Below are 72089 nucleotides of genomic sequence, written 5' to 3' on the forward strand. Positions count from 1 at the left end.
TACCTCTCAGCCCCAAACTCTTGCCTTCTTCCCATATCCCTTCATGCCCTGACTAGTCAAAAATCTATCACCCTATTTCTTAAATGTATCCAATGACTTGGCCTCCACAGCCATCTGTGGCAACAAATTCCACAGATTCACCACTCTCTGGCTAAAGAAGTTCATCCTTATCTCTGTTCTAAAAGGAGGCACCTCTTTTGATGCTGTGCTCTCTGGTCTTAGACTCCCCCACCATCGGAAACATCCTTGCCACATCCACTCTATTGAGGCCTTTCAGCATTCAATAGGTTTCAATGAGGTCACCCCTCATCCTTCTGAATTCCAGTGAGTAGAGGCCCAGAGCCATCAAACGCTCCTCATATAACACACCTTTCAACACACAATCATTTTCATAAACCTCTTTTGAACCCCTTCTCAATGTCAACACATCCTTTCTTAAATAAGGGGCCCAAAACTGCTCACAATACTCCAAGTGAGGCCTCACCAGTGTTTTATGAAGCCTCAACATTACATCCTTGCTGTTATAAGGATTTTCGGAGAGACTCTACATATATATATGTTGACTAAATATTCTTGTTCTTCACAAGTTATATGTGTAAATACGTGGATTGCATACGTCATCATGCTACCACATGATACGCACGCGCCTCGCTTAAGTAAGCTCGAAATTAGACCTACATTCCTGGACTGCCGTGTCTTCTTTTGAACTGGATCAATATTTTGAGTTACAAAACTTAATAAGCAGCTCCTGAGAAAATCTATCCTCGGTAACAAAACATTATACTCGGTAACAAAACTTATCCTCAGTAACAAACCATTATCCCCGGTAACAAAAATTCTTGGATAGTTCTAATCGCGAACTTCAAACTAATTTGGAGTTACCACAAACAGTCTAACAGGAGGGGATCATCACTTCCCTGGCTATAGGTTGACTCATTATAGAGTCTAATGGCCAAGGGTAAGAATGACCTCACATGGCACTCTTTGGAGCAGTGCAGTTGTCTTAGTCTATTACTAAAGTGCTCCTCTGTTCAGCCAAGGTGGCAATGCAGAGGGTGAGAAACATTGTCCGGAATTGCCAGGATTTTCTGTAGGGTCGTTTGTTCTACCACAGCCTCCAGTATGTCCAGTTTGTCTCCTCAGAGCCAGCCTTTCTAATCAGTTTATTGATCCTGTTGGCATCACCTGTGTTGATGCCATTGTCCCAGCACACCACTGCATAGAAGGTTGTACTGGCGACAACAGACTGCTAGAACATGTAAAGGAGAGGCCTGTATACTCCAAAGGACCTCAGTCTCCTCAGGAAGTAGAGGCGACTCTGACCCTTCTTGTACACAGCCTCTGTGCTGGTCCACTCAAGTCCGTCATACAGGTGCACCCCCAGATACTTGTACATCATCACCACATCCATGTCCTCACCATCAATAGTAACAGAGAATAGTGCAGGCTTAGTCTTCCTAGAGTCCATCACCACCCCATTTGCCTTACTGATGTTGAGCTGCAGATGATTCAGCTTGCACCGTTCAGCAAAGTCCTCCACCAGGGCCCTGTATTCATCCTCCCATTCTCCCTTTATACATCCAACTGTTGCTGAGTCATCAGAATTTCCGCAGATGACATGACAGTGTTGTATCTAAAGCCCAAGGTATACAGGGTAAACAGGAAGGGAGCCAATACAGTCCCCTGTGGGGCCCTAGTGCTGCTTAAAGCTATTTCTGACACACAGCTCTGAAGCCACACATTGTCAGTCAGGTAATCAATCCATTATCCTGGATACAGTGGAAGTGCCAACCTGCATTGAACAGAGCTTTTCCCCCAGCAATGAAGGCAGTATGGCATTGAAACTGCAGGGGATCGAGGGCTGACCTGAGCAGGGTTCAGCATTAGGTTCAGGACCTTTCAGCAGATTATTAAATCTGTTTTTCTTTCCATAGGTGCTGCCTGACTTGCTCAGTATTTTCATCAATTTCAGCTGAATTTCAAACTTCCAGCATGAGAGATCACTCATGCAGAGGTCTTCTTTCGACAGCGGCATACACCATCTGCCTGCCGTCTCGATGTTTCAATCTCCTGCACCACTTCAGTCGGTGATACCAGCGAGGAATTGAGCTGTCCTCAGGGCAACACTGCAAAGGCACATATCTTCCAGCTGCACCTGAAGATACCGAAACGCCAAGCCGCTCGGCAAGTTCCAATCTCATGAATTAGTCATTCTCTCAGTCAATTATCACTCTGTAAAGTGCCTTAGGAAGTTTTGTAAATTAACTGTGCTATGAATCTTGTCTGAAATTGCACACTCGCTGATGGTTTAATTTTGCATTATGAGATGCAACCTAAAAAGCTTTTCACATTTGGCGGGTTAATGTCTATTAAAAGTAGCTCTAATGGAAATCACTGATTGCTTAATGTTCACCTTCAGTTAGAGCGTTGTTGTGTTTATTGCATGTTCTTGAAAATGGAAAATGAATGTTATTACATTACTTATTGGGATTCAGTTGTTCGATAAGTGACAAACCAGACCCAGAGGAAGTCAGAAATGCTCCTCTGTTCAGAAGTCAGAAGTCAATAATGAATATCAAGTTTCAGTCAAGATGTTGCCATGCGCAATACTCTCTACCCAAAATCACAGAGAAGTAAAAGCAGAAGCTGTGGGAAGTAGATCTAATACAGTTTTCACTTCCAACTTTCTGAAGGAACTTTTCTTGTTGGGACATTCCAACTGATTCTTCCATCACCAGCAATGGCCACTGCCCCTCCCTTTCCAACTTTCCATCTAACTGCAGGTCCCGTGGCACTTCCTTATTTACTTCCTCCTTTTCTATCATCCAGATTCCAGTATCCGCATTCTCTTGTGTCTCCAAGTAGAGTTAACTTAGTTTTATGGAAGGAAACTTGTTTGGTAGAGATCACTGAGGAAGTAACAAACAGGGTGGATAAAGGAGAACTGGTAAATCTTATATGTTTGATATCCAGAAGTTGCTCAATAAGATGCCACAAAATAAGAGTGCGCAAGACATAAGAGAATCTGTAAATGTTGCAAATCCAGAGTAACACATGCAAAATGCTGGAGGAACTCAGCAGGTCAAGCATCATCTGTGGACATGAATAAACAGTTGACATTTCAGGCCAATATCCTACAACAGAAAGTAGAGTTCAGATAAATGGGTAATTTCTGGATCAATAAGTAGTGCACTATCACAGCAATCAGGCAGAGGTTTCGACTGTTCGTAACCTAATTAATGATTTTGATGAAGGGAATGAGTCTGCGTTACCAAAGTTTTCTTAAGAAGGAAAGATAGGTGGATTAGTATGTTGTGAAGAGATAAAGGTAGGTTAAATGAGTAGATAAGAAATTGATAGGTGGATGATCATTTGGAAAATGTGAAGTTATCCATCTTGTAAAGAAGAATGAAAAAGCTAATTACTGTGCTACTGCACTTTTGTTTTCCTTTTCTAAATAAAAATATTAGATTACGAGGACACTCAGTCCTCGTTTATTGTCATTTAGAAATGCATGCATTAAGAAATGATACAATGTTCCTCCAGTATGATATCACAGAAACACAGGACAGACCAAGACTAAAACTGACAAAAACCACATAATTATAACATATAGTTACAACAGTGCAAAGCAATACTGTAATTTGATAAAGAGTAGACCATGGGCACGGTAAAAAAAAGTCTCAACGTCCTGACAGCCCATCATCTCATGCAGATGGTAGAAGGGAGAAACTTTCCCTGCCATGAACCTCCAGTGCCACAAACTTGCTGATGCAGCACCCTGGAAGCACCCGACCACAGTCGACTCTGAGTCCGTCTGAAAACTTCGAGCCTCCAACCAGCCCTCCAACACCGAGCACCATCTTTGCTGAGCGCCTCGGCCCCACCCCGGCCACCGAGCAACAAGCAAAGCCGAGGACTCGGGGCCTTCCCCTCCGGAGATTCAGGATCACACAGTAGCAGCGGCAGAGAAGCAGGCATTTCAGAAGTCTCTCCAGATGTTCCTCCATGCTCTCACATCTATCTCCATCAAATCAGGATTGTGCATGGCACCCTACTTGACAGATAACAGATATTCATCACCGGAGTGGCCGCTGTGCGCTGCATCGCGCCGCCATCTTCTCCTTTCCTTACAAACATGTAATACAGACATAATCACTAGGTAGATTCCTGGGATGAAGGAGCTACTACAGTGTTTCCCAACTTTTTTTTTTAGCCCAATAGCCCCCTAAAACACTTTGATACTTACCAACACCCTTCTTAAGCATATTACACTTTCCAGTGCCCCCCATAATGTAAAAATATGTCTACCATATGCTAACATGAGAAAAATGATTTTGCTTTAAATTTTTATTATGCTTTATACTTTATCATCGCCAAACAATTGATACTAGAACGTACAATCATCATAGCGATATTTGATTCTGCACTTCTCGCTCCCTGGATTACAAAACAATAGTAAATATTAAAAATTTAAATTATAAATCATAAATAGAAAAATAGAAAGTAAGGTAGTACAAAAAAAACCGAGATGCAGGTCCGGATATTTGGAGGGTATGGCCCAGATCCGGGTCAGAATCCGTTCAGCAGTCTTATCACAGCTGGAAAGAAGTTGTTCCCAAATCTGGCCGTACGAGTCTTCAGGCTCCTGAGCCTTCTCCCGGAGGGAAGAGGGATAAAAAGTATGTTGGCTGGGTGGGTCGTGTCCTTGATTATCCTGGCAGCACTGCTCCGATAGCGTGCGGTGTAAAGTGGGTCCAAGGACGGAAGATTGGTTTGTGTGATGTGCTGGGCTGTGTTCAGGATCTTCTGCAGCTTCTTCCGGTCTTGGACAGGTCAACTTCCATACCAGGTTGTGATGCACCCTAGAAGAATGCTTTCTATGGTGCATCTATAAAGATTAGTGAGGGTTTTAAGGGACAGGCCACATTTCTTTAGTTTTCTCAGGAAGTAAATGCGCTGGTGGGCCTTCTTGGCAGTGAACTCTGCTTGGTTGGACCAAGTCAGGTCATTTGTGATATTGACCCCAAGGAACTTAAAGCTTTTGACCTGTCTATATTTGTCTATATCTGTCTATATCTGTTTTTATTTGTCTGTAATGCTCAACTATATTGGCTCGTATATGTTTAGGGGAAATCCCGCCCAGCACCGGCCTGAACGCTTCCCACTGGGTCGGTTGCTGTACGACTGCCGCCCGAATCAATCCCAAACATCAGTCATCAGCCAGCACACCCAATACATTTTACCAAGTACACTTTATAGATATTACTAAGTCTATGAAATTAATATAAGTTCCATACAGAAAAGGAAGTATTGAAAAAAAAGGTGCCAGACTTATCAAAGTCCAAGTTCTTCGTGCGCAACTGCTGGAGCTCAATCAATTCCTGATGACCACCCGGATCCTGTCGACTCATGGCTCGGGACCACCTGGAGTGATCGACCAGAGCCTTTCCGCACGTCCACCATCCTCCTCGTCTCTCCTCCGACTCCCCGCCAAAAACCCCGTTCCCACTCATATGAGACAGCATTATCATCCGAAAAAAAACGATACATGAACACCCATTGGCTAATAGCACCCTGCTGTCTGTATTAACCCAAACAAATGTCCAGCTAGAGCCTTTCTCAGCATTTAACATAACAAAGAAGCATTCCCAAGTATAACATAACAAAGAAGCCATTTTAAATTTAACATACAAAATAAAAGACCCTGTACATGTCTATAATCCTAGCTTACATAGTATCTGTGCACCGTACAGCAGCTTCAATATCAATGTGATCCTTGAGCTTGACAGTGTTCAACAAGAGTTGAAATATCTGGTTCAAGTTGTTACAGCAAAAGCCATAAATCCCCACATGTAACAATGTCCAAGTGGTTTCTGTTTTTTTTTGAGTATGTGGTCCACTGCATTGAAGCTTCTTTCAACAAGGTAGGAGGATGGAAATGCAATGAAGAGCAGAGACTTATGGAGAAGAGGAGTTCGGTGGATAATAAAATGGACGAGTTCACGGCGCTAGCCAGGCGTCAGAGAACATTTCGGGAGTGCAGTGCTATGTGTTTCACTGGAACGGGGCTGCACAAGGACATACCCGATCAAAGCTTCTCCATGGATGGCTTCCAGACCGTTCCAGCTGACCGGAAGTGCACTGAGAGCGTTAAGCGTAAAGGAGTTGGGTGCTTACTGTCTGGTTAACAACAGATGGTGCAATCTGGGTCATATTACAATCGAGGAACGTGTTTGTAGACCGGATATTGAACTTTTGAACTGTTGGCTTTGGCCACATTCCACCAAGATTCAACACTGGGCGGCACGGGAGGTTGTTCCTGCCTGTGGCCATCGAACTTGCAACTCCTCCCGTGGAGGGTCAGACACCCTGAACCAATAGACTGGTCCTGGACTTTTTTCCATCTGGCATAGTTTTCATTTTGTTGTTTGATTGTTTGTGGTTTTTGTATTGCTATACTTATGCTCTATTCTTGGTTGGTGTGGCTGTAACGAAACCCAATTTCCCTCGGGATCAATAAAGTATATCTATCTATCTATCTTTGACTCTTCTGCAAAGACCAGGAAACTTGATATGACAGTGTAGCCACATACCATAAAACCAACATTTTTGAAAAGCATTTTGCTTCTTCATCATTCTGAGTTTTGATAATTTCTTCTTGCAAGCATTCTTCCTGTTCTTCTACCTTGCGAGAAATGGGTTAGTCACCCAGTCCGGAATTTCCAGATCATTCAAATCCTTGAATTGATTCTGAAAATCCTTTTTCAGTGATGGCAGTTGTAAGAAGTACTCTTGCAAATCACCATCTGTGAAAGTGAGTGCCATACTTTCCATACAGGGAAACTGTGAGAACATTCTTCTCCCAATTAGATATTTCCAATTTTTTGATAAAAGTGGACACTACACTTACTGCTTGTATTAAACTGAAATTTGAAAATTGCAGCTTCATATTTAAAATGTTCATTTTGTCATACAGATTGGCTACGTTAGCCACATCTCCACATAGAAGTTCAATCTTTGAGCAAAAATTCAACCACGGTGTCAAAAAGGTCAAATAAATGTTTTAAGCAGCAGCCTTTTGACAGCCAAAGCACTTCAGTGTGAAGAAGCAAGTGTTAAAACTCTTTATTATTCTCTTGGGATAATTGGCGAAATATTCTGCCATTGGATGAGCTTTAATTTCGTTGATAGCGGATTTTACAAGAGCCATGCTTCAAAAGAGTCACTGGCTGAGGTTTTTGGCAGTGAGATGATGAGTTACACAATGGATTGCAAACAGACTTGGAATTTCTTTTTTCCCAAGTGCCACTAAACTCATTTCATCAATATGATGAGCCACAGAATTATGACTCAGATGAATTGATTTTAAAATGCTGGTATCTATTTTGAGAACAGTGGTGAGTACTTCTGATACACCAGGCATTATTAATCTTTCACCAATTGTACGAGATATTTCCGCACTTTGCTATCATTTTAGAAATGTTATACGAAGCAATGTGACTACTATCAAGGTCATTTTTAGCTTTCTTGGCAAATAACTTGAATGCGCAATGCTTTTCAAATGCTTCTTTCATCATCTGGAACTTAGTAATACCATAAGTAGCCTTTCCAGGGTGCCTTTTACAGAAGCGCTACTGCAATATTGATGGTTTCATGGCTTCATTAGATAGTACAGTATTACAAATAAGACACATGGGGCATCGCTGATCTGACAGGAATGGAATAAAACCATTGTAACATTGTATTGATGCTTTTTCTGTAGCTTCTGTTTCTTAGCAAGATTAGAGTTCAAGGTTTCACTACCTTTAGGCTCAGAGATTAAGCCACACATATTTATCCATCATTAACAAGGCTAAATTAATATAAAAATTAACACAAACTGGGAATGCCTATCAGATGTTGATGATGGCAGTGAGTTGACACGGTTGGTCAAGTCTCTTGTTTCAAGTTAGGTTGCCACTTACCACCACACACACACCCCGCCCCAAGAATCTTTAATCCCCCCCCCCCCATGACTTATATTTCCCCTAATGCTCCCTTGGGACACGTAACTGACCCTTGGGGGGGTGGGGGGCAGAACCACCCCTGTTTGGAATCATTGAGCTAATGTATGAAACAGATTGAACAGGCTTTACTTACACTGTTTGGAGTTTAGAAGAATGAAAAATGTAATTTTATTGAAACAAGTAGAAGTTTGAGGGGAGGAGACAGACTAAATGTTGAAAGGATGTTTCCTCAAGTGTGGTTGGGTGTCTGGTATCAGTATAAAGTGTTGTCAATTTAAACACAGATCTGAGAAAGAATTTCTTCTACCAAAGGTAATGACTCATTGGAACTCTCCACCTCAGAGTGCTGGGCAGATGGCAGAGTCATTGAACATATTCAACATGAACATTGATATATGTTCGAATTGTGAGGAGGTCGGGGAGAATGCAGAGAGAGCAGGAAAGTGCTATTGGTGCCAAGTTTGGATTAGGCAGAAGATTTTATAAATCAACCTTGATTCTTGTGTTCTTTATGGGGCAAAATAACTTAAGAACAAGGAATGATATTTGTGGAATATACAGTACAGCTGCCTGCTCCTTCTCCGTGGTCATCTGGACAAAAACTAGACAGATGAAGAGTGAAACACAGCCAGAATGATGAACACCACAGGATGCTTCAACGTAGCTTTGACCAGATGAACTGTAGCTGGAATCCATGTGGTGACATCTGTCACTCTAAGCTTCAGGTTAACTAGCTTCACTTCTTTTATGTACTTCACACTGCAGATTTCAGGAGGGAACCCTTTGGTAATTGCCACTGTTATGTTTTGTAACTCCTGAAACTAATTGAAAGAAAAACACGGGAGCCCAAGATAACATGAGTACTTCATTTTAGGCACATATGAAGTGGTGACATAATTATGTATACCATTCTCGTACTTCTTACATATAACCTGTAATGAATTACATAAACAAACTAAGAATGCTTAATCAAATAATACATTTACAATATTACTCAAATATTACTGAAATATTAAATGGACAACATTCCTCCCTGTTTGGTGCTAAATTCAAACCCAATATCGAATGCATCTCAACTTATATACATATATATTCAGACTTAAATATTTAATCACTGCAGAAGATTTCTTACCTCTTCTGGGGTAATCTCTTCCCTGACCGGGGGTGAGGGGGGGTGTCACTCTGCTTGGCAGGAGAGACTTGTGGCTGTGAAGCAATCTCAGGTTCAGGGGCCTCCTCCATGGTGGTTGTAGCAGTTGACTCCGGAACTGCAGAAAGTGGTTTTGACAGCTCTAGACACAGTTCTTCTCTAAAAATTTACTCTGCTCTCCTCAAACAATAGACACTGCTGTTCTCAACTGATCGAAAATCAGGAGAGGCTTCAGACAAGGGTGTGTTTTCTCCCCTGATTTATTTAATGTGTACAGTGAAACAATATTACAAAAAATAACTTGGGAATCAAAGTTGGCATTGAAAACATCAATAATTTCAGATATGCAGATGACGCTGTGTTAATTGCTAGTACGGAGGAAGAACTACAAAACTTAATTGATACAATTGTTGAAGAAAGTGCAAAAATTGGTCTATCTATCAATTGTAAAAAAGACAGAATGTATGGTGATATCCAAAAAGGAGAATCCTATCTGCAGGCTGAGAATAAACGGGGAAGACATAAAGCAAGTACAGAACTTTTGCTACTGAGGAAGCTGGGTGACATCAGATGGCAGGGGCGACATGGACATCAAAAAGAAGAATAGGGATGGCAAAAGACACCTTTACGAGAATGAAGAGTATACTGACCAATACTAAACTAGGCATGACAACCCGCCTCAGTACTGAAATGTTACGTTTATCCAGTTATGTTATATGGCTCAGAATGTTGGACAATATCTAGTAACATGAGGAAACAAATTGAAGCAGCAGAGATGTGGTTTTTGAGGAGGATGCAAAGAATATCATGGACGAAACGAATATCTAACAAGGATGTCATGAACAGAGCAAACACAAAAGGAGAAATAATGTATGAGATCATGAAATGGCAACGTAACTTCATTGGACAAATGAATAGGAAAGAGGAGTTAGAATGCACGGTAATTATGGGAAAGATTGAAGGGAAGAAAGCAAGAGGAAGACAAAGACAAAGACAAATGATGATGGAGACAGCAGCCAGAGAACTGGAAACGAATACCAATGAATTGATCCACTTGACCCGAAACAGGAGTGTGTGGGCCATGGCACCTGATGATGATGATGATGACATAATTATTGCCTAACTCCCTGTGTTGCTCCATTTCATTCTGGTTATTTGCCGCCCATTATGTTGACTTGGTCACTGAAGCATTACAGTCACTGTGGTCGCCCCTTCATGACGTAATCAGCGTCCTGTTGCCGGAGAACCCATCGCGTCACCAGCAATAGACGGAGCCGAGTGAGATGGCCCGCTGTGAACGGAGGGGGCGGGGCTATCACGCTGTCACCGGTTCAAGCCCCGCCCCCGCCCTCCCCTCCCCCTCTCAACGCCGTTGCCGCCGTTGTTCATTCCGGATAATGGCGGCCGCTGCGTGCAGTGGTTCGCTCCGTTTCTCCAGTCTGAAGCACGGTGGCCCGAAGGAACATCACCATCATTACTACCATGCGAGGAGGCGTACCGACTCCCGGCGGAGACAGGCCGCCCTCAGCTTCCTCAACAACATTTCCCTGGACGGCCGGCGGCCCACTGACCTGTCCAATGGCTTCCCGCAATACCGACCGGTACAGGAGGCTGCCGCCGGCTGCATCGGATGTCCGCCGGGGATGTCGAGCGGCCAAGCCTCCCGATTGGGGCCTGTGGCGGGCGCTGGGTACGCCGGACCTGTGGTCGCCCCAGTCAGTGACTGCGGTCTCGGAGCGGGTGTCTGCGAGGGGGCCGCCGCCACTGCCGCTGCTGCTGCTGGTGGTGGTGGGCAGCAGCTGGCTTCAGGCCCGGGGACTCCGCTGCCCAGGAGCGGGCTGGTGACAACGCAAGCGGCCGGATCCTTCGGATTGGACCTGCAGAGGCAGAGGTAGGTTGTCTGGGAGGCACCGGCTTTAGAGGGATGTTGAACGGCTTGCTTTTGCCTCAAGATCTTCTGTCAGCAAGGTGATAGCGTACAGATTGATTGATGTTACTTTGCCGTGCAAAAGAGAGACACACCTGATACACCTTCGCGGATAGTTGTCAGCCACACCACATACCTGCATCAGACAATCCCTGGAAGGTGGGAATGTGTACATTTTCCTTTCAAAATGCTCCGATATGTAACCTGGTCAAATTTTGTTTTGAAGTCAGTAAAACAACTGCAACAGGCAGCCATGTAGAGTACTTCAAGCTTAAAATTTTTTATTTGGGGAAGTTGGTTACTACTAGTTACTGTGACTAATGATCGCCTGTTTGCGTACCAAATGAATCACTCGCTGATATAACCGTATAACAAAGATGTGTTTTAGTTTTTAAATGCCTTAAGTCATGTTTCTACTGATACGTTTTCATCCGATCACTTGTTATAGTCCCTCGTTCATCTTTTTGTAATTTATTTTTTTATTGAATTTCATCATCAAACAAACATTTCCGTAAGATGTATTTCAGATACAGTACATATATCATATCATATTTGTCACAAATCTCCACAATATTTATCTGAGGTATACACTTATATGTATCTTATTTATCTCCAATAGATTAAAAAACGCGCATATACTGTTTTACGACCTTATACTAGCTGATTGCGTTCAGATAGATGACAATGAGGGGAGGAGAGGTATTTGAGAGTTCGAGATATAACCGGTTATTTAACTTCTGGCAGATGATGTACAAACATTTATAGCATCAATTTTGAAGTGGGCAGTGAAGGGAAAGAAAAGATCTGTGCTGTTTATGTAACATAGGTTTGAACTTGTCCAAGAATAGCTCATGATTACAACCATATTGAACTTATTACTTATCTGTAGTCTAACACCCTAGAGGGTTTCTTGGCTTTGCATGAAGTTGGATTTACTTCGAATTCCAAATTTACAGTGCATTTGCCATGCATTAGTTATTTTGTATCAGTACTAAACTTGCAGAGAGAATGCATCCTTAATGATAAGTCGTTTTGAGTATTTCTGTAATTAATTTTGAACTATTAGTGAGGGTAGACATTTGGTTTATCACTCTGTGCTTCAGCACTCAGGTTGATCTTGCATCTTTCTCCTTTCCATATCTAGTCTTTAAAATCCACTGCTGTGTACTGAATTCCAATTTGTACCAAGATTAAGCATGCATCTATCTATATGAGCCTGTATTTTGACAGTCGTTAAATATCAAGATACATATACAATACAGCATAGTACAGATCCATTGACCCATGATTTTGTGCCAACCTTTTAATCTAGTGGAAGATCCATCTAACCCTTTCCTCCTGTATAGCCCATCATTTTTCGGTCAGGTTATTTAAGAGTTTCTTAAGTGTCCCTAGTGTATCTGCCTCTAAACCATCCCTGGCAGGATATTCCACACACCCACCACTATCTCTGTCTAAAAACTACTTATCTGACATATTTCCTATACTTTCCTCAAATTGCTTTAAAATTATGCCCCGTCGTGTTAGCCACTTCCACCCTGAGAAAAAGTCTCTGGCTATCTACTTGATCTATGCCTCATATCAAGTCACCTGTCATCCTCCTTTACTCCAAAGAGAAAAGCCCTAACTCTTTCAACCTATCTTAATAAGATAAGCCCTCTAAGTCCAGAGAGTCCAGAGAAGCACCCTCTCTAAAGCTTCCACATCCATCCTATAATGAGGCAAACAGAACTGAAATAGATCCATAATTACCATATCTTGGGTTTTTAAATTTATTTTTCCCATTTTTGGACAAAGGAAGCTGCTGTTTTCCATGGATTAAATTTTGATTAGGTAATTAGAGTGGAATGTTTTGTTCCTAACCCTCTGAAACCTTGCAATGTTTGCATGCAGTAGCAGAGATTCAGAACGATATTCTGCCTTGTTTGTTTCTCATATATCCTCTAAAAGAGAATGTACTTAAAGTGACATATGAGTACAGGATTTCAGAAGTAAAGTAATTCCTATTATACTTCTAAAATGTCATGCATATTTTGGAGAAATTAATAAATGTCAATTTTCAAAAAATATGAGAGTTAGAGTACAATTGAGACATCTGGTTCTGTTTTGTTGTTTGTATTGGAAGGTGGTTTCCAGATGTTTTCCTTAAGGTTATGTGATACTCCAACACCTTGTTCGTCTCCAAAGTTGCCGAGTTGATGAGAGTTCCTCTGATGTTAGTTAGATCATAAGATAAATCGCAGCACTTTAAATTCATGGGCAAAAAAATAAAACATTTCTTAGTTTGAGTGAGTTAAGTGGAATGGGAATTAATTGGTACAGCATAGAATTAGTCCACAATAATCTGAATATAACTTCTGAGTAAATCCTTTTCTAACATTCAGTGAAAAATATATTGGAGTAAAGAACACTGGAGAAATTGTAATGGGAGATTAGGAGATGGCGGAGGAACTGAACGAGTATTTTGCATCAGTCTTCACTGGGGAAGACATCAGCAGTATACCGGACACTCAGTGATGGCAGGGAAGAGAAGTGTGTGCAGTCACAATTACGACGGAGAAAGTACTCAGGAAGCTGAATAGTCTAAAGGTAGATAAATCTCCCGGACCAGATGGAATGCACCCTCGTGTTCTGAGGGAAGTAGCTGTGGAGATTGCGGAGGCATTAGCGATGATCTTTCAAAAGTCTATAGATTCTGGCATTGTTCCGGAGGACTGGAAGATTGCAAATATCACTCTGCTATTTAAGAAGGGGACAAGGAAGCAAAAAGGAAATTATAGACCTGTTAGCTTGACATTGGTGGTTGGGAAGTTGTTGGAGTCGATTGTCAAGGATGAGGTTTCAGAGTACCTGGAGGCATATGACAAGATAGGCAGAACTCAGCATGGATTCCTTAAAGGAAAATCCTGCCTGACAAACCTATTACAATTTTTTGAGGAAATTACCAGTAGGCTAGACAAGAGAGATGCAGTGGATGTTGTATATTTGGATTTTCAGAAGGCCTTTGACAAGGTGCCACACATGAGGCTACTTAACAAGATAAGAGCCCATGGAATTACGGGAAAGTTACATACGTGGATAGAGCGTTGGCTGATTGGCAGGAAACAGAGAGTGGGAATAAAGGGTTCCTATTCTGGTTGGCTGCTGGTCACCAGTGGTGTTCCACAGGGGTCCGTGTTGGGGCCGCTTCTTTTTTCATTGTACATCAACAATTTGGATTATGGAATAGGTGGCTTTGTGACTAAGTTTGCTGACGATACGAAGAAAGCAGACATCCCACCCTGCAAAAACTCATTTCAGGGAGGTAACACTATCAATTTGTGGGAGCCTCCCGGAACTTTGGGAGGGGTGGGATGTCTGCAACAGAGTAGCTCCTTAGCAGCTGGCCAGCTAGTTTAAATAACATTAGCTATGCTAATGAATGAATGAATGACACCTGTTAAACTCACCTCAACATGTCTTTTACAGTCTTAACCCGCCATGGGCAATAGAAAAGTCACTGTTGCAAACAGTGCAGCGAGCAACACTGTCATTATTTTGACCCCTATTAGGCAGGGGTACACTTTAGTGTAGTCTGGGGTGACGTACGTTTTATATTTTTTTGGAACACTCTACCATGGCGTGCGCTCTCTCTCTCGCTCGCTTATTCTCTTGTTTTCCCTCTTGCGCTCTCGCTCGCTTGCTCTCGCATCTCGCTTTCTCTCTCGTGGTTTCTCTCCCTCGCGTGCTCTCGCTTGCTTTCTCTCTCGCGCTCTGTCTCTCGCTTGCTTTCTCTCGCTCGTGCACTCTTGCTTTCTCTCTTGCGTTCTGGCTCTCAAAAAAATTGATTTCCGTGATATTGTATATCATTTGCAGGCATCAGGGAGCCACTATTCATATGCAGGAGACTCCCGGAACTTCCGGGAGAAATGGGATGTCTGAGAAAGGTGGAGGGGCCGGTAGTGCTGAGGAAACTGAGGGTCTACAGAGAGACTTGGATAGATTGAAAGAAGTGGCAAATGAAATACAAATGTACAATGTTGGAATGTGTATGGTTATGCACTTTGGCAGAAGAAATAAAAGGGCAGACTATTATTTAAATGGGGAGAGAATTCAAAGTTCTGAGATGCAACAGGATTTGGGAGTCCTCGTACAGGATACCCTTAAGGTTAACCTCCAGGTTGAGTCGGTGGTGAAGAAGGCGAATGCAACGTTGGCATTCAGTTCTAGAGGAATAGACTATAGGAGCAAGGATGTGATGTTGAGGCTGTATAAGGCACTGGTGAGACCTAACTTGGAGTACTGTGGGCAGTTTTGGTCTCCTTATTTAAGAAAGGATGTGCTGACATTGGAGAGGGTTCAGAGAAGATTCACTATAATGGTTCCGGGAATGAGAGGGTTTACATGAGGAACGTTTGTCCGCTCTTGGACTGTATTCCTTGGAGTTTAGAAGAATGAGGGGAGACCTCATAGAAACATTTCAAATGTTGAAAGGCATAGACAGAGTGCATATGGCAAAGTTGTTTCCCATGATGGGGGAGTCTAGTACGAGAGGGCATGACTTAAGGAGTGAAGGGCACCCATTCTAAACAGAAATGCGAAGAAATTTTTTTAGCCAGAGGGTGGTGAATCTATGGAATTTGTTGCCACGGGCAGCAGTGGAGGCCAAGTCATTGGGTGTATTTAAGGCAGAAATTGATGGGTATCTGAGTAGCCAGGGCATCAAAGGTTATGGTGAGAAGGCGGGGGAGTGGGACTAAATGGGAGAATGGATCAGCTTATGATAAAATGGCGGAACAGACTCAGTGGGCCAAATGGCCGACTTCTGCTCCTTTGTCTTATGGTCTTATGATTCTTAAACATTGTTGCTTACTATTTTAGTTATTTGTAGAGAAAATAAGCATTGAACTTGATGACTTTCTCTGCATTCAATAAACATGATCGATTCTCAGCTTCGACCAGTTCTTAATCCAATCTCCATATCTCATAATTGTGCTTTAATCCTGATCTCACTGGCTCGCAGCTTTGAATGTATGTAGTGATTGAGTACCTATAATACTCTGAGTTCGAAAATTCTGAACGTGCACAACCTTCAAGAGTAATTAATGTTTTCCCTTGTTTAGGTATTAAAACAATGACTTCCTTAATTTGAGTGTCAAATTCTAAATTTTTCAGCCTAGAGAAATGATCTCTCAATATCTAGACAGCCAAGCTATATTTCCGCCACCTCCAACGGGATCCCATCACTAAGCACTTCTTTCCTTCCCCCCCCCCCACCCCGCTTTGCGCAGGGATCGCTCCCTACGAGACTCCCTTGTCCATTCGTTCCCCCCCCCCCCCCCCGTCCCTTCCCACCGATCTCACTCCTGGCACTTATCCTTGTAAGCAGAACAAGTGCTACACATGCCCTTACACTTCCTCCCTCACAGCCATTCAGGGCCCCAGACAGTCCTTCCAGGTGAGGCGACACTTCACCTGTGAGTTGGCTGGGGTGCTGTACTGCGTCCGGTGCTCCTGATGCAGCCTTGTATATATTGGCGAGACCCGACGCAGGCTGGGAGACCATTTTGCTGAACACCTACGCTCTGTCCGCCAGAGAAAGCAGGATCTCCCAGTGGCCACACATTTTAGTTCCACGTCACATTCCCATTCTGATATGTCTAACCACGGCCTCCTCTACTGTCAAGATGAAGCCACACTCAGGTTGGAGGAACAACACCTTATATTCCGTCTGGGTAGCCTCCAACCTGATGGCATGAACAGTGACTTCTCTAACTTCCGTTAATGGCCCACCTCCCCTTCGTACCCCATCCCTTATTTATTTTGTTTTATTATTTTTCTCTCTCTCTCTTTCTCCCTCTGTCCCTCTCACTATACTCCTCTGCCCACCCTCTGGGCTTCCCCCTCCCCCTTTCTTTCCCCCTGGGCCTCCTGTCCCATGATCCTCTCATATCCCTTTTGCCAATTAACTGTCCAGCTCTTGGCTCCATCCCTCCTCCTCCTGTCTTCTCCTATCATTTCAGATCTCCCCCTCCCCTTCCCATGTTCATATCTCTTACTATCTCTTCTTTCAGTTAGTCCTGACGAAGGGTCTCAGCCCGAAACGTCGACTGTACCTCTTCCTATAGATGCTGCCTGACCTGCTGTGTTCACCAGCAATTTTTGTGTGTTGCTTGAAATTCCAGCATCTGCAGATTTCTTCGTGTGAGCCAAACTATATAAACGTCTTGCGTACAGTGCATTGTACAGTATGAACGCTAGTGCAGATGGGATGATCGTACTGTATTTTATCTGAGAGCAAAACTTCTCATCCCAGAAATCAGTCTGATGAATCTTCATTGCTTTGTCTCAATCATTTTGAGTGTACCAAAACAATATGCAGTATCCCAGAAACTGCCTCATCTACAATGTGGACAATTGCACTGCTCTTGAGCTTGATTCCCTTCGCAATAAGGGCCAATTTACTATTTCCCTTCCACATTATTTTCTCTGCCTGCATGTTAATTTGGTTTACATGTAGGACACAGTGTATGTTTCTCACCACAAAACAAATTCCTTTACTTATTCCCTAACAAAATAAATGCCCTTGCATTTCTTTGATTTATATTTTAGCTGTGCATTATATAGTTGTACTATCTGTATCCATTTGTGTACTCGTATATTGTTTCCATCAAGCTTTGTAAGCAAACTTGATTATCTTGCACTATGTCTCTTGGTCTAAGTAAACAGCTGAAGACCTTGGCAGACCAGTAGGAATAGGGTACTGATCGGAAAATGAACAGTTATCTCAAATGTGTTCTCTCAGGTTGCTAATTCTCAATCCAGGCAAATATTTCTTCCCAACCCCATGAGCCCTTACAACAATGCAAAATAACATAAATTGAATATTTGGAATGAAGAATTTGCCAAGTAGAAACAGATGAAAAGGGTCTGTATAGTAAACTTGCTAGTAATGACATACAACTTTTTATAGTGCACTTACAGATGTTGTTTACATTAATTCATCCAGTAACTGCAATATAATAGGGCTACAACCCATGCTGATGGTAACCTGTAATATGTAGAATATTGGATTTAGTACTGGATAGCCATGGTCAAGATCTCCACCAGCACAGGTGCACCACAGAGCTGCGTGCTTATCCCCCACTGTACTCACTTTACACTTATGACTTTGTGGCTAAGCACAGTTCCAATGCCATATTCAAGCTTGCTTGTGACACCACTGTTGTTGGCAGAATCAAAGGTTTTGACGAATATGCATGTAAGAGAGAGATTGACAATCTGGCTGTGCTTCTACAACAACCTTCTCTTGCTTAATGTCAACAAAACCAAAGAAATGATTATTGGCTTCAGGAGGAGGAAACCAGAGGTCCTCATCAGGAGATGAGAGGTGGAGGGGAGCAATTTTAGATTCCTCAGTGCTATCATTTCAGAAGACACAGTTTTAAGGTGCTTGAAAGTAGGTACAGAGGAGATGTCAGGGGTAAGTTTTTTTACGCAGAGAGTGGTGAGTGTGTGGAATGGGCTGCCAGCAACAGTGGTGGAGGTGGATACAATGGGGTCTTTTAAGAGACTCCTGGATAGGAACATGGAGTTCAGAAAAATAGAGGACTACGGTTAACCCTAGGTAATTTCTAAAGTAAGTACATGTTCATTGTGGGCTGAAGGGCTTGTATTGTGCTGTAGGTTTTCTTTCTATGTTCTAAGACCCATCCTAGGCCCAGCAAGTAAATGCAATTACAAAAGAAGTACAGCTTTGCCTCTACTTGTGTAGAAGTTTGCGAAGATTCGGCATGACATAGATGGAGAGTATATTGACAGGCTGCATCACAACCTGATATGGGAATGGAAAATCCTACAAAAAGTAGTAAAGGCAGCCCAGCCCATCATGAGTAAAGCCCTTCCCTCCACTGAACACATACATGGAGTAATATTGCAGAAAAGCAGCATCCATTGCCAGCAGAAAGAAGGTGTAGGAGTCTTAGAACTCTCACCAGCAGGTTCAGTAACAGTTATTACCCCCCAACCATCAGGCTTTTGAACCAAAGGGGATAACTTAACTTGCCCCATTGCTGAAATGTTTCCACAACCTGTGGGCTCACTTTTAAGGACTCTTCATCTCATGTTCTCAATATCTATTGCTTATTTAAATTATTATTATTTATTCTTTCTTTTTGTATTTGCCCAGTTTGCTGCTTCATGCACACTGGTTAAACATCCAAGTTGGTGGGGTCTTTCATTGATTCTATGTTATGGTTATTGGCGTTATTACCCGCAAATAAAATGAATCTCGGTTGTATATAATGACATATATGTACGTTAATAAATTTACTTTGAAATGTGTGAAATTTGCTGTTGTTTGTATTAAGTATGAAATGAGAATTTCCAGACTACAATAAGTGTGAAAGCACAAGTTTTCAGCAGTAGTTTGAAATACAAATTAAAAATTATTTTCACTTAACATATGCTGTTTATTTTGTTGGTTGCCAATCAAAAAATTAAGTGCAACTGTGAAAGGAGCATCACAACCTGCTGTTGAATAGTCGATAGTATTATAATAAAGCTGGCAGCTTGCAGGCAAGTCCATGTAGGTTATAGAAACATTCAGCAATTGTTTTAACTTTGAAACATTAATGTGCACCAGTTTAAAAGTAAATCATACACAGTCTCTTCTTTTGTAGTCATTAACTCAGTGCATTTATTAAAAATCTTCACAGCTTTCACTTCGTCTAGATTATTTTTTCCTTTTCTTTTTCCAGTTGAACAGTGTTTATTCTCCAGAAATGTAATGCCAAAGTACTATATAGTGTGCACTTTGAAGCATTACATGGAAGAATGTTAAAGAAGTGATTACCTTATGAAAGCAAACATGTAATAGTTTTATTGCATTTTGATGCATTAATAAATAAGAATCAGTCTTAAATTGAAATTTCATAAATTTAGTCACAATGTTTTTTAATGGCTCTTCAACTTCGCATTAATGACCTCCATTGTGTTAGCTGGGTAATGCTAATTTAAGTTCATTTTTTTTAATGTCCAAGATACAAATTTAATGACCCAGGGATGAATGAAGAATTGTTTCCTGTGCACATTTAGCTTAGATTTTCATTTTAACTTGTTATATCCTAAAGCACAGAGAAAACAAACTGTTCAGGGAATAGACAGATTTATTTCATAAGGCCAGATCTTTGCCTTAATTGCTTTTAAAAAGGAACAGCTATTCAAGAGTTAAATTGTGTGTTTGGTTGCAAAGTGGAGGATGTTAGCAATAAGTAGAGTTGGGAATTTAAGCAAGCTCCCTCCAAGTAGGTATTAGAAAGGCTAAAGCTTTTGCCTTATTTTCTGGAATGAATGTGTTTCCAGTCATTGATTTTTGGTTAATATAGCAGAGACTTGCTTCAGTCCACCAGCTGCTGGAATGCTCTAAGCTTCTGTTGCTTTAACATCAAACAATCTCAATATTTCCACACCAGCTACTTCAATCCTTCCACTGAGTTTACTCAAAACACTATTGTCAATGATACAAGTCCTGTTTGTCCATTGTCATGGCCTATTATGATTCAAGCAGTATCTATTTCTGTTTGTAAATGTGCCAAGGATAGCCATGGAATTGGATCTGGATAAGTCTTTTGGCTTTCAAGGCCAAAAATATAAAGATAAATTGCTTATATACTGTGTCCTCTATCTCTTAGTGTGTGCACTGTCTTCAGAAATGTGAAGTGCAAAGTGATTAAGAGAAGTGAACCAAAACGAGATAGAGATATAAGATACTTTTTGAATTGCAATAGTGATTTTGATTCTCATTGTGTTTGGGAAACTTGTAATGTCTGTGTTTATTTTCCAAATTATTTTTGGAATTTGGCATTGTAAAAAATATTTTTGTGCTATAAATATTTATTTGGGTCACTTCCAGATGTGGTCTGATGAAGCTAGTGTTTGGAGCATGCTTGGTAATTTCTAAATTTTAATCAATGGAATGATGCAACCCTGGTATGATTATTTTTACACCCACTCAACCATTGTGATCTGTTGTGAGGACATACAGTCTAAATAAAAGACCCTTCAACCAATTCAGTCATGACCACCAACCACTCAAACCTACTTTTATCATGTTTATTTCTCTTTCTTTCTCAAATCCTATCACACTAGGGGCAATTAACCTTCTAACCTACATCTCTAAGGGGCATGGGAGGAAATTTAATTCCCATGTAGTCATAAGAAATGCGGGCACAATCCTCTAGGACAATACTCAAGGTCAGATTTAACCTTGTCAATGGTGCTGTGAAATAGCAACTCCAGTCATTCTGAAAATGTGTTCGCAAGATCTCTCAGAGAAATTGTAAAAGTAGTATCAGGAGTTCAGACTGTAGTTGCAGATTGTGGCAAAAAGGAAAATTGTGCCTTGTGGCTGATAGATGTGAAATGTCACTGCTCAAGGTGAAAGCAAAGGAACTGGTTGAAAAGAACCAACTCGATGGAACTGTGCCAAAACTTGCATAGTATAAGAGGATGCATAAATGACATGCACAGAAAGTTTATGAATTTTCATAAAAATTTGAAATGTTATCCAAGAGACTTGGAGCAGAGTTTTACAAATAAACTGATTGAATTAGGGACGAGAGGTGGAGAGAAAATGTCCTTCATTGTAGCTAAGGCATTTAAGTTAAAAAGGGTCACACTAGGGGCAATAAATTGCCCATTATGCTTTTGGCTAATGAAAGATTTCATGAGAGAGGGGAAATTCGAGTCAGGACCAGGGCTACAAAAAGTAAAATTGCAGTACTTGCCTCAGAAGTTGGAGGAAGAGGTAATTAACTCTAGAAAATGTTTGTCCCAGCTTCATTTACCTTGATTACCACAGTGCAAAACATGGTAACATTACCAAACATCTGTGGATCTTGGTGAGTTTGATTAATGGATTGAAGTCACAACACCAGTTACACTGATATACATATCCAAGTTTACTGTTTGTGGACTTTATTGTGAGTTTACTAACAAAAGCTTTCCCAACCCAAAATATCAATGCCTGTATTGTGATTGGTTCTTGTGGTACATGAGTGGGCTAGTGGCAGCTTCATTCATAACATTAAACACATTCAAGCAATAAGAATCAAATAAATAAGTAGAAAGCCCTATTTGTTAAAGTATTTAAGTGTTCTCTTTATGCATATTGTTTGATTACATCCATTCATTTCCATTCACTGGTCTCACTGTTCCTGTAGCAGGTATAACCTAGGGCTGATTTACAGTGAAACTGCCAGAGAATAACAAATTTTCATGTTCCACTGAAACCTGATGTGGGAACAGCAACCAGGAAATTCTGGATTTTGGCTTTAACACAACATTTTCAAATTAATAGAAGTAAATGCTCTAAACTCGACACAGGTTCTAGCAATCTCAAAAGCACTTTTTTCATAAACAAGAACAGGAACTAAAAATGTGCATTGAATAGATAAGTGATCAAATGAAATGCAGCTACAGGGGGCTGTGAACAATCATTTAATGATTCAGTGATTGAATATCATTTAATCATGTCCAGGTAAATGGACAGGCCACAAAGAAACCTGATTTAGTTACAGCTTTCCTAATTTTAGCCAAAGGCAGTCATGTAACTGCTCAAATATATCTCAATGAATTTTCTAAATAGTTTGAATTTTTTCCAAGGCCAGTAAGCTTTGGGAAACGGATGTTGTAATGTAGTCAGTGTTCAGTACTGCATGTGAGCATCACTTAGCTGACTGGTACTCTTCTGTTGGGATGTACTGAGTGAGTACTGGTTAGTGAAGTAATGTTTACATGCAGCAGTTTTTGAGCTTTCCACGTCGTTTCCAGCAGCAAAGTACCATTGAGCTAAGATCCACTGGCACTTAGACTGGGGAAATGCTCCTTTGGTTCTACACTGTTAAATCAGGCCTGCTGAAGGGCCTCGGCTTGAGACGTTGACTGTACTCTTTTCCATAGGTGCTACCTGGCCTGCTGAGTTCCTCTATTTGGTGTGAGATGCATATATCCAAGACCCCATTGTTTTTTTTTGTGGACTGTAGTTTTTGTTTTCGGGGGGGGGGGGAAGCAGAATTCTATTTCTGAGCTTATTCTGTCCCTTCTGTTGCTCTTAATTATTTGTGTATTCAGTTTTTTTATGTTTAATTAGTTAAACATTTTAAACATCTCTAATTGTCGGTGCCATTAACAAACAATTAAATAACCCTGCCAAACTGGCAATATTAGGGACAAGGCGTTGCTTGTTGTCAAAGCTTTAACCTATTTTTAGAGCTGAGTTTTTCTTGGTGGTTTTTGAGGCTCAGCTTCCAGCTCAGGCTGTGGCAGTCTGGATTACTTTGGGTCAGCAAGGACAGTCCTCTTCATCTCAACCAAGCAAACAGAACCATTGACGAGGCCATGTGTGATGATTCCAGGTAGCGTTTTAGGTTCAATGAGATTTGGCTAAATACACGTATTTCAGTTCACTCAAGCTTGCATCTGTCCATAATACACAGCTTTATCCTCAATGTTCAGAATTTGCATTGTCTCAAATAAGTTAAAAAGTTTGATTTTTTTTTAATGGAGAGATAGAGCTCTAGGCTGCTAACGTAACAAAGTATAAAATCTGGAATATTAATAATTTTAACTTGTATTGACATGTACTGTAAATTACACTTCATTGAGAAAATTTTCTCAAAGAGATGAAACGGTAAAAAAGTATGAAGGCAGGCTCAGAGAGGAAGTATTTCAAATCACTGTTTTTGCTGTTAATGTTATGGGAGAAGGATATGCACTCAAGTACGCAGAGGAAAGTTTGTGAAACTGGAAAACATTGCAACAAAAATACAGAGATTTAAGGAGGAATGTTTATAAAAATCAACAGTGAAAAGTCTGAGACCGTAAAAGGTAAGATTATTGGGAAAGCAGATTACTGCGGGCTGGATCTATATTGCAGATTTTGAGAGAGGTGGAAGATATGCCCATATGCTGGTTGGAAGGCCAGCAAGAAGTACATTAGCTAGTCAAGTATGACAGTAACTAAAGCATTTATTACAATTTTTACTCCTTTTTATACTGCCTTTTTTGTACTTTTTTAATGGCAGGGGTTTGAAGAAGGCAAACTTGCAATTTGTGGATCCTGATACAATCATTACTGCTCCAATGTAACATTTGGATACATAAATTATTCTATCCTTGACCTTTCAAGGATGAAATTGCAGATGTGACTTGTACAGTGATGGACGAAGTCTCTAGATCTGAAAATGGGCTGTGTCCAGTCATACTGGAAGGTACTGACTCAGACCAGCTTCACAGTGCACTAAGAATGCACTGTACAGGCCAGTTTTATTTTGGTCCCATTCTGAGCATGTCGCCGGCACTTAGAGTACCTTTGTGGTCTGTTCTTTTGTAGGCAAGCTTTTTTTAAAAATTGGATCAATTTGCCTGCTTCCTTAACTGTTAGGAGAGGGACATTAAATACAATGTTTATTTTGTTGTCTTAATAAGATTTAAGTTGAAAATGTTTTCAATACTTTAATGCTGTCAATACTTCAGTAAAAAGTGGAAGAATCTATGTGCTACAATAAACACATAGGCATAAAGAAAGGAAATATACACATTGCGACTTACATCATAAGAAAGTCTTTGACTACAAGTACCTCTGGTCAAGAATGATGAGTTCGGAGAAGGACATAAAGATACGGAAGGAGCTGGCATGGAGGGCTATGAACGACATGAAGGAAATGTGGAAGTCGAACCTGACCAGAGGGCTTAAAAAGAGGATTTTCATAGCAGTCATAGAGTCCATTCTCACATACGAATGCAAGACGTGGACACTGACCAAGACGATGCGAAAGCCTCTAGATGGTTGCTATACACGAATGCTCCGGTTGGCTCTTGACGTAAGTTGGCAACAGTACATGACGAATGTCGAGCTCTATAACAACCTACCAATGCTCACCACTAAAATCGAGGCGAGAAGACTGCAACTAGCGGAGCACTGTCTACGTCACCCCGAGCTACCTGCCAGCCTAGTCATGTAGGAGCCCAAGCACGGGAGGATGAACCCTGGGCGCCCTCCCAAGACTATGGTCAACACGCACCTAGAAGACAGCGGCGCAGCTAATGTAGATGAACTGAACACACTGATGAGGGGGAGGGAGAAGTGGAGAGTCCGTCATCGTGCCCGACGCCGGCCCCCTAGGCTTGAGTTGACGTAGTAGAAGTAGACTTACATCAAAAATTAAAGTATTTTGAATATAAATTCTGATTCAGCATTATTTAATAATAGGTCAGTTTTTGAGTGGTGAAGAAATGTTTGTTGAATAATTAAATATTCAAAATTGATCTGAAAGATCTAATTCTCACTTATTTGGAAAGCTTTAGTAATAACCTTCAACTTTATTACTGAATGAAGCTTCAGCTTTAACGGAAAGGTGGTGGATTCTTTCTGCTGTATTAATTTTTACTATTATTGTATTTCCTTGTATTTAGAACAGCAAAATTTCTCAGCTACTTATCTAATTGTAAAGTATATATTTTTCAAAATTAATGCCTGACATATACACTCAGTAGCCACTTTATTAGGTGGTACTTGTATTAATAAAGTGGCCACTGAGTGTATATTCATGGTCTTCTGCTGCTGCAGCCCATCCACTTCAAGATTCAACGTGTTGTGCATCCAGAGATCCGCTTTGCACACAACTGGATTTCCAGCATCTTATTGGTGTAACAGGTGGTGATTTGAGTTGCTATTGACTTCCTGTCAGCTTAAATCAGTCTGGCCATTCTACTCTGACCTCTCATTAACAAGGCATTTTACTCCATAGAACTGCTGCTCACTAGATTTTTTTTTGTTTTTACAGCATTCTCTGTAAACTCCAGAGACTGTTGTGACTGAAAATCCCAAGAGATCAGCAGTTTCTGAGATAATCAAACCACCCCGTTTGGCACCAAGAATCATTCCACGGTCAAAGTCACTTAGATCACATTTTTTCCCCCATTCTGATGTTTGGTCTGCACAACAACTGAACCTCTTAACCATGTCTACATGCTTTTATGCATTGGCTGATTAGATATTTGCATTAACAAACAGATGTATAAGTGTACCAAAAGTGGCCACTGAATGTGCACTTACCCTTCTAACAGCTGGGAATTTTTAATTACTGCGCACACCCATGCTTGAATCATTCATTGCTAGACCATCTACAAGAAAAGTACCTCATGAAGCCTGGTTTCAACTCCACCATTCTGTCACTATTCTTCCCACAGTCAACACAGCATTTCCTGTGATCAGTCCTTAATTTGCCTATTACAGAAGTCTTTTATCTCTGTGGCCTTCTCAAACAATCTAAAGTCATTTTCTGCATATACATTTGCTGTGCCTTTGACCACATCTCTTAGATACTTCCTTTCAATCCTTGAAAGCTGATGTAAAGTGGAAGTTTAGTCAACCAGCAACAGTTGTATGATTTTTTTTTTCCTCTTTGTCTGCTTTGCCTAAAGATCAGGTCTGCATGCTTTTATGCATTACATTGGTGACACGATTGGCTGATTAGATAGCCACTTAAAAAGCAGGTGTACCTAATAAAGTGGCCAGAGTAATTAGTTACTTATAAGAAGGTAGTGCATAAATTTCCCATGCTAGCTGTCACAGCTGCTGTTCAAGTAAGACTCTTAATTGATATTTAGTATTCTTCATTGTGTCACTCTTAGAAAATTTTCTGCGAAGCGTCTCTTCATATAGTAATTGACCTACAGGGATATGTAGGTTATATTGGGAATATTAAACTGTCACACGTTTATCATTTTATAATTTGATTTGCACATGGTGCTCAGTTAGATATTTCACTGTTATAGCTTAATAGTAATTTTGTGACCAGTTACAAACTGAGGTTCAACTTGAATCATTGCATTTAATTTTTTAAGGTTAACATCTATTTTTTAATTGCCACATCCAGCAATTTATTGCGCACATAAAGGGGGGGGGGAGTGACTTGTTGGTCCTCTTTATGCAGGATTATTCACACTTTTAAAGGAATACCAACATTTGCATGATTTGTAATTTTTCCACACAAGTCAAAAGATCACATTACTAATACAGACATTGTTCATACCAGCATTGACTTTCCTAGGTAATGGTTAGTACAATGAGGGTTGTGATTGTTTCATTGAAGGAGAACTCATCAACTGCCTAGGATTTGCAGTGCCTCTCAATATGATGAAAATGCAGATGTTAGGTGGTGATTGAAGCTTCCTCTATCAACCTTAATGTATTTTAATGAAAACAAAAGTTATTACATTTTTCTAATTTTTTTCTGGAAGATTTGAAGATCCTTGCGGGGTGCTTAATTGATGTGTTCAAATCTCACTGTAAGCTACAAGTACAAACTTTGGATGGCTTTATGGAAATAATGTAAAGGTTATTCAATTTACTCAGATTTGCATCTTTCATTTCATGGTTGAGCTATGTCTCAGTTATAAATTTCCAGTGGGGTTAAATGCTTTATACTGCAGGATTGCAGTGATATCCAACTACTTGATGTTTATTCTTTTAATTGGGAAATTTTGTTGCCCCTTAAATCAAGGGACCCCAACCTTCTTTGCACCGCGGATCAGTTTAATATTGACAATATTCTTGCGGACCGGCAGACTGGGGGTGGGGGGGGAGTGTTCAAGTAGGGCTAAACTCAGCTCAATATGTCTTTTACAGTTAGGGTTGCCAACTTTCTCACTCCCAAATAAGAGACAAAAGTAGCAGTCAAATCCCGGGACACTTGTGTTTACCCCAGGGAAGACTACCATGACCATGAAGCCTTGCGCATAGATGATGTGCGCATGCACGTACGTGCCGATTTTTGCCCACAAATCGATTTTGCCTTAATCTTCCCGACTATACTGTACATTATTTATACTTTATATAGGCTGTGTATTTATCATATTCCTGCTTTTACTATATGTTAGTGTTATTTTAGGTGTTATTTGGTATGATTTGGTAGGTTATTTTTTGGGTCTGGGAACGCTCAAAATTTTTTTCCATATAAATTAATGGTAATTGCTTCTTCGCTTTACGCCATTTCGGCACAAAAGGTTTCGTAGGAACACTCTACCTTAGCGGGGGAAATACGGAACAAGGGCGGTCCCGTATGGGACAAACCAATTTAGCCCAATATACGGGATGTCCCGGCAAATACGGGACAGTTGGCAACCCTATGTTCAAGTTCAACAGTGCGTGACAGGGAATGAGGAAAGGTGCAGCTGACTCATATCGTTTCCTCGCAGACCGGTAGCACATGCTTTGCAGCCCGGTATCAGTCCATGGCCCGGTGGTTGGTGACCACTGCTTTAAATGGTACAATCTTTATTGGTGCCGTTACTTAAACTTTTGTTTTATTTTCCAGAAGTAGAACTTCTTCAGGATCTCCCCATCCAAAGAACACAAAGAAAGTCCATTTCATAAAAAATATGCGTCAGTATGACACAAGAAATAGCAGGTAACTGGTAGTAGGTGCAAATACAAAAAAAATGTGGAATATCAAAAGTAATTTTCATCACTGTGAAAACCAGTAAAACTAGTTAGTTGATTAAGCAGGAGTCTCTGCAGAGGAGTGCGGTGAGAGGGGAGATAATAACGAAGTCAGACAAACTCAGGACATGGGTGGATGTTAATTTTGTAATTGTATGGAACAATTTGGCTAAAGCAGTGATGAGTTCTTGAGCATCGGCTGCCTTCATTTCAGTTGGGATGTGGTCTGCTGAGGTTTTTGTTAACCACATGGTATTGCAAAGTAGAGTTGATAGGCCAAATGGCCTAATTCTGCTCCTACATCTTATGGTCTTAAGGGATGTGCAAAAATGCCAGGACTATAGAAACATGTTTCTTTATGTTCTTTTGAAACATAATTCTGTCAAGATTTCGGTGAATAACATAATGCAGATGGGGGTTCAGTGGATACAAATGGTATGTTAATATTCCAAGTAAAATTTATCATCAGAGTACATGCATGTCACCACATACAACCCTGAGATTATAGCATCCATCAATATAACAATATAAGAGTCTTTAAATGAGTGGACTGTAGTTATCCCCTTTTGATCATGAACCTGGTGGTTGAGGGGTAGTAACTGTTCTTGATATTATTAACTGTCTTGGTTTAATATCAGCATTGATTTCTAAAGTAGGGACATTGCTCTTGAAATGTTATCTTACCATATAGTTCAGTTTCTTTGGGGGAAGTATCAGTTGAGAAAATAAGACATTTTCTTCAAATGTTAAAGCTCTGAAATGCATTTTCCTTCACTTTCACATGACTTGCCTTCCCCAATGCATCTGTAACACCAAACGTGCAGTGTCTGAATTTTCCATGTGCATTCTCTGTACTAGAAAATGCATTTCAGAGCTTTAATTCTGTCACCCCTGATTTTTAGTATACTTGTGAATATCAGAATTTCAAAGGATTCATTGGATTTTTGTGCATTGGGGATTTTTAATTTCTTACTTGGCTCCTGTTCTTTAACTCTCCACATTGTGAAAACCAACCTTTAGCCATTTTTCCTTGGTTTTGTACCCTGTGCCTTTCTAATTATGCCATCACATCAACAAAATATATTTTGAAATTGGTCAACAAAATATATTTTGAAATTCATGCTGGTTTTCCTACATGGGTGCATTTCAATATTTTCATTTTAAAAATCGAAAGCACTGTGAATTTTATGAATTTGCGGGTTGTTCTCAACTAAACCTAAGTTAGCAATAATTTTATCTTGTATCTCAGCAGTTGCAGGCACAGTTTGCCAGGTTTATCATCATCATCTCTTTGAGCAGAGGTGATAATTGGAAGCCCTCCAGTTCCAGTGCTTAATAGAATGTAGGCTAATTGTGAGAGGGTATATACAGTTAATTGAGACACATCGTGACCAATTAAGTGGCTGTCCCAATTAGCCAAAGTTTTGTGGAAATGATTAAAAGGGTATAAAAAAAGATAAATACCTTTTAACTGAGTAACAAATTATATATTTAAATGAAGTACAGAATAAATGAAAACACTACCAAAACCACTACAGTACTATAAAACTAGTAGTTCCTAATAATTATTGACAGAGGAGTTCATTCCGCGTACGTTGATGTATTCTTTTGATTGTACATAAACAAAATCAGCACAGACACCTAGTGCAGATAGGTGCAAACAGTGCTTTCGATGATTGCATCCTCCAAATCTTCGGCTGTTTCTGGCATCTCCAAGGCTGGAAACCACAGTGAGCAAAACAATTTTGAATTCTCTTACTGTCTATGACAAAAATAGCAGTTTTTGAATACAAACATGCAAGTGATGCTATTTAAAAACTGTTCTCTCTTAAGCACAGTGTTGTCTAACAGCCTGATGACGAGCACTTGATTGACGCCAGTTAGAAAATGTTTGGCAAGTCTTCTGTCCCAATAGGTGGCATAATGTCCCAAATAAGCAAAAGGAATCTCAGCTATAATCTCGATTTGTTATTGTTCTTTGAGTTGTCCCAATGGAGTGGCTGCCCCAATTAACCAATGGCTCAATTAACTGGAATCTACTGTACTATTTCCAATAGAATATCTATATTTGTGAGGTTTTCAAATTATGGTATGCAAACTTTAAACACTTAGACCTTAAATCTGTGTGCATTTGTGAACTAATATTTGATTTTATTTGTTCTATTTAAGGATAGTTCTCATCTGTGCTAAAAGATCACTGTGTTCAGCTTTTTCTATACTGCCTTACGGAGAATTTAATAATAATAGGTAAGAATATTTCACTTTAAATTAAATACAAGAGTTGAAGTTTTCTTTTGAACTGTTTAAAATTGCCATTTTTTCCTAAAACGTTTAGTATGCACCCAAGTCAATCAAAGGCTCTTCTATGGCACATGTGAAGAAAGTGACCACATTTGAAGCCCACTTGCCTTCCTGGGTCAGGAATGCAAGAGTCATGTTCCAAATGTACAAAAATTTGCAGTATTGTGTGGCGTTCTGGTCACCTAACTATTGGAGGAAGCTATTCTTTTTAAATCTTTTTATTGAATAAGTATACAAAAAGATAAGCCATATAGGCACTAATACACTGTTAGAATATAATAAAATTACAGGAGATATTAATACAAAAAAAATGATACAAACAATGTAATTTAAACATAACGTACCAAGGTAACATAATAGTATACTAATTTTTATATATATATCAATAGAGAAAAGGGAAAAAAAAACCCCAAATAAAAACCCACCGTGCAACTAACTAAAAGCAAAGCAAAGCAATGGGCTAACTTGAAACCAAACAGAGTTTTAAAAACTTAAAATCACGTCCTCAATCCCAACCTCCATTAAAAACAGTAAAAAAAAAACAAGAAGGGTATATATTACATTAAATGAAAATATTGAATAAAAGATCTCCAGGTCTGTTCAAATTTAAATGAGGAGTCATAAAGATTGCTTCTAATTTTCTCCAAGTTCAAGCATAATATCGTCTGAGAAAACCAAAAAAAGGTAGTTGGAGCATGAAGCTCTTTCCAATGTTGTAAGATACATCTTTTCGCCATTAAAGTAAGAAATGCAATCATTCTACGGGCTGAAGGAGAAAGATTACTGGAAATTTTAGGTAATCCAAAGATAGCAGTAATAGGGTGAGGAGAGATATCTATATTCAATACCTTGGAGATAATATTAAAAATGTCTCTCCAAAAAGTTTCCAGAGTAGGGCAAGACCAAAACATATGAGTTAAAGAGGCTATCTGCCCCGGACATCTATCACAAAAAGGATTAATATGAGAATAAAAGCGAGCTAATTTATCTTTGGACATATGTGCTCTATGAACAGCTTTAAATTGAATTGGGGAATGTTTACCACAGATAGAGGAAGTATTGACTAATTATAAAATCTGCCCCCAGTCATCCACAGAAATAATAGATCCCAATTCTTGTTCCCAATCTGACATCTTATCAAATGGAGCTTTCCTAAGTTTCATAATAATATTATAAATAATAGCTGATGCACCTTTCTGACATGGATTAAGGTTAATTATAGTATCTAAAATGTATGTAGGAGGAAGCATTGGAAAGGAAGAAAGTATAGTACTTAGGAAATTTCTAACTTGTAGATATCTAAAAAAATGTATTCTTGATAAATTATGTTTATTAGATAATTGTTCAAAAGACATAAGGGAACCATCTAAAAGTAAATCCAAAAACCGTGAAATACCCTTAGTCTTCCAAATTTGAAAAGCACGATCCGTAAAAGAGGGAGGAAAAAATATGTTACCTAAAATAGGAATCGCTAGCCCAAATTGGTTAAGATCAAAAAATTTTCTGAATTGAAACCAAATAGGTAAGGTATATTTAACTATCAGGTTAGACACCTGTTTAAGGCATTTCAAATCAAAAGGAAGAGAGGAATCTAAAATAGAGCCAAGTGTATAGCCCTGAACAGATTGTAATTCCAATGCTACCCATTTAGGAATGGATAGTATATCCTGGTCAAGTAACCAAAATTTCATATGTCAAATATTAATTGCTCAATAATAAAATCTAAAGTTAGGTAATGCTAAGCCTCCATCTCTCTTAGCTTTCTGTAATAATCTGTTCTAATCTGTTTGCTAATAACTTAGAAAAAACTTTAGAATCAACATTTAATAAAGATATTGGTCTATAAGATGCACATTGAGCAGGATCTTTATCCTTCTTTAATATTAGAGAGATTGACGCTCTATTGAAAGATTCAGGAAGTTTACCAAGTTTTAATGAAGCCTCAAAAACCCTACAGAGCCAAGGGATTAATGAAGGTGCGAAACATTTATAAAATTCTACGGTAAACCCATCGGGGCCAGGAGCTTTCCCCAAATTCATAGAGAAAATAACATTCTTAATCTCATCCGTGGTAATGGGAGTATCTAACATAGAAGACATATCCTGTGAAATCTCAGGGAAGTCTAGATTATCTAAAAAATCATTCATATATTTAGAATCTCGAGGAGACTCTGATTGATATAAGGAAGAATAAAAATCACAGAAAGTTTGATTAATCCCCACATGGTCAAGTATCAGTCGGTCATTTTGGTTATAAATCTGATTAATTTGAGATTTAGCATAATTAGACTTCAGTTGATTAGCCAACAGTTTGCCAATTTTGTCACTGTGTACATAAAATTCACTTCTTGTTTTCTTTAATTGGTTTACAATCGAGGTCGAAAGTAATAAACTGTGTTCCATTTGAAGTTCAGTTCTTTGTTTATATAACTCCTCAGAAGGAGCTATAACATATTTCTTATCAATTTCCTTAATCTTGTCCACGATTACCAACTCCTCCTGCTTCAGCTTCTTCCTCAAAGCAGCAGAATACGAGATAATCTGACCACGAATATAAGCTTTAAAAGTATCCCAAAGAATGTTCACAGAAATATCCTCTGCATAGTTAATTGTAAAAAAAAGATCAATCTGTTCATTCATAAAGTTAACAAAGTCCGAGTCCTGAAGCAACAACGAATTAAAACGCCATTGTCTATTATTTTGTGTATTGGCCTGAATTTTAATAGAAAGCTTAAGTGGAGCATGATCCGAAATGGTTATAGAGTCATAATCACATTTAATCACTGAAGAAATAAGACGAGAATCAATAAAGAAATAATCAATTCTTGAATAGGAATGGTGAACATGTGGGAAAAAAAAGAAAAATCTTTTTCCTGAGGATGCAAAAAACGCCAAATGTCCGTCGACCCAGAATCAGAGAGGAATGAATTAGTCAAAGTTGCAGATTTATTAGGTAAGGTCCGTAGAGGAGCCGAACGGTCCAAAGCTGGAGATAAACAGGTATTAAGATCTCCGCCCCAGATCAATGAAAACTCATTCAAATTCGGGAACTGATTGAATAATGATTTATAAAATTCCGGACAGTCCATATTAGGAGCATAAACATTAACCAAAACTACCTTTTTATTAAATAGTAGACCACTAACCAATAGAAATCTACCATTCGGATCAGAAATAATATCATGTTGTATAAAAATACTGAGGAGTCTATAAAAATAGAGACGCCTCGAATCTTAGCATTGGAGTTCGAATGAAACTGTTGACCCTTCCAGAATTTAAAAAAACGTAGTCTGTCCCCCCTCTGCACATGGGTCTCTTGTAAAAATAAAACTTGTGCTTTAAGTCTCCGGAACACTTTAAAAACTTTTTTCCTTTTAATAGGATGATTAAGAGCATTAGTATTCCAGGAGACAAAATTAATAATAAACTCCATAAACCCTAAAGTCAACCCGCATCAAGGACGATTGACGATAGGCTCGACCCACAAACCCGGAAAGAGAACAGAACAAGTAAGAGATACCGGGAAGAAGAACGCAACCAATACTTAATAATGTACATAGCCCAAGAAGAAAGAAACTAAAACGTGAAGCCCCTCCCACCACCCCCCACCCCATGACCCCAAGGCTAAATCTAACGCAGACCAGCCCGAAAGAAGCAAGCACTAAAACTACCCCCATGACTTCCGGTATACGGTCCCTAAAAAAAGTTTAAATATAAAAAAAGATCAGCTAATTATAAAACAGTAAGAGAATTAAAAAAAGTTAACTCAATTAAAACAAACACATAATATAACAGAGTAAAAGCCAGAAAATATTAAAAAAAACCGCAACAAACCCCAGACCCTATAAATAAACAAAACAAAAAAAAAGAGATTATTAACATAAACTAGTTATGAAAACCTACAAAACAAAGTAGATTTTTAAAAAAAAACTACAAAATTTAAGGCCACAAAGGAAATATGTAAAATGATGGTGAGGGAATAACCACCCAGAATCCTCTGGGAAAAAGAAAGGAATGACGCAGTTAAAAAGAAAGTTTAGCAACCATATTAAATAATCAAAAATAAACTTTTCTGCCCATATAGGACAAAAAAAAATTAAGACTGACAAATTCACAACCTCCGATCAACGGAGATAGTTAAAAATTACGATTAAGATGTTGAAGGTGAAAATTGATCCAGATAACTCTGGGCATCCGAAGGAGATTCAAAAAAACGGAGGGCTCCATCCGACGTACGAATCCTTAGACGTGCACGGTAAAGCAGCGCTGGTTTTAAATCCGTCTTGTAGAGTTCCGACATCACAGATCTGTAACGAACCCGTTGATCCCGGATTGGTTTACTGAAATCCTCCACGAATCGGAACTTAAGATCCAGAAAATCAATGTAACCTTTAGATCGAACGAAAGGAAACAGTTTCTCCTTGTCTTGAAAGTAATGAAAACATAAAATGACATGTCGAGGTTTATCTGACCTAAGCAAGTATGATGGAACTCTGTGAACACGATCCAATAACGGTGGTTGGTCAGGAAATACAGTAGGAAATGCATCTTTTAAAAGTTGAGAAAAATACTTCATAGGGTTATCAGATTCAACAGCTTCACGCACCCCAATCATTCGGAGATTCTGCCGTCGCATTCTGGATTCTAAGTCAGAGTTTTTAAAGGTCAGAAAGTCGAGTTTCTTCTTCATTACATTAATTGTTTCTTCGATTTTCTCCATCTTGAGCTCACTTTGTTGCATGGATTTTTGAAGATCAGTTATAGCCGACTGATGTTCCGTAATAAATATTTGTATCTTCTCGATTGAATCGGCAATTTTCTGGAAACTAATTGAAATTTCCTCACGAATGAGCTCCGTAATAGAGGTTGAAATTTCCTTTGAATTAGCTCCGATATAGCTTTCAAAGTCACCGGTGGTTCAGTCGGAGGGAAATCAGTACCTTTCGGTCTACCCAGAGGTTTGCCATCCTTCCCATTTTTTCCATTCTTAGACATAGCAGACCTTAAACGCATCCGATTATTAAAGAGCCCAATTTGTTTCAAATTATTGTAAAAGTCGATGCCTTAATGGTTAATTAAAATATAGCTGATCATAAGAAGAAAAACTCAGAGGTAATGGAGCGAGTCAAGAACGCAACTTCACTCCATGAGCGCTACCGGAAGTCTCACCTGGAGGAAGCTATTAGGAGAGACAGTATAGGCTGGGACTGTTTTCCCCAGAGTGGGTACCTTTATAAAGATACATTAAATCATGAAGGGCATGATTAAGGTGTATGGTGATGGTCCTTTAAGAGTCTAAAACTAGAGAGCTTAGTTTTAAGATGAGGGTGGATGAATTTAATGGTGACATGAGGGGCAAGTTTTTCCACACACTGGGTATGGAACAAACTACCAGAAGAAATGGTAGAAGTGGAGACAACTGGGATGTTTAAAAGATAAGCACATGGAAGGGAAAGGTTTAGATGGATATGGACCAAAAGCAAACAAATGAGACCAGCTCAGGTAGGCAAGGTGATTGGCATTGACTGAAGGGCCTGTTTCTGTGCTGTATGGCACTATAACTATTCAATTCAGTGTTACCTTGTCCTGATGTTGCTGTTTACATAGTATAAACACTTTTCTTTTTGTGAAAAATGGCAATTTCAAAAGAAAGATATAGACACAAGCGATTCTCCATACACTGGAAATCTTGAGCAACACAAATGCAATTGTTAGAAAAAGTTTCTGAACCCTTTGCAATTACCTGATCTTCTGCGTTGATAAAATGTGGTCTGATCTTCATCTGTCATAATAATAGACTAACACAATCTGCCTAAGCTAATAACACACGAACAATTGTACCTTTAGTTCCTTTATTGAACACATTGTTTAATCATTCACAGTACAGGTTGGAAAAAGAATGTGAACTTAATAACTGGTAGAACCTCCTTTAGCAGCAGTAATATCCACCAAATGTTTCCTGTAGCTGCTGATCAGATTTGCACAGTGGCAAGGAGGAATTTTTAGACCATTCCTCCATACAAAACTTGTTTCAGTTCATCAACTTTTCTGGGATACCTTGCATGAGCAGCCCTCTTCAGGTCACAGGTCTTGACTCTGACTTGGTCATTCCAGAACATTTTTAAACCATTCTGTATCTTGTATTTCGGCTCATTGACTTGTTGCATCATCCAACTTCTATTAAACTTCAGGTGACAGACTGCTACCCGGTTAATCTCCTTTAAAATGTTTTGTTACAATTTTGAATTCAACGTTCCCTCAACAATTGTAAGCTGTCCAGACCCTGAGGCAGCAAAACAGCCCCAGACTATGATGCTCCTTCCACCGTGTTGGGATGAGGCTTTTGTGTTGGTGTGCAGTGCCCTTTTTCCTCTAAACGTAGCAGTGTGCATTTCTGCCAGAAAGTTCAACTTGTGTCTCATCTATCCACAGAACATTGTGGAGCATTCAGGTAGTCTTTTGCTAGCTTCACTGCAGCAGTGTGTGTGTTTTTTTTTTGGAGACCACTGGTTTCCTCTGTTGTGTCCTTCCATGAACACCATTTTCCGGTGTTTTTCTTATACTGAACGCATGAAAAGAGACTTTAGCAAGTTCTAGAGACTTCTGCAGGTCTTCTGCTGTTACCTTTGGGTTCTTTTTCACCTCCTTCAGCATTCATTGATTTGAACAGCTGACTCCAAATAGCTTTTGAAGGAGGCATTACCTCAGAGGTTCACATACTTTTTTGAACATAGACTGATTGTTTAAATGGCATACTCAGTATTGACAAGAAGTACAATTGTTTGCATGTAATTAGTTTAAGCAGATTGTGTTTGTTTATTATTGTGACTTAGACAGAGATCAGACCACATTTTATGAGGGAGTAATGCAGAAAACCAAGTAATTGCAAAGGATTCACCAACTTTTTCTTCCAACTGGAAAATGCTAGAGGAACTCAACAGGTCAGGTAGCCTATGTTGAAGGGGGTACAAACAATTGATGTTTATACCCTTCATTAGGACTGGAAAGAAGCCAGAATATGAAGGTGTGAGGAGGAGGAGGCACCCAACTGTCTTAGGCTTCTGCCATGTTCATTTCCAGTCCTGATGAAGAGTCTCGGGCCAAAACAGAATCTGTTTAGTCCCCACTGTAGGTGCTGCCTGACCTGAGTTTCTCCAGCATTTTGTCTTCTGTTGGAATGAAAAATGCCTTTCCAAATGTCATTAAGCCTGCAGTGAAGAATTGTATAATATTTGGGATAGATACGTCTTTTCAGATTTTAAAAGAAAAGTTGTTGCATGATGCCATTCTCTGTAAATTCAACCAGAGAAAATAAGTTTGAAATTATTCCATGTTAATTATCATAGGTTAATTGCTACTTTAACTCCAGTGAGCCCTTGGGTACATTGCTTGCTGCTTTGGAAATTATCTAAAAGTAATTTTATCCTGTATCTTTATTCTGATTTTTGGTGATAAATATGTCCAGCTGTTTATCTTAAACATTTTAAGAACTAGCTTCGTACCCTCTGCCATTAAAATTCTGAACAGCCCATGCACACTACCTTGTTATTTGTCTTTTGCACTATTTGTCTAGTAATTTATAGTAATTCTTGCCTTGCACTGTACTGCTACCACAAAACACACGTCAGTGATAATAAAGCTGAAGTCTTCTCAATTTCAGTTTATCTGATTTTATCACCCATTAGTGTGTATTATCAGCAACTGAAAACAAGTGTGCACTGATGGTCATTATTTAAGTTTTAAATTTTCAGTAGCTTGAAGTGGTGATTTGGTATTGATGTATGAAAATCTAAACTGTCAGATACATTTTGCTCTTTTGTACATGCAAGTTGCTGCCTTAAGGGAAAAACTTTGTTGCACGAATTGAATATAAACTGATGAAGTTCAACCGAATCTATACCACAAACTGCATTGGCCAATATTGTTAATTTGGCAGCAACGCTTTTAGCATACAATCGCTGAAACTGCAATCCTGCCTTTGCTTTTAGGTTGCTCTCTGTGAGAGTGAGTGAGATATGTATATATATGGATGGAGAGATGTCCAAAGTGCAAAGCAGCATCTGGAGCAGCTTTTGATTACATTAATATTTTTGTCAGTCTTGTTCAGGCTAGTCAATATTTTGTACTGTCTGGTTGCCTTCACATATGGTGTGCTGTTGTCCATTTTGTAATTTATGGAGTCAGTGATGGGAACAGATGCCTTGAAAAGGAAGCTACAACAGACATTCCATAAATTCTCCCATAGGCATCATGGAAAATTGTAACTGGCATACCCATAGGAAAATTGTATATTGTTTTCTTTGTCATCAGCTGGAAGATTTGAACTAGTTTCAGCCTGAGTATACTGTGAGTTTCATGTGGTTATTTTGGTAAATTGTCCGAAGTTATCTGGGGTTCAAATGCAGATCAGCCAATACATTCAAAGTCATTGTGCTCTGTGATCCTTTGTCTGCCAAGTTTCTCAGAACTTTTTAAAATAGTTTTTGTGAAATCGTTTCCTGTTTGTATGCACCCTTGACCTCTGAATGAACAGTAAGGGAAGCCAGTTCCTTTCATTGTAAACTCTGCATCTATTGTATGTGCAGAGCACTACTTTAAATATTTTATCCATGTCTTAAGTCTGTTCTGACTTTCCTAAGAACCTGGATTTGATCTTTTCTTTACACAGCGACGGCAAACTCGAAGGACCAAGACAACGTAACCCTTCTGGTGGTATTTCAGCCTCAACAGACATGCTACTTGGACTTGAGGGAGTTGAACTTGGTGCAGATGGGAAGGTAATGGTTGGTTTGATTGCAAACAGTAAAGAATGATGATTTTAATTGTTTTTATTCAGTGTTAACATATGAATTTGATTCATTTGTTATCATGGCAGCTGAACGTAAGTTCAGGTTGAGCGGATGGTCTGTCAATTCATTTATTCATCACGTGTACATCAAAACATAGTGAAATGCGTCATTCTAGTTAACAACAACGCAACCTAAGGATGCGCTAGGGGTAATCGGCAAGTGTCACGGCACACTTCGGTGCCAAAATAACATCTCCACAATGTTCTGCAGAACACAACAAGAAACAAAACAACCGCAAGACAAGCCTCCTTCCTCCCTTCCTCCCTCCCCATTACAAACTGTCTCCAGCCTCCACTGGACTTGCAGATTTGCAGACTCACATCTGAATTACCAAATCCTTATGGATTTTAGAATAATTTATGTACGAATTGGCTTTTATTCTTTTTCCTTTGAAAATTATAACATACTCAACAGTCTTTGTGTCTGTATTGCTCATTTCATCTTGTCATTGATATGTAGTTCTATGGAAGTAGCTAAATATTTGTGAAAGCAAATTTTAAAAATACTTGTAAGAATTAGCCAGCGTATGGTACCTGTTATGCTGCCTAAAATTTAATGAGGATTCTCCTCTGGACTTCACAGATAGAATGTTCATGTATTTTTCAGCAACTTGCATTAATCTAATGCCATCTATGTGAGAAAGTACTTTAAGGTACTCAATAGGAATGTAATCAAACAAAAATTCTCACCATTTAGGAAAATGAAACCTTGGCTGCAGGAGAGAGAGCTGAGGTTTAGGGACACAGTTCACAAACTTCTGGTAGCCTTCCTTGGTGAAGGCATTTTAATAGTTGAGTATTAAAATTCAACACATGCAATAACAGTGCAGAATTGCTCAGATGCTGGGAGGTTTGAGGAGGTTAAAGATAGTCAACGTCACAGTGAAATTAGAAAATTCAGTAGTTTTTAAAACCCAGAGCCGGTGTACTTTTTCAACTGCAGGAATGTTAGATATTAGAATGAGTACATCAAAGTGGAAGCAAGACCTTTGCTTTAGAGCATGGCAAAAGGAAGGCTATTTTGGCGCATTGGAATAGTGAAGCAATAAACAAATCTAAGTATTAAGGATGAGTTTTATAGTAATTACTTTGTTTCTTGCTTTACAGTCAGTTTCGTACGCTCAATTTCTTTATCCAACCAATGCCTTTGTTGTGCCAAAAGCATTGCCAGAGGTTTCTACTTCACTAGCACAAGTTCGAAATAGCATGCATCGGAGTTTTACACCAGGAAGACACGGAACAGCTGCAATAGCAATGGACATAGGTACAGTAAAAGTGGTAGCTGAAGGAAGGAAAATGTGTTCTAATTGCTATATTGAATGAAATTTCATCTGCTGCATGTGTTTTAACAACTACTTGTTTCATTAAAGTTTAACACAAAATTAACTAATCCAACTGTATTAATAATGCTTCTCTCTGAGCAAGTCAGGGTTGGTTATTCCACAGTAATCAGAAGGTATTCCACTATCCACAAATGAGTATTCTGTTAAAATAAAGTATTCCGTAGTTACCTGGGTGAATGCAGTTCCAACAGCAGTCAAGGAACTTAACATCAAACAGAGAAAAACAGCCCAACTGATTGGCACTTGCACTCAATTTTTAAAAAAAAGTCCGTTCACAATTGCATTGCTGTGACTTCAGTGACACAATATTGAAGATGCACTACAACAGCTTGTCAAGGCTTCTTCAACCACAGTTCCTCACCCATGATTTCTCTTACTCAAACGACTAAGATTTTCAGATCATGAAAATAAAAAAATACTTCAAATGCTGGAAATCTAAAATTAAAAGAAAACAAAACACTGGAAACATTCGTCAGATCACACAGCATCTGTAGAGGGGGCAAGAACCTGACAATTCAAATCTACAACTCTTCAGAACTGGGAAACAAAGAAAAATCAGAGTTTTAGTGGTAGAGAAGGTGGGAGAAGAATGGATAAAACAAAGTGAATATCTGTGATAGGTCAAGACCAGGTGACATAATGTAAAATGTCAGGGCTATTTTGGGACTGGTATTTAATGGTGCCCTTGCATTGACACCATAACCTGGAAGTGAATAAAATCACAACTGACTTATTTGTAGCAAAGATTTTTTTTTTAAATTTTATTTTTATTTGGATAAGGAATTCACAAATATCATGTACTTTTTTCACACATATAACCTTTTCCATTTTTTTATATGTATAAAACTACAATTATTTATATATTCTTAAGTACACATTGAGATGATATAAAAGGAAAATAAACATTTAAATAGATAATTATGTACTGTGGTAAATCTAACCTATTAGGCTAAGTAATGGAATTAGTTGTTAAGAAAAATGGTAATAATAGTTTCCATATAACCCTTTTGGACCATTTCCACTGGTCCAAAATGTTGTATATAAGCTTATGTATCAACCATTGTAGGTGTTTATATCCTAATTTGTTCATGCTTGCTCCTGCCCGCAGACATAATTATCCAATCCCTATGTACTTATTTACTTAATTTTTTCATTTTTTTATCCCTTTCCCAAATCTTTCCCTTTACTTGCGTTAATTCTCTATTTTCCAAAAAAAAACACAAACATTTAGACTAGGGGTGCTTACGTTAGCAATATTACTGTGTTGATGAGAAGAGCAGTATAAATCATTAGGAGAGTCATCTAAAGTCTACTCGCATTGGGGTTATATATTCAATCCATTTATTCCAGATTTGATAAAATTTTTCTTTTTGAGTTCTCAGGGAGTAAGTCAACTTTTCCATTTTAAATATTTCCAAGATAATTTCGTACCAATCTTCTAATGTAGGTGGTATTGGATTTAGCCATTTTCTAGTGATTGATTTCTTACTTGCCGCTAAGAGGGCCTGCAGCAACTTTATATCTTCCTTCTGTTCAAGAAACAATACATGCCCCAAATAGACCGTCTCAAAGTTCAGAGGTATCTGGGACCTAAGTACCTTAACTAATGTTCTATGAATACCTTCCCAAAATAGACTTAATTTAGGGCAATCCCAAAAAATATGAAAATGATTTGCCTCCTTGGAGCCGCACCTTCTCCAACACATCACATTTGTATCTTTATATTTTTCCTGATATGGGGTCTTGAAGTATCTTATAACGTTTTTCCAACAATGTTCTCTCCAAGTCAAAGAATTAGTCGAGGACCATTGAAAGCTGCAGATTTTCCCCCAAGCCTCCTCTGAAAGTACCAACCCCGCTTCTTTCTCCCACTTCTGTATATGTAATATACAGTGTATTTACATTTTTAGCATGGGAGAGTGCATTATATAATCGAGAAACTGATTTACTAGGTATTGAACTGCAAGCCGAATTCAGAATCTTGAAAAATTCTAATTCTGCTGTTGATAGGTCTGTATACCTACAACTCTGGTTAACATAGTTTCGTACTTGAAGGTACCTAAAAAAAGTCATTATGTTCTAGGCCATGTTTGTCCTGCAGGATTTGGAAACTTTGTAATACTCTTTTATCTATAAATGAGAGGTAGGTTGTAAGACCTTTCTTTATCCATAGCTCAAATCTTTTATCTCCTCTGTTGGGAAGGAATTCGGTATCATGTGCACACCATCTAAAGAGTTTTAACATGTTATTAATTCCACATGAATTAACCACCTTCTGCCATACTTTTAATGTAAGATTTATCCAAGCGTTTTTAAATTTTTCCAACTGGGCCATCAATCTTTTGTCGGCTATTGAGGCCTGAAGAGGAAAACTGTCAACTAATCCAAATTCTATTTCCTTCCATCTAGCCTTATATTCCCTATTATACCAATATAACAGAGGGGTTATCTGTGAGGCATAAAAATAATTTCTCAGGCAAGGAAGAACCATACCTCCTCCTTCCTTCCCTAACTGTAAGGTGTTATATCGAATTCTAGGTTTCTTTCCTTGCCAAATGAAGCGGGAAATCCATTTGTCCCATTCCCTGAATTGATTATCATCCACCTCCACCGGTAAAGTACGGAAAAGATACAATAACCGAGGAAGAATATTCATTTTTATAGTATTTATCCTTGAATTTAAACTTAAAAAGGGGATAAGATTCCATCTATGCATATCTGCTTTTATCTCTGAGATTAATGGCCCATAATTTACCTGTGACATGTTGAAAGATCCTTCGGCAGGGTTATTCCTAAATATTTTAATGATTTAGCTTCCCACTTAAGATCATATGTATCCTGCAACTCTTTGGATGGTGTATAATTTAGGGACATAACCTGCGTTTTCTTTACATTTATTTTATAACCTGATATTTTCCCAAAGTCATCCAACAGTGTAAACAATCCTATAAATGATTTTTCTGGTTCACTCAGATAGACCAAAACATCATCTGCGAATAACGCCACTTTCTGTTCAATCCCTGCCACCTTGATACCTTTTACGATTTCGCTCTGTCTTATTAGTTGGGCAAGCGGTTCAATATATAGCGCAAAAAGGAGATGAGAAATTGGGCATCCCTGTCTAGTGCCGCTCTCTAAGATGAAGGAGTCAGAGAGGTCCCCATTTATCTTAATTCGGGCTGTAGGGCTGTCATATAGAGTCTGAATTACTTTAATAAACTTTTCTTGAAAGCCGAATCTTCCTAACACTCTGTATAGGAATGCCCAACTAACCGAATCAAAAGCTTTCTCAGCGTCCAATCCTACTACCATTGTCTCTGTCTCATTCTTATTAACCTGTTCTAATATGTGCAGAGTTCTCCTTATGTTGTCCTGTGTTTGTCTTTGTTGAATAAATCCAGTCTGGTCTAAGTGGATTAGGCCAGGTAAAAGCTTTTCCAATCTGCGCGCTAATATAGATGTAAATAGTTTGTAATCTAAATTAAGAACACTAATTGGCCGATAATTGCCACATTCTAGTTTATCTTTACCCTCTTTAGGAATAACTGAAATAATCGCTTCTCTCCAGGAAGGTGGAGTTTCTCCTCTCTGCAAGATCCAATTAAAGGTGTTAAGTAGTAATGGGGCTAACTGTGTCTTCAGGAACTTGTACCACTCTGAGGTAAACCCATCAGAACCCGGGGACTTTCCAGCCTTTAACCTAGAGATGGCCACATTCAGTTCTTTGACAGTTACTGGTTCTAATAAACTTTCATTTTGTAAATCTGTAAGTTTAGGTAGATCTAAAAAAATTCAATACACTGTCTATATAGGGCTCATTGGGGGCCTGGGGTTGGGAGTACAGCTCTCGATAATATGTTTCAAAACTCTCTTGAATTTTCCCTATTGTACTCTCCACAAGCTTTGTCTTTGGATTCTTTATTTTATGAATTGTATTGTCTGCTTGTTGTTTTCGTAATTTATATGCTAATAATCTAGCTGATTTACCTCCTACTTCATAATTCTTTTGTCTCAGGTAAAGAAAATTTCTTTGAGTTTCCAACGTATAAATATCGTCAATTTCACTTTGCAATTTCCTAATTTCCTGTTTTTGATTTGAATTACTTTTGTTGCTATCTACAACTTGAAGTTGTTTTAATTTTCCTTGAAGGTCTGCTAATTTTTGTGCATTGATTTTTTTCATGTGAGTGGTAATGGAAATAATTTTCCCTCTCAGTACAGCTTTCAATGTATCCCATAAGATCACTGGTGATGTTTCTCCCGTGTCATTAAGGTCTAGATATTCTTTGATTTCTCCCCTTAATCTCTCCATTACTTTCGGGTTATTGAGTATATGTGAGTTTAGCCTCCATAGTGTTTTCCTCATTTTCCTTTTCAGGATTAGAGACATAGAGACTGGGCTATGATCCGACAGATCAATTGTTGCAATATTACAGTTTTTTATCCTGAGTCTATCTGTATTAAAGATAAAGAAATAGTCTATCCTTGAATAGGCTGAATGAGGGAAAGAGTAATATGTATAATCTTCACTAGTAGGGTGTAATTCCCTCCAGACATCTATAATTCCCAACTCCTCCATCAATGAATTCACTTTCCGAGTCAGAGGTTTATTCTGAGTAACTATTCTTGAAGAATCTAATATAGGATTTATTCTAATATTAAAATCCCCTCCACAAATTACTACCCCTTGAGAACTGACCATTAGGTCAAAAATGTGTCTATAAAATGACCATTCACAACCTGGAGGAGCATAAACATTCAGCAATGTTATTTCTGTACCTTCTATTCTTCCTGTGATTTTTACGAACCGTCCTTCTTTGTCTGTAGTCTCTGAAATATGTTCATAATTAAGAGTACTTGATATTAAAATAGCTACCCCTCTTTTGTGACTCAATTTATATGATGAATAAAATACATGCTTAAAGCCCATTCTTTTTAATTTTCCATGTTCATATTGGCTCATATGTGTTTCCTGGAGGAAAGCTATTTGTGCCCTCTCTTTTTTTCAATTTAGACATAATCTTATTTCTTTTAATTGGATTCAAAACCCCATTAACATTATAGGAAATTATTTTTACCAATTCAGTTTGCATTTTTCTCTAGTAGAAAAAAAACTCTCCTTTTCTAACCAAACAGTAAGCAATCCCTTCTCAACAGTAAACCAAGACATATAACCACACCCTAGACATTTTTGAACGTGCAACATTTGAAAATTTTTCCCGACTTCCCACAGTGAGGCCTGAGCACCGACCCGCATCAGTTCAGAGGGATAACCTCTATCTCAGCAGTTTGAATAATCATAGAGAATTTTCTCCTATTTATGTCTCGACCATATTGCTATCATTCAAGTTATTCCGTCTAGTTTATTTCCAGTTACCAGTTTTCATTTTACCTTTAAGTCCGATTTACTCTTTTCAGTCATTTCTCTTAATTAATCTGTGTTCTCTGTACATTCGCGTCTGAATATTTGCAGCTTTTCCTTATAGTTTGACACTCTGGTTCGTGTGGAGCGTCCTCGCCCCACTAACTGCCACGACTTCTGCCGAATCCTCTCCAGTAGCGACTCCGGTTGGGTGATAACTTTAATAGGTAGTCCCCGGTCCACCAGGTCCAACGTTGCCTCCTCCACCGTAGCGTAAGTTTTTGTCCCTTCGTCGTAAAAGACTCTCAGCCGAGCTGGGTACAGGGTCTGGAATTTGATGTTGTTTTCCTTCAGGACTCTCCGTGTTTCCGTATATTCCTTCCGTCTGGCAAGAATCCCTGGTGCGTAGTCGTGGTCTAAACTGATTGTACAGTTGTTCCACATGAAACCTTTCTTTTGCCATGCCCTTTTAAGCACCTCTTCCTTCGTTCTGTAACTGAGAAATCTGACCAGAATCGATCTGGGCTGGGCGCCTGTTGGAGGCTCTGGTGCCAACGCGCGGTGAGCTTTTTCTATCTGTAGGTCTTTTGCGGCCGGTATATCAAGGTTCTCTCTAAGTAGCTTCTCCACGAAGGGAATCATCAATCCGGGTTTACCTTCAGTTCCTTCGGGAACTCCGTAAATCCTCACATTTTCCCTTCTCAAGCGGCCTTCTTGATCTATTAGTTTCCACTGGAGCTGGTCTTGCAGCTTCAGCATTTCTGCTATCACCTCCTTTGCGTTTTGTAGCTTCCCTTCAATTCCAACAATCCTCGCTTCGGCTTCATCTATCCGCGAGTTAGTTTTTACTATTTCTCCTTTAATATCTTCCAGCTGTTTGCTGTTATCTTGTCGGAACTCGCGAATCTCTCCGAGAATCAAGGACAGAGTCACCGATTCCCCCTCATTATCTCCATCCTGGCTTGCCGTGGGGGAGCTAGGCCCGTCACCTTGCTGCGTCTCTTTATGTTTATCAGCCTTCGGAGCGGACTTTTTAATCTTGTTCTTAGACATCATCCTTGCCCCTTTTATTAATATAGTTATGCAATATTAAGTATTTGTCTAAATTCAATTATGGGGCAGTTTACCTTCTTTTTTGTCGAGAGACCTTTTCCTTACGCCGCCATTCCCTTGATGACCCGGAAGTCAGATTTATTTTTTTTTAAATTTAGAGATACATTATGGTTATAGGTCCACTGAGCCTGTGCTGCCCAATTATACCTGTGACCAATGAACATACTAAACTGTTCATCTTTGGAATGTGGGATGAAACCAGACTACCAGGAGGAAACCCACTCAGTCACAGGGAGAACATGTATACTCCTTACAGGCAGTGCTAGGAAATGAACCTGGCTCACTGGCGCTGTAATAGCATTATGCTAACCACTGCACTACCATGCCAACTCAATATGTGAAATCAGTTTATTTATAGTACAATGTATAATGAATAGTAATTTTCCTGATTTAAAAAAAATGGAAAAATTTATTTATTTTCTCATAGTTGCTCAAGATTTGCAATTAGGTGTCAAAGTTATCTGGCTTGATTGAATGGAGAGTACATTCACCCGGCAGAACTGACTCACTGTTAACACTAAAAAGTGGCTTTCAGCTTGAGTTTGAGCTCACTCCAAGTACGAGTGGCTAAATTCAAAAGAAAAGACAACTCTGAATGCCATTGCTGGAGAGGTGGAAATTTAGTCTGAGCTGATTGGTTGAAATTTTCTGTTGCCTAGATATCCAAGCTCCTAGTGTGTATGGTGCTACAAGCCAATTACCTTGATTAATATCAAGGTTATGTACTGCATATTAAGTGTCTAAAAATAACAGTGCATGGCTCAGACATATGTTATGTTCTGTCATTCTGTAGGGAGTGATGCTGGAGATTTAATAGAGTATGATCCTAATCTTCTTGATGATCCTCAGTGGCCATGTGGAAAACACAAACGTGTTCTAATCTTTGCATCTTATATGGTAAGACCTTTATGAATAGTTCTTTAATAAAGTACAATTTTCTGCTTGCAATTATGTTTTTTTTAAATCCTTTGATCCTCAATGTGACACTTAAAAGCTTTTTCATTCTAATCAGCTACAGAAGTCTAGTTTTTCCTTCATAATATGTCCCTTAAATTCCAGTTGATCATTGTTATTGTATTTAGTTAGAATAACATTGATTTGTGATATTGCAGACTTTAAACAGGCATCCTTTTCCTGAGCCGTGGCTCTCTCTATATAAATATAGAAAGTCATAGTTTTGTGTGAACTCTACGATAAGGAAATATGCAATGTTTACTCATTATTTCATTGTTGGGAAATTTAGATGGTTGAGATGTATGCAACACAAAATAATGATTTATTAAGAAGTGGACTGGGAAATAGAACTTCTTAAATGTTATTCTCCTTTTTGTTGCATTAGCATTAGTTATGCTCAGAATGTAAAACCATTAAGGTTTCATCGAAATGCCACAAATGAAAAAGGATTCTTTTACTGTTGATATCTTGAATTCTGTAGTAAGTTTGATGAAAATAGGACTAGATTAATTTACAAATGATAGATATAGCGATTTCCTATTCTTAAAGCTATTGTTACCCTACTATATCTGGTAGCTGCATTGCACAAAGAGTGTAGCATCAAAAGAGAGAATGCAGAGGCAATCTTGCAGGGGCTTATAAAACTTAGAGACATAGATAGTTTTTTTATTTGGTACCATGGGAATCTCGATTCAGAGAGCACAAGTTTAAGCTGAACAGGAAAATTTAAAGAGAAATATGCTGACCAGTATTCACATCTAAGCTAGCCCATTAGCCCGTGTTTTGCCCATGTTCCACCTTTCTTATTTATGTACCTATCAAAGTACCTTTTTTGAAAAATGTTGTTGATGTATTGCCTTAACTATTTCCCTTGGCAACTCATTCCATATACTGACCACTCTGAGTGGAAATAGTTGCTCCTCAAGTTCCTGTTAAATCTCTCCCCTCTCACCTTAAACCTATGCCCTCTAGTCACAAACAAGAAGATCTGCAGATGCTTGAAATCTGAGCAACACACAAAATGCTGGAGGAATTCAGCAGGCTAGGCAGCATCTATGGAAGAAAGCACAGTCGACATTTTGGGCTGAAACCCTTCAGTAGGACTGGAGAAAAAAAGCTGAGGTGTAGATTTGAAAGGTGGGTAAGGGGAGGGGAGAGAGAAACACCAGGCAATAGGTGAAACTTGGAGGGGAAGGGATGAAACAAAAAGCTAGGAAGTTGATTGGGGAAGGAGACAAAAGGCCATGGAAGAAAGAAAAGGGGGTTGAGGTGAAGGAGCACCAGAGGGAGGCAATGGGCGGGCATGGAGATGACATGAGAGGGGGGAAATGGGATGGAAAATGGTGCTACCCAAACAGAATATAAGGTGTTGATCCCCCAACGTGACAGTGGAGGAGGCCATGGATGGACATATCAGAATGGGGAGTGGAATTAGGTGGTCACTGGGAGATCCCCTTTGTTCTGGCGGACAGAGAGTAGATGCTCGGCAAAGCGTTCTCCCAAACTCTGTCGGGTCTCACTGATATACAGCAGGCCACACCGGGAGCATCAAACATAGTATATTCTGTGTACTTAATGTTCAACATTAGGGAGTGATTGAAGCTGATAACTTTTTCACAAATGAATTATTTTGCTTTTTGATAGACAACAGTGATCGAATATGTAAAGCCATCTGACTTGAAAAAGGATATGAATGAAACATTCAAGGAAAAATTTCCTCACATCAAGCTGACGCTTAGTAAGATAAGAAGGTAACTAAGCTAATAACTGATGTTCAGTATAAAAATATTATTCTTGGTATTGTCTTGTTCATGAGAAACAATGCCTTTAAATGCATTTTCACTGAAGAATTAATCTTGTTTTCTTTTTATCATTTTAAGCTTATACTTTCTAGGTTTGCTTCTGTTCCTAAAAGAATTAGGATTTTAGAACCTAGAACATAGCATAGTACAGCCCCTTCTGTGAACAATTTTGTGTCAACTTTTAACCTACTCTATGATCAATCAAACCCTTCCCTCCTACATAGCCCTCAATTTCTCTATCATCCATGTGCCTATGTAAGAGTTTCTTATATGTCCCTAATGTATCTGCCTCTACCACCACCTTTGGCAGTGCGTTCATTCAGTGCATTCAGCACTCTCTGCAGGGGAAAAATCTTGCCTCTGACATTACCCCACATCTATACTTTCCTCTAATTACCTTGAAATTATGCCTCCCTTATGTTAACCATTGCCCTGGGAAAAAGTCTCTGGCTGTCCACTCAAACTATGCCTCTTATCTTGTACACCTCTTATCATTTTCTTGGGTGTTTCCCTTGGTACTATTTTATTGTAAAACAGACAAGCTCTTAACATCTCGGCAATTTTTTTCCAATCTATAGCTACACTGAAAAAACAAAATATTTGGAATTTCAAAGTTTATTGTCATATGCACAAGTACATGTATGCACAGGTGCAATGAAAACCATGAATTATACACTACTTTTGCAAGAAAATAGAATTAGAACTTTGAAAATAATCAAGTCTATTTTAGTTTAAAGTGTAAGAGTGTTCATTGCTAAACTGTGTGATCAGGGTTTTGCCAGTTAGTTCAAAAACAAAATGGTTGAATGGAAGTAGCTGTTCTTGAACCTGGTAGTGTGAGACTTCCCAGTTCTGTATCTCCTGCCTAATGGTAGATGCAAGAAGATGGCATGGCCCAGGGATGGTGGGGATCTTAATGGATGTTGCCTTCTTGAGGCAGCACCACGTGTTCTCTGTTTGTTAGTGGGAGCATATTTTGGTCAAATAGCTGTCATAGAATGATTACACTTTGTATTTTGTTGTAACATGAACAAAGTCACTGGAAAGATGTAGCTGGTAGATATGAAGTAGTCTTTTATTCAACAAAATGAGACACAGCAGCCATCATATTGAGAACCTTTTGGTAGACGAGGCCTGCTCGACCTAATATTACATGCCATTTTATGTGCTATAGATCAAAGGACAATTCTATATTTACAATGTATCTACAATGTTTGTTTGAATTACATACAACTTTCACGTCTCACTTGCACCCACACTACAGACTTAAATTAGCATTGTGACTTAAATTAGCATTGTCTGCTCTTCCTATTAACTATGGTTCATGGCTCTTAGGAACCAATTGTCCACAGCTGCATTTTAATTTTAATCCACAGTCCATATTCATATCTAAAGATTAGTTGCTGAAGCTAATGTTTTGCTATATACCTAAGTCCAGAATACGCTCTAGTACATATAAAAAAAATACTTCATTGCCGTAAAATACTTTGTGATAGTGGCCATTAAAGGTGCTATCAATATACAGTTTTTTTTTTTAATTTTGCTTGTTTAAGTTTGGGATAAATTTCCAAAGTTTTGTTCAATTTGTGAACAATGTTCTTCTAAATTGTACGTTACTGGTTGTTCATATCAGTCTATTGCTATTTAAATATGTTGATGCTCCTGATTGCCATTGATCCAGAATGTGTAATTCAGGATCTTTACTACATGTAGTTACATTTTGTGGAGGAAGATGTGTTATTACTATAAAGTTATTTTCAATAGAAGCTTGCACATACATTGTGATCTAAACATAGATTCATTGTGAAATCAGTAAATTAACAATTTCCCGTAACAGTAGCATAATCAAGCTGGAATGACAGTAAGCAAATGTAATAAAGTAATGTCCTGCAGTGCTTGGGAAGGAACAAAGGGGGAAAAAAACTGACATTGATGTATTAGTTTTAACCATTAACTTAAAATTGCCAGTGATTTCATCATGTTATTTTGGTGCTTTCTTGTTAGTCTGAAACGGGAAATGCGGAGCCTGGCAGAAGAATGTAATTTGGAACCTTGCACTGTGGCTTTAGCGTTCGTTTATTTTGAGAAGCTTGTACTTCAAGGCAAAGTCAATAAACAGAACAGAAAGCTTTGCTCAGGTGCCTGCTTACTACTAGCGGCCAAAATCAGCAGTGACCTCAAGAAACACGAGGTTAAACACCTGATTGATGTAAGTAAAATCAAGCTGACAATTTTCTTGGATTGCCATGAAATCAATTTTTAAGACTAGTCAGAATTACATGGGAGGGAAAATACTTCAGAATATCAAAAGCTCAATTTTAACATTGGGTGCATAAGTAGTATAAAGCAATTAGTTTACAGTTTTGTATCATTAATGGTGCGATAACTTCTAAACGACAGTTGGACAGGTGCATGGTATGGAAGCAAAGGTATAGAAGCTTATGGGCAAATAACTTGGATGAAGCATCTTGGTCTGCATGGACCAGTTGGGCCAAATGATCTGTTTCCATGATGTATACTCGACTCCATAAGTAATTGTCTATCCTATGCATGAGACTGCACTGTGAGTGTTATGTGCAATTTTGGTAAGGGTGCAGAAACGATTCACAAAGATGTTACCATGACTGGAAGGATTATGTTACAAGGAGAGGCTGAAAAGGTTTGGACTTTTTACCTTGGACCGTAGTGCCTTGGGTGACTTTTTTTTAGAGCTATGTAAAAATCATGAAATAAAGGTAAATGGTCTCCTTTTTCAAGAATGAGATACTCTAAATCTAAAGGGCATAGGGTTAAGGTAAGAGGGAGAAGTTTGAAACAAGACCTTGGGTGGGGTGTTGGGAGCAACATTTTCTTTTAGCACAGAGAGTGATGTGTATATGGAATGAGCTGCCAGAAGAAGCAGTAGAAGTGTGTACACTTACAATGTTTAGAAGAGATTTGAATAGATAAATGGATAGAAAGGTTTAGAGCAGGAGTTCCCAACGGACCCCTCGTTTAATGGTAGGGGTCTGTGGCATAAAGATTGGAACCCCTGGTTTAGAAGGATATGGGCCAAACACAGACAAATGGGACTATTTGAGTGGACAACTTGGTCAGCATGACTAAAGGGCCTGTTTCTGTGCTGCATAAATCTAACTTATTGACAACTACCCCACAAAATGATCACTATCAACAGAAACTGTTATGATTATCATAATCATTGATGTGATATTAATGTAAATCTCAGTTCCTGAAGGTTGTTATAGCCGGGGATGGTAGTGGGGATAAATTCCTACTACCTATTAAATGGTTCCAATGGCGTGCGTCTCAAATAGCCTCTGACAACCAAGTCCAGCTCCTGGCCTTCACGTGTAGCTTAGCTACTAAGTCAGAACTGACAGGAGGAAGGGAGAAAGGCAGGTTAATCGGTGCCTTAAAACCAATCACTTCACGCAGATGAGGCTTGTCAGCCATGGTTGGTAGCTCATCTAGGAGAAGGAGAGCTCTGATCTAAAACCTCTGCTGCCTTGCAGCATACCCACTCATGCGAAGACCTCAGAAGTAAACCCCAAGGAAAAATCTGGAGCTGATGTCCCTAACACAGTCCTACGTTGAGCTTAGCACTGACTGAAAACATCTGTGACGCTGCTGGTGCCAAACTGTATTGGTTTATGCCGTTTCTTCGGATTTATCAGCCACTTGGGGGGGGGGGGGGGCTTGCTCTACAGGCAACAGTTTGCTCTCCATATCATAATGCCCCAGCTTACCTTTTACATAGACAGCGAGATGTGCCATCCATAGTTAACCATGACCAATGGAAGGCCTCAAAGTAAATCTCAGAAATATGGTTCACAACTATCCTCCTAGTCAATAGCTATAAGTTGTTCTGACAAATTGTACACATTGTGGTTGACATTACCATGTTCCTCATTTTTAAACAGATAAATAGTCCAATTAAATTTTGTCCAAATTTAAAATTATTCAATCTTCAATAAAAGACATGAAATTTAGATCGTACTATAGTGCATCAATATAATAAATATCTATTGTCCTTGCTGAAAGCCTTGTAATGATGGAACTAATAGCTTAGTGATAGTACTTTTATCCGTACCACTCAAATATTTCTGATCAGAGTTTCCTGATTCAGTTCAAATATAATAATGCCATGTATAAATCCACTAATGCATGAGCCTCATCTCTGCAGTATCAATTGCTCAGTCTATTTTTGAGGAGAGCTTGTAGTTGAGATGTATATTGCATGTTCCATTTTTATAATACTTACAAATGTTATTGTTATTTGTCCACAGAAACTGGAAGAGCGATTACGATTGAACTCAAAGGAGCTAGTTGCCTTTGAGTTCACAACTCTTGTGGCTTTAGAGTTTGGCCTTTACCTTCCTGAGAAAAAAGTGTTACCTCACTACAGGCGCCTTGTCCACCAATCCTAGCTGCAATTACATTCCTACTGAAGATGGGAGAAGCAAGAAGTTCTTCCTCAAAATGCTGCACTAGTTGAATTGTCTTTATTTTCCTTTATTAGCACAAACACCATAGCAAAGAAACTACTATTTTACTAGTTGGCAACATGTGCTGGTGATTCAACCAACTTCTTGAAGTTGATTTCTGTCAGTTTTTCTGTTAAAGCACCTTTATTGATATTTGGGTGGAACTTGGTATACATGTGTGTAATGGCCAGTTGTGTCAAATTATGAAGGATAGTAATAATTACCACCAAAAAAATTCAATAATAGGCAACAGCACTTTTTTACATGGTGACTAGTTGTTGCTGTGATTGTCTGTTCCAAGCTATTTGTTCTTCCAGGCATTATGCTACTGTGGTTCGAGCGACTACTGTTATTTGCACAGAAGCCACCACTCTATGTTAGAGATTCAAAAGAAGCACATTTATAGTGCTATGCAGTTAATATTTGAACCATATATTTTTGAATATTTCGTGTTTCAGACTTGTCGTAGTATAGTGTTTAGTCTTCAGTAAAAATGTATTCCTTTTCATAATCCTGTTTATAAAATGTAAACTGTCTATGATAATCATCCCTTTTAGATCTCCTTTCATGGAATTTTTTAATCTTGCCAATAGGTGTAATTAATGGATGCACTTAGAGTCTTCTTACAGATTGTAGTCTGCTAGAAAATTATACTGGAGACCAGCTTTCAGTTTTCTCCTTTTAGCTGATTACTGGTCAAGTCAAATATTTAATATTTAAATATTAACTGTGTTGTCCTTAAAGTTTATTTAGCTTCTACATTTTGATGACTTACCTTTGACTTGTGAGAGTATAATATTTTTGTAATTTAAAAAGTCAAATGCTGGAAAGACTGAGCAGCTCAGGCAGCATCTGTGGAGGAAGGGAGGAAAAGTTTGTTTCAAATTGATGACATTTCAAGTCGCAAGGCGGTCATTGGATTGCAAAGTTGGAAAGTTAATTCTATCTTCCTGGTCTTTCTGGATGCTGCATGACCTGGGGACTATTTCAGCAGTTTATTTTAGATTGCTAACATCTGCAATATTTTGCATTTGTTTTATATTTTATTTAATGATTTCACAGTGTGAAGCCATTTCAGGTATTAATAGAACCAACAGTGAGCAAATTAATGATCATATATGATCAATCAGTCAGCAGCTTATTTAAAAACTGTGAAAAGAGCACAATACTATACTGTTTTGTTCAGTTTTCATTGGTTGTCTATTCATTTCTTTTGTGTCTAGCATGGGAACAGAAGCAGGTTATTTGACCATTTGAGTCTGTTTGGTTGCGCAGCCGAATCAAGACTCCTTTGAATGTCTCTTCATCCTCCCACCCTTTTTTTAAAAAAAATTATTCATCTGTTTCTATCCTGAGAAGTTAAATTAACCAGATGTCCGTAGCTTGCTGTGGAATGTGTTCCAGATTTCTTTTGTCATATACATTTCACTTATAAATGGCCTTGCTCTTAAATCTGACACTGTGTATTGTCATCTCCCTTAACTGCCCTACAAAAATAGATTGTACTTTATTTAATCAGGACTCTTCAACCCAACTCGAAGTATATCCAAATGATTTTTAATGAATCTCCAAAGTACCACCTCAAAGACCAATATACCTTTCTAACTATTTCTTTACCTGAACCGCTTCTCGTTTCATTGTTTTAAGTTATACTTTCTGAAGTATAAAGTGTATGCTTTCAACCTCCACCCTCCTCGAACACCATCTCATAGTATTCTCCCTACTTTTATAACTTTGTTCTAACTTTTGATTAAGATTTGACTATTTTTTATTCATTGTTTGTTGATCTTAACTGAAAATATGGATTATTTTGCTACATGCTTCAATTAGCTGCAAATTGAATTGGTTTATAAAGTAATGTGCTTTTATTTATTGTACAATTTGAAAATGGAATTAGTTATATCTCTAATGGGTTCTCATTTCTTTAGATATTTAAGAAGAATTTGAGTATTTCTATATGAACTATAACCTCTTGTCTCAACGCACAGACTGATTTGGGACTTAAAAGTTTTTATAAAAGTTTATGTATATTTTTATTCATTTTTATTAGTTGAACTGCAAGATTTCAAGTAAAAAAAAATACAATTTTAAATATAATTAAGTCTGCAGTCTGTTTCTTTTCCCAGATGGATACATAGTTGATGCTGTTGTGTAAATTAGATTTTAGTAATCCAAAGTTTGATGTCAGTAATTCTACAAAATTACATGGATATGAACTTAAAAAAGTTCCTTGAAGAAGCAAATTCTTCATCAATATTTCATTCATACTGTACAAGGTCACTCTGGATTTTAGTTGATATCTGTGGATTTTGGGATACCAGAAGTCTGACAAAGGAAGTGAACTTGGAAAGCTAGACACTGTTAACGTGACTGCAGAAGTTCTTTTTGGGGAGGGGAGGCGTGAAATTCCATGATTTACAAAACTCCACAAGTTAAATTTTTTTAATCCTGCTGTTGAAACAAATTAACATCCATTTCATAAAACAGTACAAATGTGATATCACCATCATCGAGTAACTGTGCTTTATTAAGTTCGCTGTTTTAGATATTTTAAACAAAGTTGAACCTGCTCTTAATTCAAGTTTATTGTCATTCAACCATACAACAACTAAATGAACATTGTTCCTCTGGGACCGATGTTCAAAACACAGTAAATGCAGTTACAATCCACATACGGTCACAAACTAGTATCAGCACAAGTCCCTGAATTACATGGCCTGAAGATTGACCCGTTGACGTAAAGTGCGAGGTATTAGTTTATGCAAGACAGTGTAATATTATTGGCACTATTATAATAAAGAAAGCGGTCCTGTTAAATATATAGAACTGCTGCCAATAAAAAGATGGAAGGTGACCAGTGCAGGATGAGAGTGTCTGAGTGGGGAGGGAGGTGGTAGGGCATTCAGAGAGGGTGTACATATGCTGAGTGCCAGCAGGGTGTTACGAAGTCTTAACAGCCTGGGAGTAGAAGCTGTCACCCAGGCTGATGGTACTGATTATGTACAGTACCCTCTGCCTGATGGCAGGATGTCAGAAAGATTGTGGGAAGGATGCCTATGCAAATTAATCAATGTCAGCTAAATAGAACTTAATTTCTCATTAAATATACATATTTATTTGATCACATTTTCTACGGCTAAATACAAGTCATATTTGTACAGTATAGACACAGGGCCTTCAACCTCCTTTGTACAAGTTGACCTTTTTGCCTATTTGCATTGTCCCATTTGCGCATATTATGTCTGCATCCCTCTGTCTTGCCTGGTTAAGATAGATAAATACTTTATTGATCCCAAAAGAAATTAGTGTCTCAGTAGCATTACAACTTAGAAGAGTTGTAAGAAAGAATATTTAAAAAATGTTGCCTCAAGCAGTCTAACAGGAGGGGGCCATCACTTCCCCAGATACAGATTGACTTATTATAGAACCTAATGGCCATGGGTAAGAATGACCTCACATGGCACTCTTTGGAGCAGCGCAGTTGCCTTAGTCTATTACTAAAAGTGCTCCTCTGTTCAGCCAAGGTGGCACGCAGAGGGTGAGAAACATTATCCAGAATTGCCAGGATATTCCATAGGGTCCTTTTTCTACCACAGCCTCCAGTGTGTCCAGCTTGACTCTTATAACAGAGCCAGCCTTTCTAATCAGTTTATTGAGCCTGTTGGCATCACCCTTGTTGATACCTATGGCCCCAGCACACCGCACAGAAAATTGTACTGGTGACAACAGACAGGTAGAACATGTGAAGGACAGGCCTGTGTAATCCAAAGGACCTCAGTCTTCTCTGGAAGTTGAGGTGACTCTGGCCCTTGTACACAGCCTCTGTGTTGGTGCTCCACTCAAGTCTGTGAAGCAAGTACCTACAGGTCCTCACCATCAATAGTAAGAGGGAGCAGTGCAGGCTTGGTCTTCCTAAAGTCTATCATCATCTCCTTTGTCTTACTGATGTTGAGCTTAACAAAGTCCTCCACTGGGGCCCTGTGTTCATCCTCCCATCCTCCTGTCCTCCCTTTATAAACCCAACACCATCAGAATGTTTGCAGATGACATGACTCAGTGTTGTATCTAAAGATGAAGGTATACAGGGTAAACAGGAGGGAGCCAATATAAAACAGCTCATAGTCATGTCTGACAGACAGCTCTGAAGCTGCACAAGCTGGTCTGCCAGTCAGGTAGTTCATTATTCAGAATACAATGGCAGGTATAGCATTGAAGGCACTTGAGCAATCAAAAGACATGATCCTCACAGTGCTGTCCTGCTTATCCAAATGGGAGTAGGCTCTGTTCAGCAGGTAGATGACAGTATCGTTGATTCTAATGTGCTCCTGGTAGGCAAACTGCAAAGGATCGAGGGCTGGTCTGACCATGCGTTAGTTGGTGAGCCAGGACCAGCCTCTCTAGGGCTTCATGATGTGTGAGGTCAGGGCCGCTGGACGGTAGTCATTCAGCATTTTCAGTTGGCCCTTCCTGGATTCTGGGACCACACATGATGTTTTCCATGCTGTCGGGACCCTTTCCAGAATGAAAATGCGCTGGAGAACTCCACACAGCTGCTCAGCACACTCCTTCAGGACCTCGGGGTTCACACCATCCAGCCCCAATGCCTTGCCTTGTCTGAGTTTCCCCAGGGCCCTTCTTACCTGCTCAGTAGAGAAGGTGAGTCCATGACAACTGGGGAGCTGGTGGAAGGTGGGGCTGGGGGAGGTGAAGATTGGGACGATAGCAGTTGGTGTGGATGGTAGGTGCAGGGCATGGAGGGGATGTAACAAGTGGTAGTCTGTGTTGTTCATCCGTGTGTTGAAATGGAGGGGAGGTGTTGGTACTGAGGGAGCATTGGGTGCCTCAGCACCTGGACTGGTGTCCTGTGGTGGTTGTGAATTGTCAAACCTCTTAAAGGGTTGCCTGTCAAATGTTTCTGAAACAAAATGATTACTTCTGATCCACCACTTGTTTTAAAAAAAACTTCCCTCATTCCTTTTAAATTTCTTTCCTGTCACCTTAAACCTATGCCGCTTATTTTGATTTACCCAAACCATGTGGAAAATTATTCTATCTACTCTATTTCTGTCTCTTATAATTTTGTATCCTTCTATAAAAATCATCCCTTCAGTCTCTTTTGCTCCAGGAAAAACAAGCTCAGTCTATCTGATTTCTCCCTAATACTAAAATCCTGTAATCCAGCCAGCATTGTAAATCTTCTCAGCACTTCCTACAGTACAATGACATCCTTCCTAGAAAGCAATGACCAAAACTACTCCTGATACCTGTATCTAAACAGTGCTTTGTAAAGTTACTGTATGATGTCCCATCCTTAATATTCTATGCCTCAGTCCATAAAGGCAAGAAATCCATTGTACTGTTACCACTTTTACTTTCTATGTTGCCTCTTCAGGACACTGTGGATTTCATCTTAAAGGAACATGCAAAATGCTAGAGGAACTGGGCAGGTCAGGCAGCATCTATGGAAATGAATAGTTAGTTCACAGATTAAGAAGGTGGATAGAGGTTACCCAGTAGGAATATAGGGTGTTGTCCCCAGAACCTGAGTGTGGCCTCATCACAGCAGTAGAGGAAGTCGTGTCAGAATGAGAATGGGAATGTGAATTGAAATGGATAGCCCCTGGGAGATCCTGCCTTTTTTCAGTGAACAGACCACCATGTTGGTCTGGCATCTTCCCCCTTCCTTCTCAGTCCGTAGAAGAGACTCTGCCCAAAATGTTGACTGACTATTCATTTCCATAGATCTGCCTGACCTGCTGAGTTCCTCCAGCATTTTGTGTGTTTGTTGCTTTGGATTTCCAGCATATGCAGACTTTCTCTTGTTTAGGCCTAAAGCTCTCTCTGTTAATGTGCAAAATTTAACAATTACTATACATTACAATAAGAAATATTAAAAAAGTAGTACAAAAGAGAGCAAAATAGTGATGAAGTGTTCACCGACAGAGAAGCTGTTCCTGAGATGTTGAGTGTGTGTCTTCAGGCTCCTGATGGTAGCAACGAGAAGAGGACATGTCCTGAGGTGATGGGGGTCCTGAATGATGGATGCCGCCTTTTGGAGCATCTCCTTTTGAAGGTGTCCTGGATGCTGGGAAGGCTAGAGTCCATGAGTTCACAACTTTCTGCCGTTTTCATCAACATATTTACCTCACTATGAGCTTTGCATATTTTCCAACTGGATCCCCTTTTAGTGCAGTTTTGAAATATTTTTCCTACATATTTATCCTATTATGGTACTAGACACCAAACTTGCTTGCATTCCGAACTGCTGCCACATTCTTTCCTAAGTGGGTCACTTTAATGCTTAGGAGCTGTTTCCAAATCATCAGCAACACACACAAAATATTGAAGGAACTCAGCAAGTCAGGTAGCATCGATGAAGACCAATAAACAGTTGCAAAATTAAAAAGCCGGGGCGGAGGTGGGGGAGCACAAGGTGACAGATGCCAGGTGAGACCAGGTGAGTGGGGGAGAAGATGGAGTAAAAAGCTGGGAGGAGGTGTGTGGAAGAGGCAAAGGATTAAAAAAGGATCTAAAAGAGGAACACAGGGCTATCTTGTTTAAATGTAAGGATGTGGTTCCGCCTACTCACGTTCAATGGTTACGTGATGTTATGTCATGCTTAAATTTAGAGAAGATCCATTGTTCAATTTCTGAATCTAGCCAAGACTTTCAAACATTGTGGGGACCATTTTTGAACTAATTTCAAAACCTTTGACTTGCTGTTAAAGTACAGATGGTGGCTAATAACGTATTTAACTTTATGATAAGGATTTTTTTCCCTTTTTTCTTTCTTTACCAAACAGCTTTGATTTTGGTAGTGGGTTTAGATTTTTTTTCTGTATAATAAAATTATATTACATTTCAATATTATGATTTAATTTAATTTACATGAATATAGAGTAATGTGATTGCAAGTGTGATTCTAATATAATGTATTTGGTATTATTTTATCTTTTTTATTTATAATTTATATCTTCTTGTACTCTGTATTCTTATATGTAGAAACTAATAAAAATATTGAAGGAGAAAGAGGGACAGTGGGCCATGGAAGAAAGGGAAGGAGGAGGTAACAATAGGGAGGTGATGATTACGTGAGGAGAAGAGAAGGGATGGAGAGGGTAACCAGATTCGCTCTGTCTGCCAAAAAGGACAGGATCTCCCAGTGGCTATCCATTCCGATTTGAATTCCTATTCCCATTCTGACATATCTGTCCATAGCATCTTCCACTGCCAAGATGAGGCCACACTTAGGTTCGAGGACCAACACCTCATATTCCCTCTGAATAGCCTTCTATCTGAGGACAAGAACGTTGATTTCTCTAACTTCTGGTAGTTTCTACCCCCCTCCCCCTTTTTCCATTCTCCATTCTGGTTGCCCTTTTCACGACTTAACTCCTCCTCACCTGCCCATCACCTCCCTCTGATGGAGCTGGCTGAATCTATAATCCTCTGCAGTTTTTTTTCAATCCTGTTCATTGGAGCCTCAATGCCAGGCGATGATGCATCTAATCAGGATGCTCTCCATGGTTCATCTGTAGAAATTAGCTGGAGTCTTTAGTACATACCAAATTAACTCAAAATCCTAATGTTTTCTTCATGATTGCATCAATATGTTGGGCCCAGCATAGATCCTCTGAGCCATATGGCACAATAAAGGGCTGACAGCACCTTAAACAAAAATGATTGTTTACAACCAACATTCTGCACTTTATAATTGTGAATATTATTGCAAAGGTAATTGTAGGAGTGTGTTCAAAAAGTGATGCAAAGTACTTGAACAAATAAAAATAATTACTTACTTCCAAAGAAATAAAAGTGCTAAGGTGGATTAATTTCTTTACAATAAATCTGTTGATGAAATTTTACAAGATTAAAAAGAGAGATTAAAATATTAGCTTTTTTTGTCAACAATGAAACGCATCACTTGTTTCAAATCAGCAAGTTCTATGCTCGGGGCAACCCGCCAATTTTACCGTGCTTCAGACACAAACGTAGCATGTCCACAACTAGCTAACTCTCAGCCTTTGGAATGTGGAAGGAAACCAGAGCAGCCAGATAAAGCTCATGTGGTCACGGGGAGAATCTACAAATACCTTGCAAGCAGCGGCAAGAATCGAACCCCAATTGGCATTCACTAGTGCTGTAAAGTGATTGCCCCAGCCGCTACAGTAATCAAAGTGTATTTTCCTTGACTGAAACTAAATGTCATTCCAAATCAGTCATAGAATCAGAAAACAACTCAAAGGGAACAGAGAAGTAATTTCTTAAATCAGGGAAAAGATTAACTTTGATTTGCTCCTTGCAGTGAAAAGGGGGTAATTCATCATCTTAAACACAAGAGGTTCTGCAGATGCTGAAAATCCAGAGCAACACACACAAAATGCTGGAGGAACTCAGCAGGTAAAGCACCATCTAGGGAAAAGAATAAACAGTCAGTATTTAGGGTTGAGGCTCTTCATCAGGACCGGAAAAGAAGGGGACCAAGCAGAACTAGCTAAGTTCCCTCCGCATTTTGTGTGTGTTACTAATTAATCATATTGTGCAAGATCATTTAAGAAAACGGGACCACAATGTGACAAAATTCTTCATTGAAGTAGTTCAATTGAAAACTAGATCCCACACCTGAACATAGAGTGCTTAGCTGGGTCTACTCACTTTACACTCATGACTGTGCGGCTGAGCACAGCCCCAATGCCACATTTAAGTTTGCTGACGACATCACTGTCGTTGGCCACACCAAAGGTGGTGATGAGTCAGCACATAGGAGGGAGAGGAATAATCTTCCGTACTGTCAGCAGCTATAGAATTTACGATGGGGAACAAAGAAACATCAGAACAATTAAAGAAATACTGCAGATTCCGGTTAATTGGGACACGTCGGGGCCAGTACATTTTGGCCCAATTAGCTGAAGTCTCATGGAAATAGGTAAAATGGTATATAAAAAAAAGCAAACTACTATTTACCTGAGTAATCAATTATGTATTCAAATTAAATACATAACAAATTAGAACTCTACTAATTCTACTAAAGTACTATGAAGCTGTGTATTGGTTCCGAACAATTATCAATGGAGAAATTTATCCAGTGTATGCTGTTGTGTTCTTATGACGGTAAATGAACAAAATTAGCGCAGAAACCTAGTGCAGATAACGACTGCGTTCATACAATGCTTTTGACAATTGCATCTTCCAAATCTTCATTTTCATTGTAACATTCCAGATGATTGCCAATACCTTCAAATTCTTTGTAGTTCCTAACTTGTTGAAGTAGTGAAATCATTTCATTTTCATTTCCAGCCCTTCTGGTTTCTCCAAACCTGACAGCTTGAAACAGAAGCAAGCAAAACAGTTCTGAATTGTTTTACTGCTTATTTTTGCTATCAGTATCAAAAAATCTCTGCTTTTTGAACACAAATGCATACAACCGACACTTTTAAAAGCTGTCCGCTCTATGAATGGTGTAGTGCCTAACAGCCTCACAAGTGCACGTGACTGAAGCGAGTTAGAAACTGTTCAGCCACAGGCTCCTGTCCCAATTAAGTAGCATAGTGTCCCAAAAAAACATAGGGACTCCTAACTATTTTCTCAATTAGTTTTTGTTCTTTAAGAGTCATCCCAAATAAGCAGCTGCCCTGATTAACCAATGGCCCAATTAACCAGAATCTACTGTACGCTGCCTTTGTCTTTGCCCTGAAGGATACAAATAACTTCACAGAAACCACAATAGGTTTGAACAGCAAAAAATCCCAAGGATTTGATAAGCTGCATCCCAGGATATTGAAAGAGGTGGCCTTGTTTCTCATTTCCAAAATTCCATTGATTGTGGAATAGCTCTTCCCGACTGGAGCATGGCAAATATAAAGCCATTGTTTGAAAAAGGAGGGAGAGAGAAAATGGGAAGCTGCTGGTAGTTATACTCACATCAATAGAAGGGAAATTACTAGATTTTGTACTGAAATATGTTTTAACAGGACACTTAGAAAATATTAACAGATTTAGACAAAGTCAACAGAGAGGTTTTGAATAAAATGGCTGAGGTGTTTTACGTCTAAGGGAAACGGTAACAGCTCCTTTATCATCCTCCAAAGACAGAACATAAAACGTGGTTAAAAAAAGACCTTCACTTAACAACATCGCAAATAAGAGAAAAGCTACAGATGCTGAAAATCCAAGCAACACACACAAAATGCTGGAGGAACTCAGAAGGCCAGGCAGCATCTATGAAAAACAGTACCGTTGATGTTCCGGGCCGAAACCCTTCGGCAGGACTGGAGAAAAAAAAGATGAGGAGTAGAGTTATAAGGTGGGGGGGAGGGGAGGGACAAACACAAGGTAATATGTGAAACCGGGAGGGGGAGGGGTGAAGTAAAGAGCTGGGAAGTTAACTGGTGAAAGAGATACAGGGCTGGAGAAGGGGGAATCTGATAGGAGAGGACAGACGGCCACGGAAGAAAAAAAGAGGGTGGAGCACCAGAGGGAGATGATGAGGAGGTAAGGAGATAAGGTGAGAGAGGGGAACGGGGATGGGGAATACAGACATCCCACCACGCAAAAACTCATTTCAGGGAGGTAGTACCCCCGCCCCCTGGAACCCCATATTCCGCGCCCCCCCCACCCCCCCGTCGACCTCCAAGGGTGTATGTAATACTTTGTTTAGTGATTTTGTCTAACCTGTAAACCAAATTGGGTATATGCAGAAAATATGACATTAAAATATGTACTTTTATTATATTATCATGTTTATTCTATTACAACTTTAAGCAAGTCTACAGGGAGTTTGGCCTCATCACGTAGGACAGGGGTCCCCAACCTTCTTTGCACTGCGTACCAATTTAAGATTGACAATATTCTTGCAGACTGGCCGACCCGGGGGGGGGGGGGGTGTTAAACGCGACCAGAATATAGATGATAAGTCACCTATGAGTCACTTATAAGTGGCTAATACACTCAATTTTGTTTCTAAAAGGGTTTATCTAATGAATATAATATTAAACACACAGCGCATATTTTCCTCACATGAATATAGCGATAAGTCAATTATAAGTCAATAGCATCATAACATTTTAAGTAACGTTTGGATATTAAACACACAGCACATATTGTCCTCGTATGAACATGTAAAATCATTACAACACACCAATATCGCTGAATCAGTGGGAGCTCTGGGCTTGTTTTCCTGCAACAAGACGGTGCCATCAAGGGGTGATGGGAGACAGCAATACTCGAAGGGGGTTCCTTGTGTCCAATCTATTCTGCAATTTAGTTTTCGTTGCATTCATTGCAGAAAACCCCACTTCGCAGCGATACGATGTTGGAAATGGAAGCAATGTTTTCAGTGCTTTCGTGGCTGCCTCAGGATATTCAGCCTTGACTTTGATCCAGAATGCCGGCAGAGATGTTACGTCAAACAAACTTTTCAGCCCATCGTCATTTGCAAGCTCGAGGAGTTGATCTTTTTCCCGCGCTGACATGGATGCCGCGTGCGTAATGACCTCACACGCGTTTGTTCAACCGCGCGCGACAGGGAATGAGGAAAGGTGCAGCTGACTCACATTGTTTCCTATCGCCAAATCATACTGTTTCCTTGCGGCCCGGTGGTTGGGGACCACTCTTAGCATGAAGAGAGACCAATCAGGAGGCTCGCTCTCCCTCTCCCTCTCCCTCTCAAAAAATTGATTTCCGTGATATTATATATAACTTCCGGGCATCAGGGAGCCACTATTGATATGCGGGAGACTCCTGGAACTTCCGGGAGAGGTGGGATGTCTGGGAATAGAGAAGTAGGGCATTACCGGAAGTTCGAGAAATCAATGTTCATACATCAGGTTGGAGGCTACCCGGATGAAATATAAGGTGTTGCTCCTCCAACCTGAGTATGTCCTCATCGCGACAGAAGAGGAGGCCATGGATTGACATATCGGAATGGGAATGAGAAGTGGAATTAAAATGTGCAGCCACTGGGAGATCCTGCTTTTTCTGGCGGACACAGCGTAGGTGCTTGGTGAAGCAGTCTCCCAATCTACGTCAGGTCTCACTGATATGCAGGAGGCCACACCGGGAGCACCAGACACAGTATATCACCCCCACAGACTCACAGGTGAAGTGTTGCCTCTCTGGAAGGACTGTCTGGGGCCCTGAATGGTAGTGAGGGAGGAGGTGTAAACAACACGTCAGACCAGCCTCAAAGTGAGCCCTATCTCAACGTCAGTGGTTGTGAATTAATAATTTCTCAATAATTTCTCCTTCAGCTCCTCCCATTTCCTTCGAACCAATGGTGTAGTTATGGGTCCCAGGTATGCCTGGCTTTTTGTTGGCTATGTGGAACAGTCCATGTTCCAAGTCTACATCGGTGTCACTCCCTCACTTTTCCTACGCTACATCGACGACTTCATCGGTGCTGCTTCCTGCACCCATGCCGAGCTCGTCGACGTCCTCAAATTTGCCTCCAACTTTCATCCTGCCCTCAAGTTTACCTGGTCCATATCCAACACCTCCCTCCCCTCTCTCAATCTCTCTGTCTCTGTCTCTGGAGACAGCAACCTGGACTATACCTCTTATCACCCTGTCACTTGTAAAATTGCCATCCCCTTCTCTCAGTTCCTCCATCTCCACCGCATTTGCTCTCAGGATGAGGCTCTTCATTCCAGAACTAATGTGATGTCCTGTTTCTTCAAAGAAAGGGGCTTTCCTTCCTCCACCATCAATGCTGACCTCACCCGCGCCTCTTCTGTTTCGTGCACCCCATCCTCCCACTGCTCCATCAGGAATCGGGTTCCTCTTGTCCTCACCAGCCTCAGTGTCCAGCACATAATTCTCCATAACTTCCGCCATCTCCAATGTCCATTTGTCTCTCCCCACTGACCTCCCTCCTGGTACTTATCCTTGCAAGCGGAACAAGTGTCATACCTGCCCCTACACTTACTCCCTCACTCCTATTTTGGGCTCCAAACAATCCTTTCAGTTGAGGCGACACTTCACCTGTGAGTCTGTTGGGGCTATTACTGTATCCAGTGCACCTGGTGTGGGCTCCTGTATATCAGTGAGACCTGACATAGATTGGGAGACTGCTTCACCGAGCACCTACTCTCCATCCACCAGAAAAAGCAGGATCTCACATTGGCCACCCATTTCAATTCTACTTCCCATTCCTATTACAATAGGTCAGTCCATGGCCTCCTCTAGTGTCGCAATGAGGCCACTTCCAGATTGGAGGAGCAACACCTTATGTTCTGTCTGGGTAGCTTCCAATCCAATGGCATAAACATCAATTTCTCGAACTTCCAGTAATTGCTCCCACACCTCCCCCAAATCTTCACCCTTTCCCATTTCCCTTTCTCACCTCATCTCCTTACGTGTCCATCACCTCCCTCTGGTCCTCCTCCCCCTTCTAACCCTCCTGTTCACCTAAAATTTGTACTTCTTCCTCCTAAAATTTGTACTTCTTCCTCCTTCTTGCTCTAACTTCTTATACTTTGTTTCAGTCCTGATGAAAAGTCTAGGCCTGAAGCATTGACTGTACTCTTTTTCCATAGTTGCTGCCTGGCCTGCTGAGTTCCTCCAGCATTGTATGTGCGCTTTTGTGAATTATGCATGTTTCTACAGGAGACTTTGCACTACAAAGTGCTCTTTCATATAATTTATGTATTTTTCTTGTGACTATGGCAATAAGATCGACTTTAATTTGAAAATTGTTAGGTTTATTAATAGTACAATTGGATGCCATTGGCTGATGTGATGGGCTTTAATGGGAGGCTCTCTGTATCTTTAACACAGTAGCATTATAGTCTGCTTTATGTTATTGCTTTTCCCGCGCACTACCTCAAAAGACTGATGTGGTGAAAACAGTCTGTATGAATGGCATGTTTGTTAACTGTACCTCAGTACATGTGACAAGAATAAATCAATCAATCAGTAATGCTGTTGTTCCCCCATGGGTATGAGAAAGCGGGACCGTTCATTATTTGCCCCGCAGTGCGCGCGCAACCTGACAAGCGAAGGTTCGTCAAGAAAGGCAGACGAGTCGGAAATGGAGTGCGCCGATTATTGACGTCACGTCCGCAAAGGGAGCCCCTTTCTTTTCGGTGTCGGCCATTTGCGTGGAGGTAAGTCCGGGCTGTGAGTGAGGGAAAATTCGTGGAGGGTGCTTCAGAGCCCGGTCACAGCACAGGTCTTAGCATCAGCGGCGTGGGAGACAGAAGGCGGCCGTGATTCTGGCCGCGGTCGGGCTGATGATGAACAAGGGAACCTAGTTGTTGGGATTTGGGCCACCGCGTGTACGAGGCGGGCGCGCCGGTCCCGCCGAGCTGTTGGTTCCCGGACCGTGTGTAGGCAGTACCGGACTCCCCAGGTACTGAAGGCGGGCTACGTTCCTTCCGTGTGTTTCCGAAGGGTCTTCTGAGGAATTTATGATGTCCCAAAGTTGAGGGAAACATAGAAGGCGACGTGTGCACAGGAAGCTCCCACAAACAGCCACGTTACAGCGAAAGGGTTATCCCTTTTAGTTACCTTAATGTGAGAAATATTTACTAGAGATATTGCTTTGCCTCTTGCAATAATTACCGTCAGATTTCACCCCCACCCCCAAATAAAGCTGGTTTAACCATACGGCAGAATGATACCACCTTAGCTGTGCACCACTTAGCTACAGTAACACATTGAGTACTATTCTGTATTTTTGTCATCTTTGGATTGGGATATGAACCGGGAAACTTCACACTCAGGGAACTCTTAAGTAGATTCATTAGCAGTCTTGTTCCATTGAAACTTGTAAAGTGGGTCATCATGGAGTGCAGCACATGACACAATCATCAAGGAAGATCTCGACCTGAAAGGGCGACTATACTCTTCCATAGATGCTGCTTGGCCTGCTGAGTTTTTCCAGCATCTTGTGTGTGTGTTGACACACAAATCAGCTGTTTTCCACATACTTGTGGTTGTATTAGTGTCTTTACTGAGATTTTGGAAGTATATGGAAATAAACTGATGGTTTTACCCATAGTCTTGAGTCTGTATGGAGTCTTGACTCAGCTGGAAGTGGTTGAGTCTGGAAGTGGAACTATAACAAACACTATATAAGTGGTTAAATCTCAGAACCAAGACCAGTAAAGAGCACTTGCAAAAAGTACCTCTTAGTTTTGCATATTGTATTATAACTACATTGTGCTTATACCCCACTGATCCATGATTTAAATCTATGATTTGGCTAAGGGGAGTGATTGCCACATGCCTAATGTTGTTGCCTCATAAATATTTGAGAGAGTGAGTAGGAAGGTAAATGCAAAGAGGGATATAGCATGCTGAGTGAGTGGATAATAGCATGATTCATGTCATGTAATGCATGAAAAGAAAAAGATGTCCATTTTAAGCATTGAGAGATGGGTTAATGTGAATGTTCTAAATATCCTTGTAATCAAGTCACTAAAAGCCAACTTTTAGGTGCAGCAAACAATTAGAACGACAGGCAAATGGCACATTGGCTTTTTTACTGCAAGATTTGATTCTAGGAGTTGATGTCTTACTGTGATTATGTAGTGCTTGGTCAAAAAAACACACCTGAAACATTTGTATACAGATTAATCTCTAAAACAAAGTGATGTACTTGCCACAGGGGGTACAGTGATTATTCACCAGACTAGTTCCAGCTAAGATGACACTCGTATAAGGAGACATTAGGCTGGTGTTCAACATTCAGATTTAATTTTACTGAAGAACACAACATATTGACAGGCTGTGGTGTCTGCAACCCAGGGCCATGACATTGACATCCTTCGCATACACGAGTAAAAATCTTTGCGTTGCGTCTCCGTCTAAATGTGCAATGTACAATCATAGTAATTTATAAGTAGAACAGTCAATATAATATAGAGTACACTCAAATCAGCGTGAGTTCATCAGTCTGATGGCCTGGTGGAAGAAGCTGTTCCGGAATCTGTTGGTCCTGGTTTTTATGCTGCGGTCCGTTTCCCAGAAGGTAGCAGCTGGAATAGATTATGGTTGGGGTGACTCGGGTCCCCAGTGATCCTATGGGCCCTCTTTACACATCTGTCCTTGTAAATGTCCTGAATCATGAGAAGTTCACAACTAAAGATGTACTGGGCGGTCCGCACCACTCCGGCAGAGTCCTGTGATTAAGGGAGGTACAGTTCCCATACTAGGCAGTGATGCAGCCAGTCAGGATGCTCTCAGTTGTGTTCCTGTAGAAAGTTATTAGGATTTGGGGGGCCCATACCAAACTTCCTCAACCGCCTGAGGTGAAAGAGGTGCTGTTGTGCCTTTTTCACTACACAGCTGGTGTGTGCAGACCACGTGAGGTCTTCGATGATGTGGATGCCGAGGAACTTCAAGCAGTTTACCCTCTCAACCCCAGATCCATTGATGTCAATAGGATTTAGCCCATCTCCATTCCTCCTGTAATCCACAACCAGCTCATTTATTTTTGCGACATTGAGGGAGAGGTTGTTTTCTTGACACCACTGTGTTGGAGAGATGACTTCTTCCCTGTAGGCCACCTGGTTATTGTTTGAGATAAGGCCAATCAATGTAATGTCGTCAAATTTAATTAGCAGATTACTCTCTTACTGTCTGCTGGCCATCTGACAGGAAGTCCAGAATCCAGCTGCACAAGGTTGAGGTCTCTGAGCTTCTTGTCAAGTCTGGATGGAACTGTGGTGTTGAATGCTGAACTGTAGTCCAAGAACACATTCTCACATAAGCATCCTTCTTCTCCAGGTGTGTGAGGATGGTATGTAGAGCTTTGGCTATTGTGTCAGCTGTCGATCTGTTGTGTCGGTAGGCAAATTGTAGGGGGTCCAGTTTGGGTGGTAGCAAGCTGCAAATATGGTCCTTGACCAGCCTCTCAAAGCATTTGCTTATTATTGAGGTGAGTGGGACAGGACGTCAGTCGTTCAGGCATGTTGGTCTTTTTTGGTACAGGGACAATGATGGATAATTTGAAGCAGGAGGGCACTCTACACTGGGAGAGGGAGAGATTAAAATATCAGTAAACACACCTGCCAGTTGTGTTGTGCACACCCTGAGTACTCACCCTAGGATGCCATCTGGTCCCGCAGCCTTGCGGCTGTCCACTCGTTGAAACATCTGTGTACTCAGCTTCAGAGAATGTAAGGGAAAACGTAGTACTGAGAAGAGAAGAAATCCCTTCTCTCAAATGTTCTACCTGTCAAATTCACTACCACGGAAGTGCAGTAGATTTGCTCATTCACAGCTCCATTTTTCGTGATTCGGTTCTGACCACACGCTGTCCACATAGTCTGCTTCAGTTCTGATTTCATGCTGTCTACATAAACTATGA

General features: G+C 39.7%; 2 protein-coding genes across 3 annotated transcripts in view; both read left to right on the plus strand.

Moving 5' to 3' along the window:
- Nucleotides 1–10508: 10508 nt before the first annotated feature.
- Nucleotides 10509–56835, plus strand: LOC140187218 (CDK5 and ABL1 enzyme substrate 2-like). Its single transcript, XM_072242308.1, has 9 exons — nucleotides 10509–11050; nucleotides 28447–28539; nucleotides 30741–30818; nucleotides 39541–39649; nucleotides 40828–40984; nucleotides 48332–48435; nucleotides 50137–50243; nucleotides 52299–52503; nucleotides 54581–56835. The coding sequence occupies exons 1-9, from the start codon at nucleotides 10557–10559 to the stop codon at nucleotides 54719–54721; spliced, it is 1488 nt and encodes a 495-aa protein (XP_072098409.1). The 5' UTR covers nucleotides 10509–10556; the 3' UTR covers nucleotides 54722–56835.
- An 11946-nt stretch (nucleotides 56836–68781) lies between these two features.
- Nucleotides 68782–72089, plus strand: part of rps21 (ribosomal protein S21) — a 14640-nt gene continuing 11332 nt past the window's right edge. For both annotated transcript variants that reach the window (XM_072242321.1, XM_072242330.1), the window contains exon 1: nucleotides 68782–68880. The gene's annotated coding sequence lies outside the window, so the exon portion shown is untranslated. The remainder of the gene's footprint in view (nucleotides 68881–72089) is intronic.

The sequence above is a fragment of the Mobula birostris genome, chromosome 2 (genome assembly GCF_030028105.1).
Source record: "Mobula birostris isolate sMobBir1 chromosome 2, sMobBir1.hap1, whole genome shotgun sequence".
In the NCBI taxonomy this organism is placed as follows: Eukaryota; Metazoa; Chordata; class Chondrichthyes; order Myliobatiformes; family Myliobatidae; genus Mobula; species Mobula birostris.

Bases quoted from the DNA above. Each gene is read 5' to 3' on its own strand.
- LOC140187218 (XM_072242308.1), top strand. From the start codon at position 10,557: ATGGCGGCCGCTGCGTGCAGTGGTTCGCTCCGTTTCTCCAGTCTGAAG. The intron at 11,051-28,446 runs GTAGGTTGTCTG...TTTATTTTCCAG, and splicing joins TTGGACCTGCAGAGGCAGAG to AAGTAGAACTTCTTCAGGAT. The intron at 30,819-39,540 runs GTAAGAATATTT...TTCTTTACACAG, and splicing joins GGAGAATTTAATAATAATAG to CGACGGCAAACTCGAAGGAC.